Here is a 72,089-nt window from a genome sequence, read left to right on the forward strand (position 1 = left end):
GCATCGAAGGGAAGTGGCCAAAGAAGCAGCCACGGTCTGGCACTCGAGTCACACCCTGGAGGATGATCACATGATTTTGCACTTCCTGCACCAAATGTGAGTAAGCACATGACGTTCTTGCTTCCTTAACGTCAAGCCTGCTTCCTTAATATCAACGAACAACCCTCAGGTTTTTCCTCTGTTGGACATGGCCATTATTGAGCTATGGCATCGCACACTGGGTTTACTTTAGTGCATAACGTTGATTTAGTAAATCAATTTTAAACCAGACCTACAGGGTTGAAAAGATGATAGTTATGTGTGTAATTACACCGATCAGCCATAACATTAGTACCACTCCTTAATATTGAGTAGGTCCCCCTTGTGCTGCAACAACAGAACTGACCATTCGAGTCAAGGACTCCACGAGACCTCTGAAGGCGTCCTGTGGTATCTGGCACCAAGACGCTAGCAGCTGAGATGGGTTTTGGTAGGTACTGACCACTGCACACCAGAAAAACCCCGCAAGATCTGCCTGATCTTTTGGTGGAGATGTTCTGACCCAGTCGTTTAGAACATGACAGTTTGGTTCTTGTCAAAGTGTCTCAGATTCTTATGCTTGTCCATTTCTTCTGCTTTTAACACCTTTATCACCTTCAAGGACTGACTGTTCACTCGCTGCCTAACATGTAGATCCCACCCCTTGACAGATGCAGCCAATGTAGATGGAGATAATCAATGTTTTTCACTTTACCTAATGGTACTAATGTTATGGCTGATCGGTGTATAAATAAATAAAAGTAAAAGTAAAAGTAAATAAAAAAAGGTACAAATTAAGCCCAACACTAACATTTTACCAAATTCAAACCATAATAAACAATCCCTACTTCTATTTACAGATGTAGTATGGCTACTACAGTATGGCCGCTGGTCATTACCAGCAACAGCTGCAGCTACAAGCAGTGTATAGTCATTGTGCTAACTGTGACACTCATGCAGGGCAAAATGTGTAAAAAAAAAAGTGGCCCAGCAGTAAGCAATACATGTAACAGCTTCAAAAGGACCAATACAGAGCTGATGCTCCAAACAGAGCATCAACAGTCTCGAGTAAAGCATGCCATCCTAGAGAGCAGGGTCATCCAACAAGAGCTGCCAGTTCCTCTGACATGTTGTGAGACCTATGAGAGGGACAAATTTCATCAATGGTGGACTCCTAGTTAAGGGGGGCTGCTCTTGAGGACCACACAGGCCCACAGGCCACAGCAGATGAGATCCAGCACTGAGGGCTCTTGCTGAGTGTGTCATTTTATGCACTGAAATATTGTGGCTCTGCGGCCGGCTGTGGTCAAACTCTTCGAGATTCCACTCCACTGCCTCTAAAAAGGCCGTCCACAGTCCAGAACTTCACATAACAGACTTGCTGTGAAACAGCGGTGCGGTAAGGACTCGCTCGCTCTGCAGCAGAGAGTGAAAGAGACACAAACAAAAGGACGTCGTGTTTGTGGCGTGCGAGAGAAGGGGTGGGGGGAGTAATGAAGGAGAGAGAGAGAGAAAGACAGAGGGAAGGAAAGAAAAGAAGGAAGGAGATAGGAAGACAGATGGGGGGGTGAGTGAGATGAGTGGGTAATCAAAAAATAAGGCAAAGAGACACAGAGAGAGAGACGGGAGAGAAAGGAAGGAAGCAGGGAGACAGGGAGAGAAACAGAAAGAGAGAGTGAGAGAGAGAGAGCGAGAGAGAGAGAGAGAGAGAGAGAGAGAGAGAGAGAGAGAGAGAGAGAGAGAGAGAGAGAAGCGAAGGGAAGGGAGCAGGGAGACAGGAAGAGAGACAGTGTGAGAGGGAGACAGGAGAGAAAGGAACAAAGGAAGGAGGGAGATAGGAATAAACAGAGTAAGGGGAGAGAGACAGAGTGAGTGAGAGAGAGAGAGAGAGAGAGAGAGAGAGAGAAGGAGAAGGAAAGAGAGAGAGAGAGAGGGAGAGAGAGAGTGTGTGTGAAAGAGGGAGAAAGTGTGAGAGAGAGTGTGTGAGAGAAAGAGTGAGAGAGAGAGAGTGAGAGAAGGAGAAGGAAAGAGAGAGAGGGAGAGAGAGAGAGTGAGAGAGTGAGAGAAGGAGAAGGAAAGAGAGAGAGAGAGTGAGAGAGCGTGTGAAAGAGGGAGAGAGTGTGAGAGAGAGTGAGAGAGAGTGAGAGAGAGTGTGTGAAAGAGGGAGAGAGTGTGTGTGAGAGAGAAGTAGAGGGACTATTGGGCTGGAGTATGGAACTCCCACATGGGTGCATAAACATTCTGGCTGGAGGATGGAAACGAGCATATTTGAGAGTAAACTGATGATCAGCTCAAAGCTCTGCGGGCTCCCTCTGTGGCTTCCATTACCGCTTTACTACACGAACATGGCCTACTTCGAGACGGGGGTTTCACAACTGGGTTTGGCTTCAGCACTGCACTCCAACAACAAAACCAAGAGCTTCCAGATCTAACCCTAGAGCACTCTCAGTAGGCGTGTCCAACACAGACAAAAACAAAGTAGATTGGACAAAGGGGTGGACACCCCTTCTAATGAATGCATTTAGCTACTTTAAGTTGCACCCACTGCTGCAAACGAACACACACACACACACACACACACACACACACACACACACACAGCTTGTCTAGTCTTGTAGAGAAGCACTGCCAATAAATAGGACTCTCTGGCGCAGGTAAACATGAACCCATTGGCACTGGGCCTAATACCACACGTGGCCTAGAAGGGTATAAAGCTCCTCATCCCAGCATTGAGCTGTGGAGCAGTGGATCCATGTTCTCTGGAATGATGGTGTTGAGTTGAAGAGTTAAGAATATCCCGACCTCACTGACCTCACTAATGCTCTTGATGCTGAATGCAACCAAATCCTCACAGCAATCCGCTTCCAAAATTTTGTAAAAAAGCCGTTAGAAACAGCACAGCAGAGACCCGGGACAGTTACTCCAACAAAAGCTGGATGAATTCTTTTTGAATACCTTTTGAATTTGGGCAAAAATAATGCAGACGAGAGCAGAGCAGGTGTCCCAATACTTTTGTCTCGAAATTACCAATAGCAATAGTGAATTAGCGGGTGGTTTGAGGGGAACACTTGTATATTGAAGCATTCAGCATTCATCGGTACCGATATGGGTAAGAGTGGTCTTGTGATCCTGATGAACAAACAACATTAGTGCAGCTAGAAAATCAAGCGATCCACAAACAGCAGGAAAAATAACCAGGAACCTCCTGACTTTGGTCGTCACCCGTCAGCAATACATACAACACGCAACTGTAAATACTGGATTGAGCAACACACACAGACTATTTTCATCTTCAATGTCATGGAAAGCCATGAAACAAAAGGTTTCGCTAACAATGCCTTCCACCGAGACCTGACACTGGTGTTAGTGTCTATTTACATACTGAGAACGCACTGGCAGCAATTTGCATAATGTTTTTTGTAGCTGCTGCTCTGGGGAGCTGCATTGTAACATATTGATGCTTAATGAACTCTGAAAAAAATTGATTTTCCACAGAGTAAATTAAGAAATGCATTATAGCTGTTAAAGCAATCTTGTGGGAAATCGGAGCCTTCCACTGCTAAACTATGCTTGATAAGTAATAAATTACATGTTACACTTATTTGCTTTAATTCATGCTAATTTTGCCCAATTAATGTATCACAGGAACCCGCGGTCCGCCACAGGAGGTTTAATTATTTATCTGGCTGTTTGGAGTCTGTATGTTTGTGTTTGGAGTTGGTGTACCGGATGTGTGCGTAATTGAGTGCCTATCCACGTTAAGAAGAAGCACAACTCTGCCTTAAGAAACTGAGAGAGAGGAGAGAGGAGAGCTCACAATCATCTGAATGCTCCTCAGAAATGCTTGGGGATTCTGCTCACTGCTCCCTGCAGCTGTTGTACATATAGAGAAAAGCTGCTGCTGGTAACCCTCAGCAATATTTTTTGTCTTAAAGGAAATGTAACTAATAAGGGAATTTCCAGGAGTTAAAAAAAAAAGTATTGGGACACCTGCTCGTTCTGTGTTTATTAAAAAGAGCTGATCCTGCTTTTGTGGGAGTAGCTGTCTCTACTGTCCAGAGAAGAAAGCGACCAGAGTATGAGTGAGGTCAGGATGTTGACAGGATGATCACAACCCCACCTCCACATCCTCATCATCCCCAACCCTGACGCTGGCCTACAAAGCCAAGAAAGGACCAGCCAGCCCCTCCGTACTTGATGGCAGTGGTCAAAAGCCGCCCTCGGCCCGCCATCCCTCAAAATCCATGGAGGACGAGCGTCCAGACTTTTTTCTGTCCTGCACCGAAGTGGTGGAACGAGCTTCCCCTGGATGTCTGAACAGCAGAGTCCAACACTCGCTGTCTTCAAACCCAGACTGAAGACCCTCCTCTTCTGAGAGTACTTGAGCGAATAGTAGAGTGGTCTCCTTACTGGCTTGTGTTTAGTAGAGTCTAAACTCAGAGGATCTTTGAATTATTAGTCTATTTAAACTAGCTGAGGTTCTTCTTGGGTAAATAGTGAAGCACTTTTGTAAGTCGCTCTGGAGAAGAGCGTCTGCTAAATGCCTTAAATGTAAATATATTGGATGGAGCAATGCTCCTCTAGCCCACGTCTGGCAGTAGGAGGCATGGTGTCAATAGGTTTATGAGTTCAGAGCCAAACTGCAATGGCAATGGCAATGCCTTCGTTAAAAGGGGTGTCCACAAATATTTGGACGTACAGTGTTTTAAGGTTTTTAAGAAATTCTTCTGCTGTGGAGAGCCAGTACCCCTTAATCATTCATCAGTAATCATTACTGAAATGGTGTTAATGGAAATCTGTGGAAAATACTGAGGCTGAATTCTACCAGTACCGCCCAGCACTAAAAATAAAAGGGAAGTTTAGTGCGCTGCAAGCCGTGCAGAAACAAGGTCTCTGTGTGTCCGAGGCCAGGCTTGTGCTGTTTTCCTGTGTGGCTCAGACAGGAGATCTGCCTTCCTTCCTTTCTCTCCCAGCGCACACGCTGATGACTCATTGTTTACAGGCCTTGCACTCAGCTGTCCGATCAGGCCGCTCTGACACCACTTTTCCATTCAATCACAATGTGAGCATGTGGCAGCTCGGCACGCTCTCAGCTCAATGTACACCTCTCGCCATGCGCCTCCACTCTGCCTTCCTTCAGGACACTCCTTATGAAATCAAAAGCTGGAGGAAAACAAACAGCAGGCTCCAACATCCATCGGCGGGCAGGAAATTTCACACCACATGAATGTCAGAGGCTGTTCAGGACAAGCCATTTTACAGCCCTATCAATGACTTCATGTATCAAATAAATCCCCATGCCATACACACCTCCCCGAGAAGCTCAGCGCAGTGTTCTCCCAGAATCTGGCGCCCGCCCTGGAAAAAGTTACTCCTCAATTAGCCTTTTGTTTCTGCTAGGATGGCAGAGTGTTCCTCAGCTAGGAGTCCAGGCTGTAAAGACATCTCTGCGCTCCCTTTTAAAATGTACAGGTAAACTAAACCATGCATAACTATATTGACAAAAGTATTGGGACACCTGCTCGTTTAGTGCTTCTTCTGAGATTTAAGGGTATTAAAAAGAGCTGATCCTGCTTTTGTTGGAGTAACTGTCTCTACTGTCCAGGGTGGAAGGCTTTCTGCTAGATTTTGGAGGAGCATTGGGGTGAAGATTTGACTGCATTCAGCGACAAGAGCATAAGTGAGGTCAGGATGTTGACAGGATGATCACAACTCCACCTCATCCTCATCATCCCCAAACTCTGCAGCTCATCACAAACGTATTGAATGGAGCACCAACCATAATTCCACAGCTGGAGCAATGCTGGGGGTCCACATCTGGCATTAGGAGGCATGGTGCCTGCCCCAGAGCCAAGCTGCAATGGGTGCAGCGTAAAGTTACTGAATGCATTCGTTACAAGGGGTGGCCACAAATATTTGGACGTACAGTGTTTTTAAGGTTTTTAAGACATTCTTCTGCCATGGAGAGCCAGTACTCGTTATTCAGTCATCAGTAATCATTAATGAAATGGCCTCAATGGAAATCTGTGGAAAATACTGACCACGGATAGTTATTGGCCACAAAAATAAAAGGGAAGATAAAAAAAAAAAGAAAAACCTGAACCTGAAATAAACATATTGTTAATGTTCATGAAGGACACAGTGTCCTCTTTTCTTCCCCCGGTGCTGACATTTAATGCACTAGCTGTAGCGGCGGTCCTATTCCGCTCACGCTCACATTAAAAAGCTTAAGCGCTGCTGGTTTTTCCACTAAATTAGAGAAAACAAAATCTCCTGATTAGTCAATTAAGTGCCAAATTAGCCCAGGAGTTAATTAAAAGATAGGGCACAATCTTTAAGGATATGCTAAGGCAGAGTGTTTAAACAGGAGATTGAACAAATGGCGCTTATTAAAACTTACTGTGAGTCACTTGACATCTAACATAGCTGCACCTACAGCTACACAAACAGATTGTCAGGCTGTGGCGCTGCCTCCATCCATTCACACTAATCTTACAGAGACAGCGTGGAGAAGTGCCACACGTCACCAGCTGCCACCACAGGACGTAAACGCTCGCAAAATCACAGGCTTAGCTACCAGAGGAACTGAAGTCAACACACACACACACACACACACACACACATACAGAGGCATCAGCTAATTCATTTAAGCACTGCCATCATTATTCACTGTCACTGGCTTAAATGCTTATCATAACAAATCTCATGAAAGATTTCATAATAAACATGCAAACACTTAATCCAGGGATTATACTTCACTTTTATAGTATCAGGAAGACGCTCGAGACTCTGCCGAGACATGATGCACGTAACCTCTCTCTGCCTTCAGACCAGTAACGCATGGAGAGCTGTGATTAAAGAGCATAAAGAAGGCCTTATGTTTTCTTATGTGGCAGATCAAATTATCCCACGTGTCTTAAAGAGGAAAAAAGAGTCAGTCAATCTTTCTCAAAGGGATACTCCCACTGCTGCATCTTCGTTTAATATTTTGACGTCCACATTCATTTTCAGTGGCAAATTTCAGGAATGTATGACAGCCAAAAAAATGATTACTTCACTCCGGTGTCCGTTCAGATTCACATTAGTGCAATCTGGCTAAAGCTGGGCTGTAAACATCATCGCATGTTTATGATGCTGCAGTCAGGCTTTTCCCAGTGGCTGCTCATTTAAGAGTTCAACTAAATCATGAGACCTGATTAAGTTTTACAGAAAGTAATAATAATAATAATACCAATAATAATAATAGTAATAATAATAATACCAATAATCATAATAATACCAATAATAATAATAGTAATAATAGTAATAGTAATAATGACAATAACAATAATAACAATGATAATGATCACAATAATAATAATAATAATAACAAAAACATAATATTAATAACAACAATACTAATAACAACAATAATAAAAAGTACCTATAATAATAATGATAATATGAATAATAACAAAAATAACCATAATACTAATACTAATACTACTACTACTACTACTACTACTACTACTACTAATAATAATAATAATAAAAGCATAAAGATTATAAGAATGTTCTAAATAAATTACAGTAGGAGATGACAATATGGCTAAAATGTTATATCATAATTATTGAATGAAATTTTGCGATAAACATCATCATATTTTGACACACAGAGAAAACACACCAGTAGAACTAATGATCTGCTGTGAAAAACTATAAGACCACAGGGCTAATTCTGGCCTAACCTCTGCAGTGGAAAACTCAGTGGTCAGCGTTCTCTGAAGGTGCTATTGAGTATATCAGGTTATTATCTGATGTATAAATAGTAACGGTGTGACTTTGTTTGGGGGAAATGCTCAGACATGGTTTTACATGCTCTACATGCTATTTTACCTCAGAATGAAGGCTTGTGAAAAAAACAAACTCTTCTCTGATTGGTGAGTTTATTTTTTAATTAAACAAAATTAATTATAAAATATTGTAATCCTGTCCTGAGCACAACTCTAAACAATAGAAAAAATGTTATTCCTCATACAGTAGGCATATCTGGGCTAGCTTAACCAAATCTTAACACTCCTCAGAGCAACGTCCCACAGTTTAGAAGCCACAACAAGTGACCTTCCACCAGCTGAGCTGTAAGTGATCCCAGGAACTGCAGGAGCACTGATGAAGAGTACTTCAACCTTAAACATCTGGATTTCCAGAGAAGATGCAGCTCTAACATTACGTTCTGCTATCTCTTATGCTGTCTCTTTCACAGTATCTGGGATCACTAGAACATCTCCAGCCAGTGGATCCGTCACCTCTTAGTTAGTGGCATTCCGTCACTGATCATCCAACTTCACTATAATTCAGCACCTGTAGCTGAATGCAATCAAATCCTCACACCAATGCTCCTCCAAAATCTAGTAGAAAGCCTCCCTCCCTGGACAGTAGAGACAGTTACTCCAACAAAAGCAGAATCAAGTCAGAAGAAACAATGAATGAGTAGGCGTCCCAATACTTTTGTCAATATTATGTATCTTTGTACATTGACCTCTACTAAAAGTGTTAAGCATTTTCCCTCTCCTGTCAAATTGCCATTTGGGAGATACAAGGCTTTTGCACTCTTTCTGTCTCTTTCACAAAGTCTCCATCCAGTGGTTCCGTCACCTCAACTTTGGTCAGACTATACCCTGAGACCATCATGGTCAACAGTCAGCCACCACTGCGGCCAAAAGTTCCCAGCAGTTGTCCCAGCAGCCCGAACACTACACAACACACACCCTGTGCTCCTCAGTTTGTCTGACCAGAGCTACTGTGTTGTAAATATGTAAAAAAAAAACACACACACACTCACTCACACACAAACACTCACAGCAATTTTCAGTGTCATGGTGGACTTTCCCTTTAATGAATTCTGCATGCACACACACACCCACACACAAAAGAGAAGATTTGTGCCAGTGCCCTGAGATTTGAGAGCCAGTACACTGAGACATCACAGTTCACTGGCTGTGTTGCCGTCTCAGCGTCACTTTCTATCCAGAACAATGCGACAGCTGACAGCTTGCACAGAGAATCATCCCGCTAAGCTGAATTATTTCTGCCATGTGTTAATTTATTAACAACCTGTGCATGCTCTAATGTAGTAAATTTGCATATACATTTTTAACCTGGAAGTAAGATCATGAATATTCCTCAGGCAGCGGAGTATTCCTCTTTGTTAGCCTCTTTTGATTCGTAAGAGAGGGCGGAAAAAAGGCATGACTACTGTACGTTCCTGCAGGGCTCATATTCTGTAAGGGCAAACAACGCTTCCCTACACAAGCCTTCTTTTCTACACTGGAGTTCAGGGGAAATGTGATGTGGTCAACATTTCCATTACACTTACACTGTATGTGGTAGATAGACAGACAGAGAGACAGACAGATTGACTAGGACTCTCTGGAGCAGATAAACATGAACCTATTGGCACCATGCTGCCTAATACCAGGCGTGGGCTGGAGAGGGGTATAAAGCCCCCCAGTATTGAGCTGTGGAGCAGTGGAAGAACTCTGATCTCTGCAATGATGGTTGGCTGGTGCTCCATCCAATACCTTTGGGATGAGTTGAAGTTGGAGTTTGGGATGCAATCAAATCCTCACAGCAATGCTCCTCCAAAATCTTGTAGGAAGCCTTGGACAGTAGAGACAGCTACTCCAACTAAAGCAGGATAAACAGGATTTTAGAAGAAAGAAGAAATAAGCAAGTGTCCCAATACTTTTGTCCGTGTATCTATTTGGGAGATACAAGGCTTTTACAGAACTGTGGCGTTTCGTACAACATCTGTCATGAAATCCGGAGAATCCGGCTGCTTCAGTAACAGCCCCTACTCGCATGGGAAGGCCGTAGACTAGACGGCGCAGCATTAGTGAGGTCAGATACAGGTCATTCCTGACCTCCTGTTTCCAGCCTTCATTTAGATACTCGTGCTTTCGGTGCAGAGCAAAGCTCACCACATCCAGTAGCTCCAGTGAGGTGTACTGCCGGGGTATCAGGACTCGAAGGCGTTTATTATTCCTGTGAGAGAGCTGCGCAGGTGCCTCTCCTGAACACCTGTGAAGTTTCGTCTGCATTCCCCTTGCGGCCCGCACAGAGGCATTGCCTGGCCCTAAACGTAAACACTGCGCTGCATGCAGGATGCTTCGTACCTGTCACTACAGCAGGCTGCCTTTGAATGGTGGGTAAACAAGAACAAAACAAACAGAGACACAAACACAGACAGGTCTATTGTCTGTAGAGAAATGCTTGACAAGGTAATAAACAAATTAAGAGGACGTGTTACATTATAATTACAACAGCGAATGCAACAGGCAACTGCTGTTGGTCTGGTATTTACTTTTCAGAGGTTTCCGGGGTGAAAAATCCTTGAAAAACAAAAAAATTATCAGACAAAAAAGAAGAAACAACAAAATATAACTATATAAACACATTTCTGACCCCTTTAGTTCTTCAAATACCCCCATGTGTCTGTTCCCTCAATATCACTCGTCCCATTGCAGAAGGTAGGAGAAATACTCTACATTGACAAAAGTATTAGGACACATGCTCATTCATTATTCCTTAAAAATCAAGAGTATTATAAGAGTTTGTCCTGCTTTTGTTGGAGTAACTGTCTCTACTGTCCAGGTTTTAAAGCATTGCAGTGAGGTCAGGATGTTGGATGATCACCATCACACCTCATCCTTAACTCATCCCAAAAGTCCTGGATGGAGCACCAACCATCATCTCATATCTGCACAACGAAGGAAATAACAGTGTACTCTTAACTGCACTAGGACATTCATTTAACGAGATTCTAATTATAATTATATCAGTAATTGGGGATAATTTCTGTTGCTCCATTCATGACTAAACGATCAGGAAAGGTCAAAAGGACACCAGCAGTTTTTAAATTACGTAAAGAAGCAAGCAGAAAACGAGCTGTTTCAGAGGGCAGCGACAACATGAAGAGAGTGTTCCCGACCCTGCGTCAGCGGCTAGAGCACCAGGCTGTTCATAACAGGGTTGTGGGTTCAATGCCCGGGCTCAGTAAGCTGCCACTGTTGGGTCCTTGAGCAAGGCCCTTCACCCTCTCTGGCTGCCACAGTAATGGCTGCTCACCGCTATATGCATGTGTGTGTTTGATCAGCAGTGTGTGTGTGTGTGTGGGGGGTCCGTTCACTAAATACTGCAGAACCCATTTTGGTGCTAAATAGAACAATCTATAATCTATAGTTTTCCATAATCAGAATGACTCTAACATCCAAATGGTTCATTGGATGAGGTTTTGTCATGGCTCTCTGTAGCGCTCCTGCCTTTTCTGACCCTTTAACTGTCCGTCAGGCTTTGTGTATAAAGCCCCCCAGCACTGAGCTGTGGAGTAAAGGACCTGTGTTCCCTGGAATGATGGTGCTTCATCTATTCAGTACTTTTGGGATGAGTTGAAGAGCTGGGCATGAGGAGGGGTGAGGGTCATCCAACATCCCGACCTCACTATAATGCTCCTGTCGCAGAATGCAATCAAATCCTCACAGCAATGCTACTTCAGAGTTTAGTAGAAAGGCTTTTTTTTCTGCACAGCAGAGAAAGTTACTCCAACAACAGCAGGATAATTTACCATCTATAGTTTTCCAATAATCAGAATAACATTAAAATAAAAATACATTCAATTAAATAAAGTCAAAATTGCAAACGAACAAACGTTTCAAAATAAAAGTCACTAATACAAACAAACAAACAGATCATTTAAAAATAAAAGTCACTAATACAAACAAACAAACAGATCATTTAAAAATAAAAGTCACTAATACAAACAAACAGACCGTGCCAAAATAAAAGTCACTAATACAAACAAACAAACAGACCGTGCCAAAATAAAAGTCACTAATACAAACAAACAGACAATTTTAAAATAAAAGTCACTAATACAAACAAACAAACAGATCATTTAAAAATAAAAGTCACTAAGACAAACAAACAAGAAATTAATTGCGTGTGTTTTATCATTACTGTAAACTACACTGCACAGACATAACTGGAAGAGTTTATTTAGGGCTTTCAATACAAGTTCAATTCAAATCATAATAAAACATCACATATTTTTATATGAGCATTTAAACGCAATGTCGCTTAAAAGTTTAGAATGTGCTCCTTTCATCAAAAGTGATTTTCTACTCGACTGCAGTAATGGCCAAAAACACAGCAAGGGTTTAAACTCTGTGGTTCTGCATCCCTCTGGGAACAAACCCATCACAGAAAAAGTGTGTTCAGAGTTCACAACTTCATTTCTATACAACATCAAATACCGTCCATCAATTTTTAATAGCTGCTGTGTAAAGCTTTGGGGTAATTTGATTACAGTACACAGCCTAGACCTACGCTGAGCACAAAACAAAACTGTCAATCCTTTCAGAATGACTCCAGGCCATCCAAGTCCTTCATTTAAGTGATGTTAAGAGCAAACAATCAAACCACGGCTTCGGTATCCGCAACACATCCATATCAGAGCATGACAAGGAGTGAAGGTGACATCTAATTTATAGCTCAAGGACCGTGTACAAGCAAATAAACAGGCACTTCCGCTCCACACGTCCTTTTCAATTTGCCTCTTCTGCGCTCTGATGAGTTTCAGAAGAAGAAAAAAATAAAATAAAAAATAAAAAGTAGCAACTGGGGTCTAATGTCTAAGAGCAGACAGCATCCTTCACCCCAAACACACACAACTCCACGCTCCACACTACCCCCCGTCCTCTTTCAGCACCCATGTTTTCTCACAAACAGGTCATTTCTACATAGGGTTACAACACAGACTATAGAAACTCAGGCTGGAAAACACAGCGCTTATTAATCACGATCCGGACCTTCCTTTAATTCCTTTAATTCATCCCACACATGCTTTCACTGCTAGAGTGATCATTAGCTCCATTCGGTCATTTGGAGTTTATCTGGACACATTTCTGACCCCTTAGTTTTTCAAATTGCATAAGTTATCAACCATCTTCAAATATCACCATGTGTCTGTTCCCTCAATATCACTCGTCCCATTGCAGAAAGTAGGAGAAACACTCTATATTGACAAAAGTATTAGGACACATGCTCATTCATTATTCCTTAAAAATCAAGAGTATTATAAGAGTTTATCCTGCTTTTGTTGGTGTAACTGTCTCTACTGTCCAGGTTTTAAAGCATTGCAGTGAGGTCAGGATGTTGGATGATCACCACCACACCTTATCCTCAACTCATCCCAAACGTCCTGGATGGAGCACCAACCATCATTCCAGAAGACACAGTTCTATTATAGCCTTCTAGCCCACAGCTGGCATTAGGCAGCATGGTGCCAATAGGTTAATGAAGTCAGGATGTTGGATGATCACCACCACACCTTATCCTCAACTCCACCCAAAAGTCCTGGATGGAGCACCAACCATCATTCCAGAGGACACAGTTCTATTATAGCCCTCTAGCCCACACCTGGCATTAGGCAGCATGGTGCCAATAGGTTCATGTATATGTGATCCGGGGAGGCTGATACTATTGGCAGCACTTCTCTACAGGGACTACACAAGCTGTGTGTGTGTGTGCATTTGCACATCTGTGTCAGCAATGGATGCAATTCAAAGTAGTCAAGCAAGATCAAGCAAGCCATCAGGCAAGACCAGCGCTCACAAGCCATCACCATGCACCGAGCAGGTGCTGTCACATACCCAACTTCACCAAACCCTGCACCAGCCTGTGCCCCGTCTTCGGGTAGGGGCTTGTTTCCTGATCTTATTACACTGCCGCTTGCTGTCATTACACCTCCGCGCTGGAGTAAGATTAAACAGTATGCCGTGCCCTTGTAAAGCAGCAAGGGTATTTTTCTTTCCTTTTTTTAGGAGGAATAGGTCTTTAAATATTTAAGGAGTGAGTTCTGCAACACATGGCTGAGAGAACACAATATAAACCTGCTACCCGGAAACTGTTTGCATTTCATTTGCTCTGTTTGTTTGGTGGCGAACATGCTTTCTAAAGGAAAGAAGACGCTCTCAAATTTCTTGCTACAGCAAAAAAAAAAAAAAAAATACAAGCGTGAGCAAATACTACAGCTGTTTGTCAGAATTTATCAGGTGGGAGTTTTCACGAGGACCCAACAGAGGAACGGTTCTCTAAAGTCAAAGAGAAGGAGAGGCCTCTCGCTTGTGTTCTGCTGGCTTTGTGAAGCTGTCGTCTGCACCTCTTCGGTGACGTTTCAGTAAATGCTCATTTTGTTGAGCAAATTGGAGGTTTATGGTTTATAAGACTCGGATTTGGATTTTGGAGATGAATTACAAGAAAATAAATATGGAGTAAAAAACACCCATGGCCTGTGTCACAGTCAATTAAGCTCCCCAGGTAATGACCCCATTTGCATTGTAAAGCGTCCCCACTCGTGCAAGCATTAACGGGGACAGGACCCGGGGAGATTAATTGAGAGTGACATTGCTTGAACTCTATTTTTTCCCCCTCCTTCCTTGTCCTTCTTGTCTGTGTTGTGCTCACCCTACTGATGGATCTAGCACTAGCACTATTATTCTAATACCAGGCTACAAGCCTGTGCGTCGGAAGTCCTTCAAACTTTGACAAGCAGGAGAGGACAGTGTGATCCAATATGCATCGGATGCAAGCTGAGGACTTCCTTCCTTTGTGGAGTTAAGCCTAGATTTAGAAAGAGCGAATGAGGAACTGATACTTCGGCCTCACCGCATTCAACGTACCGAGTACCTCCTAAGTAGCTGCAACACCCTGATGTTTGCGCTCCCAGGTCCTTGAAAAGAGCATGTGAAAAAGAAAGCATCCTAGTGGACTATATATTTCACACATATACCATTCACGCAGCATCTCGACCTTGATTAGGAGCAAACAGTAAGGGTACAGTAAGGTCATTATTCCCCAGCTCTTGTGCACAGAACATCACCGTATTAGTGGCTTAATTGCCACATTATACAACAGGGACAAAATGTTAAGTGTTATCTACAACACACTCATGCAAATGTCTGTCTGTGATGCAAGCATGGTGAAACCACGCCGCTTGAATATGCCACGGAGATGAACCTGCCAAAAAAATAAAAAAGCCGTAATTTGTGTCTGGTGGCTGAGGGCACTGAGTGACATTCATTTCCTAGTGAGGAGAGAGAGCAGAGCAGAGCAGAGCAGAGCAGTGAAGTGCGATGCAAGGTGGGGGTGGCCAGAGCCCTCTAACGACCTATTTAATACTGTAAAGGAAATGACCCGAGGTCCGACGAGAGCCGCCTCTCCCCAACCTGGGAAAAAAATAGAAAAGCAGAAACAATAGGAGCACCTTAATTGTGGCATTACAAGCGGCGGCACAGAGAGGAACAGAGGGGGACTGATTAAAAGGAAGAGAGGTGGGTGACTTTGTGAAAAGGTCACTGCACACTTACCTGGACTATTCGCTCCACCTCGCTCCCTTTCTGGACCAAAAGCAAGAATAGAATAAAAAAATAAATAAGTAATAGAAGAAGAAAAGGACTCTGATTGGAGAGACTGTCAATATTGTTTCAGTGATGCCGGTAGTGAAATGAGATGGTAATATCCTGGCAGGATGTGTCAGGGCAGATACTGATGACAGAAAAGGGGGATGAGTGCCAGCTGTTGGCAGAAGGAAGAGCAGGTGGGACGGTGTTGGGGCTAACTGAGAGGTTAACAGGGGGAGATGTTGGCCAAAGGTCAGAAACAGCCAACATCCGGCAGAGGCTGTGGCTGTGGTCACCCCATAGCAGTGCAGCCCTGGCAGCCACATTGTGATACAGCCTGTATGTAGAGCTGTGGTGGAGGATAGGCCTAAATATTAGACTATATAGACGAGGCTCAAGTTGGTATGAGCATGTCTCGTTCCACCTTAAGTACGCATAAACGCTGCACCCTTTAAGGTGGAAAGGTAAACTACTAAACTAATAACGCTACAAGCCCACCTCTAGCTAATGTTGCTAAACGAAACGAATGTAATTAAACAAAACTCAGTTTGTTATTTTAAATGTATCTTCATTATCACTAATTTACCAAAATAAGCAAGAAGCGCTTACTTTAAATCTGTGACACTTCTACCTCTCCACTTCGTCCACGGCCCCTTAGAAATGTAAACTTAGTGCTAGCTAACTGTTACGTCATAAAAGATATGAGAGTAAATTTCCACCACTTAACATAAATTATAAGATTTTTTTTTTCATGTATTTCAGAAAATAACTGCATCCAATTAAACAGGACCAAGTTTACTTTATAATTATATGGAGCTCCTAAAGTCGAAAGGTATAAAATAATATTTAGAGACTTATCAAATTGATGTTCCTTCAAATTAATAAATAATTTCCTTAATTTAACAATTGGTTCTCGCAATGTAGTAAATAGTTCCTTTAGTTTAGAGGGGATAATTTAATTAAACAGGAAAAGTGTATTAAATAAAGGGAATTTATATATATATATATATATATATAGGTCTGGCCAAGACAGCAGCACATAAACTTACCCCTAACTAACAACAAATTGCAAGGAGTTTAATCCTGTACTGTAATTTAATGCTGTCTTTCCAAATTCAGACTATTGGACTACAGACCACTGAAATGTCTTATTTTAAATAGTTATTTAACCATAAATTGCACAAAGACCTGTTTGTTGATGAATTTAGACTGCAGTATGAAGTCAGCCGACTAATAATTGCTTCATACACAAAAATAGTCCAGTGTACCTGACGTCATGCTGAACGTCGCCCACCCCTACAAGAGAACGTAGCTAGAAAATACTTAATCTGAGGAGGAGTAAAGACAAAGAAGAGTATCTACACTGTTCTGCAGCTCAGCTCAAATCCCTGTCATTTCACAAGATACAGCAGAAAATAGGCATAGGGATATTTGATCTTTTTTTGTGACACCACACGTTGCATTGTTACATGTACATAATGCCTGAATCTTGGCATCTCCCTCAATACACCTTTCCAGAGAGCACCATTCTTACCATGATTCCCTATGTCCACGTCTTACGTTTGCACAGGTAAGCCCACGCAATCCCTCAAAGAGCTGAAGGCAGCTCCTCATGCATTCCAATCACAGGCGGCCTCTTGAAATGAAAGATTTCAGTGAATAATTATTTGCATTCTTTTCCAAGACTAGCAAGTACAGAGGGTTCAGTTTCACATATGCTGTTTTATTCTGAAAAAAAAAAAAAAAACACTGTAGTGTTGCCGGTCCAGCAAAGCTTGATATATTCCAACAAGTTAAAAAGTCAGGGTAGAAGAAAAGGACAAGAACAGTGTTTCCAAAAAAAGCGTTGTAGCACAAAGATTATATCAAATATAACCCTCAACATTCTCCAATAGAGTCAATGCTGTAAAATTCCAGCGCTATTAGAAAACTGAGCCCGGGTTGTGCGTAGAGTACAAATTGCAAAAGTATAAATATGCAAAAGCTAGGAAAGAGACTATTGTTCACATTTCTTGTAATAATCATTTTATGGCACTTGCATCCAGTTTGAGTAAATTATTATCTCTTCTTTTGTTCATCAGAATTGCTCCTATACTTTTTGAACATGCTAGCATGCTAGCAGGCCCCCTGTGGAGGGGCTGTATCTTTTCAAGTCTGCAATAAACTGCTAACTACTTAGGGTTACTAATCATACAGTAAACTGGACGGACTATCCAACCAGCACCACATTACAATGAGTGTCCAGAAGACCAAACAAACATGGACTGTGACTGAAATGGATCCCTACTCCCTCATTAGTATTGCACTATATAGGGATGGACTGTTAGTTAACTAGGGACACTTCCTCATTATGTGTCAGCACCGGTCAAATCAACAAACACAAGAGTGTCTGAGCCGTGTTTAAAGCTCTGTACACACTGAACTGCATTCTGAAATAAAGGATTAATATGTTTTACTGTTGTGTTGCTGAACCTAAACCTACTGTTAATGAACTACATGCGAAAATGTGTAAAATTCACAATGTCCAGTGGCTTGTAACTATCACTTGCATAGCTAAATGAGCAATACCCTTATGTGTATCCTAGGAGTTATTCCAATGTCAATACACAAGCATATGGAACTAATTCAGTTTATTCTGATGGTGGCGAGGAAGACCATCATGGCTAGCTGTGTTGGTGACAAGCCCCCTTTATCTGTTTTCTGGGAATCATTCATGAAAGACTTCATATCACTAGAAAAACTTGGGCACAAACCTTTAAGATTAATGAGTTTTGAATTCTAAACTATTCTATACTATTCTATTCTATGTTATAATTAATCCCTAAAATAAAGAGACATACAGATGTTTAGTCCTCCATGTCATCTATGTACCTGCCTGCTTTAATGTTTAAATTATATATATATATACCTTTTATAATAGAATGAGAGAATTGAAAAAAAAAATAAAACGCACTCACAAAAAAAAACAGCCAACATACTCAATACTGCCCTAAAACATTAATAGGGAGCCATTTCAGTCACAGCCATGGAGTATTACCCTGCATTGGCTCAGAGCTGAAACAGGACAGTTTAGTTGAGCTTTAATTGCGCTCTGAGAAGCATGAGGTCAACTAAAGCTGCGTACTGCAGCCGCCACTGCCATGCTGGAATTCCAATTTTATCCCTCTGCGAGAAGTGCAGTTTAGCAAGTATTAAAAAAAACATAATAGCAGAGATGAATCAGACAATTCTCAATTTTACAAACACAAATGCCGTACCAAAAGTCTGTGTATCATACTAGGAAAGCAAAACGTTTGTCAGCATTACACAAATTTTAATTCTGTTTACACTGTTTGATCTATGACGAAGCCAACGTGTTAAACTGACCTCAAGTGCTTGTTCAGGAAGGCGGAATTTGTTTGGATAATATGTCCAGTATAAACACTTTAGCGAAGACAAGAAGGTGCTTTGGTGTTACATCAGCAGAGGTAAAGAAACAAACTAAAAAACAGAACCAAAAAATGAAGACAGTGTGTGAGAAGACTAAATCTAGGGCATTTCTAACCAACCAGGAGAAATTACAGTAAAATGACTTAAAGAGATGAATGGAATGTTAATGGGAGTAGGTCTTCTTAAATTGGACCAAAGATTACAAAGTAAGATCCGTTCTACTATCTTCACTGTAACGATACCTCCAAAACAGCGCTAATGATAATCTTACTACATTTCTTCATGAGAAGCATTATTAGTGGTGTAACGGATCACGGATAATCCCGATCACCTACCATGGGTCAGGCCGCAACTGGGCAGAGGATTATTCGCCAAAGTTTAACCATAACACTGTGGAATACGCTTTTGCTGGCATTCAGAACAACAGAGTGTCCTATTAACTTTGAATGTGGGGCAAAATAAAATAAAATGAATTAAGTGTGAAAAATGATCCGTCCTGTGACTCAAAAACCGTGATCCAATCCAAACTGAGAGTTTTGTGATGTTACACCACCACATTACATAGATTGATAAGATCTAAGATGTTTTCACATTACATAAAAACTTTTTGTTCACAAATGGTGTAAATGAAACGGCTTTCCTTCATTTAATTTTTAATGTAATGGAAAACCCATTTGAAAACTTTGTGGTCCTTTAATAAAGCAAGCTACAGTAGAGTGCTAAAAGGAGGCCTGTCCAAAATAGGCCATCAGTTAAAAATGTATTTTTCAGCAGGTCCAAAATAAGACTCCCATATAACACCCACAAAGCCCTGACCTCTGACAGTGTGAAAGAGCCATGTCTCTGTGGAAATTACAGTGTTGTTCAGGGCAGACCAAGCTCATTTGAAGCCTGCCCTTGTAGACTTAAAACATCTGCATTCCGCAAATCTGACTGTATTATAAACTAGATTGAATAAGACATAAAGACCTCTGCAAAAAAGGCTGAAATTATGGAAACAATATCTATAAAAAATGATAGTTAAAGGACAGAGTCTCCTATAATACTTTTCAAAGTAAAAGAGTTAATAGCATATTTGACAAGTCTCGACAACACAGAACAATAAGTGTCTTTTACATTTTCCTCTACATGAATATGTAATTGTCCTTTTCAGTCTGGAAAGCATCTGCAACTTGATGTAGGCCAGAGACACAGTTTTCCACTGGAGAAAAATGTGTCTGTGTGTGTATTAACATACAAACACACACAAACACACACATATACACACACAAATACATACAGGTATATAAGTACAGTCTTTCTCTCCCCCTCTCTCTCTCTTTTCTGTCTTGTTGTCTGCTCTGGCAATGGGTGATCAGGGACTTATGTGGGGAAGCAGATACCGCAGCACTCCATGCAGATCTCCAGGCAGTCGGACGACTCACAGCAGGCATCCATGATGCCACAGTCCATGTCGCAGGGGCAGTTGCAGTCGTCTCCCAGGTCGTCTGCGCAGCAGCAGCAGCAGCAGGCCTCCGAGGTGCAGGTGCCGCAGGACGCCTGAGCCACCACCATGTTGCACAGGGTGAGAAACTCGCAGAAGAGGCAGGCCAGGATGCAGTGAACACAGCAGTCTGCTTCCACGGCACCGGATACAGGAAATACAAACAAAACGCACAAGATCAAAACCAACAGAACCACTTCAATTACTGAAATAGACTTAATTACATTAATCGCCACATTAATGACATACTTATTTACGTAATGAATTAAATGCATATTGTTGCTGGCACGCAAAAACCTTGTGTCTACAAAATGTCAACTTTACAGGAGATCCTTCCAAAATCCTTGTAAAGTCAATGTAAGAAGTGAAAAATGTAAAAAAAAAAAAAAAAAAAAAAAAAAAATGGATGTACAAGGTTTTTGAATGACAGTGGCAATATACTGAATATTACATATTTAACAAATGTTATATACACAATTATTTACATTTCCTAATGACAGACCAAAGAGACTTCCAACATTTTACTGTTTGTTTTAATGCAAAAAACTATGAAAATGGATAAATCCAATCTAATACATATCAAACTAAAATCCTAATAAATGAACATTATTTCAATCATGTTATACTAAAAACATAAATACAGTCTTGTTGATTAAAAGAATAAAAAATCTATTTTTTTAAGAATGTCTTTGTTTTTTTAATGAGGAAGAAATAATTCATATTATTAAACCAAGTGATTTGTTTTCGCTAGCAATCCTTGCAACGTTTAAAGCCTGCAAAGATTAAAGCCCATCTCACCCGATCTGCCCAATCTGTCAAAAGGTCTAAGCAAGACATCAATCCAGTATATCCAACCAGTAAGAACTAAACAGAACATTCTCAAATACATCCAATTATAAAAAAGAAGAACATGACCATATTTTCCCTTTTCATTATTACCCATATTAGATAATTTAACAATCACAACATAACAGTAGGGGCGGGTGCGCGCCCATGAGAGCAGGGAGTGGACCAGCTAAGCAGGGAGAATAGATGGGAGGAATCAGAGAAATTCAAAAGAATGAATTCCACTTTTGGGTTGATTAGCAGCTTTGTGAATAATGGGGTCATCATCATGCAAAAGCACAGGCTTGATCACGCAAAGCTGATTAGCAGTGTCCAAGATTTCCACTGGCAAATTGCTGCACTAATGCTGCCATTTCTCTCAATCCTGATTAACATTTAACCTTTTTCCCAACCTCGAATAGGGCTGTTGCACATGACTACAAATGACTGTTGTTTAAGATGACAGATACTCTGCTTTTCTGTCATATTTGCTTTCCACTGGCTCCTGTTCTGTTTCTAATTAGAAAGCTGCATTCAATACCCACTTAAATCAAATCAAATACGCATATTTAATCACGACACATCCGGTTGTTCTTATATTACAATACACCAATCAGCCACAACATTAAAACCACCTATATCATTTTGTACAGGTGCCCTTGTGCCACTAATATAGCTCTGACCCGTCAAGGCATGGACTCCACAAGACCTTTGAAGGTGTCCAGTAGTATCTGGCACCAAGGCATTAGCCTCAGTTAGCCTGATGCTGGCTCATCGGTTTTCCGTCCTTATATACCACTGCATACCGTGATCATCCCACAGGACATGCCTGATGTTTTGGAGATGCTCTGACCCAGTTGTCTAGCCATCACAATTTGGTCATAGCTAAAATTTTTTCTATCCCATCTATGTACTTCAAGACTGTTAACTTGCTGCTTATGTATATCCCACACCTTAAACTGTGCCATTATATAGAGATGATCAGTGCTGTTCACTTCACCTGTCAGTGTTTTTTATATTATGGTTGGTCAGTATTGTATGTACAATATGTATAAAATCGTGTGGCAAACTAGACTAGACTGTAAATCTTATTGTCTGCAGGCAATGAGGAACAGCAGAGGACTACAGCTCTGGCAAATCAGCTAACTCATGACTACATAGAATATTAGTACTTAATGATACCACAGCAGAGGCGTACAGAAAGTAAAGCATGCCACAAGTTTGCCAGAGCAAATTGCATAGGGAAACAAACTGCAGAACAAGTTCAGAAAATAAGGTTTAAAGAGAAATAAAGATGGTAAACCATTTCATCAAAGGCAAAGTGCACCGGGTGCTTAAACTAGTATCTAAGAGACTAGCAGATCACCCAGCCAGCCTGGACACAGCCTACTCTTTACAACTGCAATTAACTGGGAGCCAAATGAATATACTTGATGCATATTTTGAGGGAATGGGCTTGATATGTATTAGTATCATTCCAAACAGTAAATTTGCATGGCTTTCATCAGTTCACGGTGAGCTGCCAGGGAGACTCCTCAGTCTGATTGGAGCTGCTAAGAGAGGAAAGCTCAGCCTTAAGACTGCTGGATGCTCATGTTTGTTTAATCAAAGAGGGTTTTTGTAGGCGGTCGAGCTGACCAACAGTGCAGCAATCCAGCTTGGACACTGTTTGAACTTTAAAAACGTGTTGGCATGCAGATCTACTGTAGGCCAAAATGCAACATCGGTTTTGAAGATTCAAACATGGCTTGAAATTTAATAGCTAAAATCACATTTTGATGATATGACAGAGATCAGATTTCCTTTACCTATTAAAGCAATGCACGTGTATCATATGTATTCACTGTTTACTGACTGCTAAATAATTTCCTCTCTCCAAAGTCTTACATGAAGTCCCATTTTGTCCAGAAGATTTTTTTTACTATCTATAATTTCTAAATTACAGATTTATAGAGTGCCTTATGCATTCCCTTGGATGTATAATTTATCAGCAGCGATTACTCAGAATCTTAAAGAATGAGCGGCTGGGTAATGTACACAGGAGACAGGCAGACTCGTCTCCACCGCAAAACTGACATCACCTCTAGGAGAGTGTCCATGCTTAATGTCAGCCATCGCAGAGGATGCCCAGAATCTGAGAGGGCCAAAAAACTCAGAGGAAATAGTATAAGACATCTGGAAAAGCCCAAAGGCCAACATCAAAAAGAGGAGCAGCATGACATAAAACAAGCTGGAATAGGCGCAGACCAGTGAGCTGTGCAAAAACATTCAAATGAAGAAAGACTGACTGCTGCCTCAGAGACCAAATGAGACGGATAGAGAGAGGGAGGGAGGGAGGGAGGCAGGAAGGAAGGGTGGAGAGAGAGAGCTATAGAGAGTAAGAGGGAGAGATGCATTAGGGATGGATGCTTAACGTGGAGTCAATAAGCAGGTAAATCCAGGAGCTGTGTCATGTGTTCCAGGTTTAATGCTGCACTAGGATGAAACACTGGCAAACACTCAATAATTACATGTAGTAAAAACACAGATCAGGCCATACGATGCAAGTACAGAACAATCAGCACACCGTTGATCACCTCAATTGATCATTAGAACTGATTTTTGATGACGAACATATTAAAAGGAACTTCAAGGAAATGCTCACTTTGACTTTTTGCAGGTAAACTAATTGTTTGGATCAATCAATTGGTTAATCGGCAGAAAAATAGTCATTAGTGGTAGCCCTACTCCAGAGGAGTAAAACATACACCAATACACCAACTACACCAATATTTATGAATAAATTATACACAAAAACCTTGTATCTCCAAAAAGGAAAGCTTTACAGGTTAAAAGCTTTCAATGGAAGTCAAGGTGAATCTTTTTTAATCCAGGTAATTTCAGAGCATATCTATTGGTCCACTAATCACAAAATTTGAATACAATGTACAGAGCATTAAGATTCTAATTACGTCAAAAAGTCAAAACGAAGATACAAGGTTTTGTAATGAAATGTTACATGTATTGATAATACATCTAATACAGGTCTACATTTTACAGAATTGGCAGATATACAGAAAAGTTTTGTGGACAATTAGCATTCCTACAGTATACTGGTTTGTCTCTAAATGGATTGTTTCTATAATCTGTTAGTATTCATTTGCATATTTAGCCTTTGTGACAATATCAAATATTGTAAATCAAAATCCAACAGTGATAACAATTACGAAACGGTATACAGTATAAACTATCTAGTGTCTAGTTATTTATTTATTTTTTAAATCATGTTTTTTTTATCTGTTTGCTGGTTCAGACCATGCCTTGAACCATGATTATGGAGAAGACTGTAAGGGCTGGAGTTCAGGTGGCTTCTGCTTTGTGTTAGGAGGTCAGTCCCCCATCTGATATGTGGAGCCAGCAATGATAGATGATAGAGTTAAAAGTGAGGTGACGGGGTGGTGGAGGGTTGCACAGATGTAGAGATGGAATTTATAGGATGTTAGACTAGGGAGGAGGGGCTTCAGGCATGTTTCTCATCCCAAAATGTAGTTATTACATAACTACACTTAGTATTTTTCCCAAAGTGTGTGTTCATGTACTGTCCCCCTGAAAACACAGTGCCGTTAGTGCAGTCACATGACTCAGCCCCATCCAGTCTGCTATGTGGCAATATGAAGGAAACTCAAGCAGACTCAAGCAGCTTATAGAATTGTTCATTTAATCGAGGTAAAATGTAAAAATTAATTGTAATACTGATTTGTAAAGCACTAGTAGAAAAATGGAAATAAACCAAATCAATACAAATGCTGACTCAAAACCGCAGCGGCTTTTTAGTGGACCTAATTAAATTTGTCGGAGGATCAGAAATAAGTGCATGTTTACAACACAAACACACTCACCCAAGGTCCTAACCCACCCACCGAACAAAAGATCTCTCAATTAGACGACTTTCCAGCAGCGATGCTGTTATCGCAGTCGAGTATTAGTGCCAGAGACGCGAGCCAAGATTTCAAGAAGCAGAATACCCCAAGCGGAGTTCTTGTAAAGCTTTATTCTTCTGCTTTCCAGGCTGTTTAGAAGCTAATTTCACAGGCAAACAGATTATGGTAATCCATGTAAACATTAAAACACAACAGCGTGCTGTTTTCCAGGGGGAAATAAACACTTGAGAATGAACATATTGATTTTGAACACTATTCTACAAATAACAGAAACAAAAGGCGTAATGAGGCAGAGTTATTGAACTGTGTGTTGTTGTTTTTTTCAACCTTCCGCACCAATTAGGAAGTTAAAAGTATGACACTACTGAAAGTGGCACACTTCTGTCAAATCAATGGGGATTTGTTACGCATACCACACTCTTTTTCTAGCATGATCTAACTGTTATGGTGAGAAGCCGGAGGCAACATGCCACTGTTTCACACCTATTTAATAGAACACACTTACTTAAAAGGTATGAATACTGTTTTCTCAATGTTCAAATTAAACTAGTGATGCACAGGATCAAGCTCACAATACTGCCCTGCAAATTGGATACATGCTCTATTACTATGAGAAGTGTTAGTATAAAGGCTGGACTAGAGAATTACAAACTGGACACATGCTCAGTTTGGCTGCGGAGTGTTAAAATAAAGGCTGGAATACAGAATTACAACGAAAGAAGTGTTCATATATATATATATATATATATATATATATATATATATATATATATATACTGCTTCTAGTCCAGCCTTTATACTAACACTATATATATTTAAATATATATATATTTATATAAAATATATTATATATATATATATAAATATAAATATATTTATATATATATATATATATAAGAAAGCTGAGCAGAAAGGGACGGTAGATGGACAGTGCAGTGTCCGTGTGTCAACTGAGGAGGCTGGGCTAGAATAGGCAGAGGTGTGGGCTGCACAGCCTGAGAGCAGTTCTTAATGAGGGGACACTTTGAGATAGGAGAGCGAGGGCCCATGCAGAGGTGGAGTTGACACATGGCAGACCCCCCACTCTCCACAGCCTTGTTAAAAGGTCACACCTTGGTGGCCATTACTAATGCACTGGTGAGCTCCTTCATTACACTGCATTCACCTTATCATCATACCTGACAACGTGCTAGCTGCTTTTTAGATTATCAAAGACCTTATGTGGTTTTACCGTATGCCTGTGGGTAACTCTCTGAGACCTGAGAAATGAACATCTGTATATGATGATGTTTGTAATTGTAAAATTAATTGTAAAAAAAAGCAGTAAATGCTTTAAAATGTGGAATTCGGTCGCCAGGGAGGGAACAAATGCCCAAAGAATTGCGGCAAAAATATGAGCAGACATTTGTGCATGTGTGTGCGAGTGTTTGTGTGTGTGTGTGTGCAATATTATTTACCCTCTGGAGAGGAGCCAGGTTTGTGCGAACCCGTGGAACTGCCTTTGCTCCTCCTGCTGCTGTCGCTGTTGACGGACAGGCTGGAGCGGAGCTTCTTCTGCATGCGCTGAGAGACAGGAGATGGGTGCTTTCTGCTCTCAGACGTAGAAGCAGCAGCAGCGGCGGCGGCAGCAGCTGCAGGCGGTGTGCCCCCGCGGGGCATTCTGTGTCCATTACTCAGCCCTGCATGAAGGCCATTGTGCAGCCTGGCACCCTCTCCCTCACTGGGCTGCTGTAGACATGCTGCTGGGTGAGGCAGCGGCTGAGGTTGGGCTGGAGAGAGAAAGAGAGAAAGATTGTTGTGACGTCAGAATCTCTTCAGAATCAAAGAACTGTTCTTCTGATTGGGAGCGTGACGTAACAGCTCTAAACTTCAACCTTTAAAAATGGTGTTGACATGATGGCACTGATAACAGAGCTAAGTCACAAACTATTGATTCCATCAATTTAAGAGATGCAAACGTATCTGAGGACGACTGAGGACGAGACAAGTATCGGAGTAGCACACAATTAAAGGCCTATTTTTACAGATGAAGAAACCTCGGTCAAGCTTTAAAAATGTCCGAAAGTCTGAAACTGATGGACTGTGGCTCTGCATACATTTTCTGCCTTCTACAGATGTGTTAAAATCAGCCCGTCCAATCAAAGCTCTGTTGCAGACCAAATAAATAAGCATCAAGACGGCGGCAGAGCAGCTCATCTTGTTCGTAGCAAAACAGTAAAGCTTATATGACGAGCAGCAACACGCTGACTACAAAATATACGGTGGAGCAGAGCTGAAACTCCCCCGCTGACATACGGAAATACGGAATAATCGGAAGAGCTCATTATACAGCTTCAGCTCTTGAACAAGGTGATGTAACTCTCCGTGTTATTGTCTTTTCTCTACAATGGGGTGAACCCAGTGTATGTGTGTGTGTCATTTAGTTGCAGTGCTTTAAAGTAAAGTGACGGGCTCCGAGTGGCTCAGCGGTCTAATGTGCTACCACTATGGCCTGGGGGCCACCAGTTCAAATCCTGAGCATGCCGCTTTAGCATCGGCAGCCCGAGTCAGAGAAAGCACTATTGGCCTCGCTCTCTATGGGTGGGTAGACGTTGTTCTCTTTCTTCATCACTCTTAAATGATGTTGGCTGCAAAAGCGTCTGTTATCTGTGGTGGTGGAGCTAGGGATCCAACCATTTTCCATTTGAGCGGTGTTGGCTGCTCAAAAAGGGGCAGTGGATGGATTTGCACGTATCAGAGGAGACGTGTGTTGAGTCCTTACCTTCCTAGTGCTGGGAGCACTGCTAGTGCTAGGGGGAGCTATGAAAAATTGGAAGCACTGAATTGGGAAAATTCACCCAAAAAAGTAAATTGAGAAATTTTCATTATCTCTGATGCTGGGACTCAAGGACACCATGTCTTCTTCCTCTTCTGGGGTCTTTTTCAGAACATTTACAGAGAAAATGTGTCCGACTTGGTGTGAAGGTTCCAGTACGTTAAAAAACGGATACATTTTTTCTCTCTGAAAACAAAAATGCTTAAATTCTTGTTTGGAGCGATGCCATAAAACAAACACTATTTGTTGCTTAAAGAATCTTGTTTGTAAAGGTGCATTTAACCTATCTGTGGTAGTGAACACACACACACACACACACACTAGTGAACTAGAGGCAGTGAGTACACACACACCCAGAGCGGTAGGCAGCCAACTCCAGCGCCCGGGGAGCAGAGAGGGTAAAGGGCCTTGCTCAAGGGCCCAACAGTGGCAGCTTGCCAAGCCCGGGTATCGAACCCACAACCCTGTTATCGATAGCCCGGCGCTCTAACCGCTGAGACACCACTGCCAAAACTCAATTTACTTGAAGCATGAAGCCTCTGGACTGCTCATTTTGTAAAGCGATACAGAGTAAATATCTATCTCTAAGAGAAGCAATGTAGAAATGCATTAAACAGGGGTTCTGTGGTCCAGTCTTGGGGACCCACAATCCTACAGAGTTTTAAACTGTGCAGCATTTGCATAATCCATCGTTTGTTAAGCGTTACCTTGATATTAGCCTTTGTCATCCCAATATCACAGAGGGCTGCAGTACACAAGCAAGCATCTACAACTATCAACTAAAGACTTGAAGCCATGTTCATCACACTTAGCAGTAACAGTGCTTTGATACGTGAAATGCGTGGCATGGTAATGAAGTCCTATTCATATTCATTCTCTCTTTGTCGGTGTGGTGTTTTTTAAATGACCCCAGAAAAGCCAATCAAATGGCCATGTTAAGGAGCTCATGAGTATTAATTAGCAGAGCCCAGCACCTACGGTGGAGTCAAACTGGGCATGCTACGTCAAAGAAAATGCAAATTCAGAATCAGATCTACAGATTCTAATAAAAAGGTGATGATAGTGATGTTTCAGTGGTTACAGCACTGGGTTACTGACAGTGTTGTAGGTTCGATACGCGATTCGTTTGCCAAGCTACCACTGCTGGGCCCTTGAGCAAGGCCCTGTGGTGGCCTCACTTTTGATTTTGGACGTTACGCTGCCCATGGTTAAATCAATATAAGATTTTTTGCTGTAAGCATCCGGATGTCCTGACGTTTCAGGTTTCTGTGGGTGTTTGGACGAATCAAGGCATGTACAATCCAACAAATGCAAATCATTTTGGCCTAAAATAACCGTTTCACATCAAGAATTCACAAGAGTATTTTTACTATGTTGCAGGTTGTACTGTAAACGCAACATAGAGCAATACGGCATTTCATCCGTATCAGGCAGCTACAGTCCCCAGGAGAGGAGCTGAGAATCCAAGAGCTGAAAGAGAGGACATGTTCACTGTGATCCATTATCAGGGAGGTCAGTCCATCTTGGACTGTAGTTGCAGGTGTGACTCTAGTCTTCCTTCTTGTGTTCCTTGCTGTCTCCCCTCCTCATCATAAAGCCCATGCTGCCTTCCATGCTCTGGCTCGTACAGTCTTCACACGTGTGACAGGTGTGAGGAGGTGCTGGAACAGGCCGCCCTATCTGATGAAACGGGAGCGGTGGCATTTTCAGCAGTGAGAGCTCCTGCGCATTCAGCTCTACTGGGAGTGCTGCCTCCCTCCCCATCTGCATCAGAGAAGGAGCCGCTCCACACTCACTTATTGAGATCTTTTGAATTATTCATCTTTTTTTCTGGGTTTCACTGTTGTTTTTTCCTCGAACTCCTCGCATTTTGCCTTGTGTGCTCGCTTGTGTGAGGCAGCTACCCATGCGAGAGTAATCACAGGACAACTTTTGTCACAGCTTGCAAAGATGCGTTAATTTGCAAAACACCTGAACTTTTCATAGCGGACAGGAACAGCCGGTTCGCTCCTTTTTTTCCCTCTCTTTCTTTTCTTGCTTTTCTTTCTTTGTCAGAACACCAACAAGTGCAATTATTGTTAACAAGAGGGGAAAAATCCAGCCCACTGCTTTTTAACAACACATCACCGAGGGAGATCTCTGACAGGAATGTAAATGTAAAACAATGCAATTAAACACAGGCAGCGCCTGGTTCCTCATCCTGCGGCCAATCTACATGCTTGCTCTCCCAAACAAATATAGACATTTGGGGCCCAGCTATTGTACGCTTCTACAAGCCAGGGATGTCCAATAGAGAGTGCGTTCAATGAGCTCCTGCCTAATATTGTATGCAGTTCAGTTATTCATATTTTAAATCAACGTCAAAGCAGAAAAGAAAGCAGAAAAGAACAAGTTCTAACTCTGATTGTGTGTTTCGTCTTATACATGCTTATTGAGCGACTGTAATTTAGATTAAATATGAATACATATAAATAAATAGTTTATTAAAGATAAATAAATCTTAAATGTAAATGAATAAATAATCAAAATAAATGTAAATTCTGAAACATTTCAGATTAAAAAGTAAACGTTTGTCTTTAGTCTCTTTTTCTTGAACAACAAACAGCTAAAAGGTCTAAAAGACCGAACGACTGGCCTGGCACATGGTCATACCTTGCCCATAATTGGAGAATGGCCGCCTACAGGAGATTACCAATTTCAAGTGGTTTGGCGTGTTGGATGTTGTTGAATGACGAAGGAATTCTTGCAGATAGAGCTCGCATTTTGTTAGGATTCTCCTTCAAAAATGTCTCAGTGCTTTAGACCTTTTCTGGAGTATCGCTATTGCTAGCCTAACCTACCACCCCTCCGCCCCAGCTTCTCAGCTTCAGCTTGCCTCAGCGGTGTCTACAGTGTCCAGCTGCACATTTCATTACAAAGACTGTAATTAGTCCTGTTTAATTGGATGGAGTTCAGCAGACTAAAATGGTGAATAAAAATCACCGTAGTAAATAAGAGAGCAGTTTGTCGGTGTGTCAAAGACACTGTGATAAAAATGTTTTTTAATATCGTGATATAATATTTTTACCATATTGCCTAGCCCTACTTTAAACTGAAATGTTTACTCAGGGAAACGTTACCTGAATGTCTGTCACAAACTTCAATCTCATGTGTAGCTATTCGTGAGCAAGAGCTAATGTAACACAGGGAAGGTCTTTGGAAAGCTAAAAGAAGATGGCTGTGGATTGCTGCAGCAGTGTACTGACACTAGCAACACAATCCGCTAAATTTAAATAAATAAAAAATTAAAATAAAATAAATAAAGAGCACTGATTACCTGCACATTTTATTACAAAGAGTGTAATCAGTCTTATTTAATTCAATAGAGCAAAGCATATTTTAAGTAAAAATCATGGTACTCAGTATGGGAGAATATTTGGATAGCAGTTTTTTTTATTTTACACTGTTGGTGCATTTCGTCTACATGACAAAATATTGCAATAAATATGATATATCGTACAAAATGTCTTTAAATATTGTGATATAATTTTTTCCATATTGCCCAGCTCTAATGTGCATAAACATTTACACAGTACTACTATTTTACTAGTTTTAGATGAGTTTTACTTTGTTTAGCTTCAGCCATGTACTTTTTGTTTTTTAAATAATAATGGTTAGGTATTTATTGTGATATATTTATATCAGCACATGCCTGTGTAGAGAATTTCCCCTCGCTTTTAAAAAAAGCCAAGCTTTCAATTTACAACACATAAATAGTTATTAGGAAACCACCATATAAAAAACCCAGAGTGTGTAAGTGGCCAAATTCAAGTTTCCAATTTCTTCCTGGACGGCCTGAAAAGTACAAGGCTGTGAAGCGCCTCAGCCAAGGAACAGGTTACATAGGCACAGGCATTTACACTCATATGCACAGTCTGTCCCCAGTACAACCCAGAGTCAACATAACCTAAGTACAAGGGACAAAGATAGGAACGGTGTCTAGTGCTAAACAATACACACAAGCTTGTGTATGTGACACCCACAGGCAACGTAAAGAGGGAAAAGCCTGAAACAAGCCTCACCTAGATGAAACATGAATAATGCCTCACGCTTTAAAGTATAAGAGGTTATTAAAATTGAAGAGATGCGACTAACCAGAAAAACATGTAGTATCCTGAAAAGTGTGATTGTACACAAGCTGACAGATTGCATTAATACAGCATGTTATGGTGGAGGAAGTAGAGGAAGGGGGGAAAACAGCTCAAATTGGACTTCTAACCGCTCTGTTTCCAACACATCAACAACTGTTGAGAGTGTACATTTGTAGTTGAATAATACATGGTATTCCTCTACACACTCTGTCAAACACATCACAGGCAAACTGGGGGTGAGTGCTTCTTGACTGTCTAAGCAGCATCCCAATTTGGTCCCCTGTATCTGACAGGCTGAAATATCCTGGGAGCATTTTTAAAAGGCCAGTGTTTGATGGATTCATGAAGAACACACAAATATAATTGCCATTTGTCACCGTGTGTTCGGCGGATACCCCACACAGGGACCGTGCGGCGGGGCGCCTGGAGAGAGCCGCCAGTGCGGCTGCACCGCTCTCTATGTAAAACTGTGGATAAACACCCCTCGCTTTTGTGTCACAGAAAATAGCTCCGCTGGAAGAATTCAAAATTGTACCCCAAAGACACAGAGCGAGAGCGTCACAGACCTCCCAAGAACGAATATGTATGAACATCAGCGGCCAGGAGCAGCATAAACAAGGCTGTGAAAAAATCGGTCAGGTGGGAGGATGTAGAAGAGGGGTGAGACGAGGCAGGCACACGCACTCATTTGCACTAGTCTCAGTGGAAAGTCTGGGGTAAAAAGAGAGAGTCGCACTAGAGGAAAGGGGGGTGGCGGGGGGCTTGGGGGGGGGGGGGGTAAATCCCTGTATTTTGCCACTCATTCGGTGTTACATCCTGTGTGTGAGTGTGAGTGTGTCTGCTAAAGGAATTCACCACAGGTTATGCAGCCAAACAACGCATCCAACTTTTAATCACTGTAGCTTAATGGCTAAGAATGGGAACTAGTGTCAAAGAGTATGACATGTCATGGGAAAACCCCAGGCTCTTTTCTGTAACTGAAATGACAGAGAAAAGCACACTGTTACAAACCTTTAGTCAAATCTAGAACCCAACAGCTGCGCCTGATTCATTCACATAGTCTATGAATGAAATCTCCTGTTAACCCCTAGAGGTTAAGAGTTTCAGTTTGCTATGCAGTTGAACAGCAGTGAGGAGCTCAAGTCACATGACTTGACGAAATCAAAAACGACTTGTGACTTGACTTTGACTTTAATACGGGGGTCACAGTTCGGTACACGCAGCCGAGCACAGAGAATACAAGGAATGCGCTATAAGGGTAAATATGGAATATAATATTACACTTTGCTGTGGTAACTGTAACTGTCTTGTTGCATGTAGAGGAATAGGCTTAGTACAACTGAAAATGAAGAAAATCACTCATATTTTGGCTTTATTTTATTGCAACTCATGAAATCATAGTGGATTAGACAAGGACGATGTGTTTTACACACTACAGGCTGTAATATCTATCTCAGAGGGCCCTGTATGGCACTAGATGAACAAACTGTAGCTTGCACTTGCAAATTAAATAGAAAGAAACCTGGTTAAGCTTATGTTTTTTTCTGTTGTACCATGCTTCTGTTGAACCGTGAGGTCCAAACCACGGTGTGTTAATGTTTTTAATGCTTTTAATGCTTTTGTGTAATGTTACACTTCTGATCGTGACCTTTTCTGAAGTGCCAATGTTGCATGGTTAAAAAGCCTCTAAAGAAACGACCTTCAAAGTAATGCATATTGCCACTGCTTGTATTTTGGCTGGATATGAAAGTTAAAAAATTTTGTGATGAATAAACCAACAGAAATGCTCCTAAATGATCTGAAATAATTTCCAGTAAAAGTTAGGACGTTGTTTTCCTCCCTCTGTAAAGTTGCGACTTTGGAGAATAGCTGTATTTGTACACAGACAATCAGAAAGAAGTTCTATACTGAATAACAGAACAGACCGAATGGGATTTCTATGCCCTCCTTTGCTGATGTGTTTCATAATACTGCCATAATATAAATACTTCATTAATGCACCTGTGGGCCTGGCTCCCTGATTGAAATGCTAATTTGTAAATGTGCAGTGACCTACCAGCAGTGCTGCCGTCTTCTACAAAAACAGCCTGGGGTGGCATTTCTCCTCCAAACAAACACCTATGGTACTCTCACACCTTTCAATCCAAGGGGATATACTTTTTCATTAGAAACCATATATCTCCTGTCTATATTTAGAGCAACAAAACTAGGGGAATTATGGTGCAGAAAAAGTAGAATGAATATTATTACACATGTTTCTGATTGAAAATTTCCTTCGGCACATCAAAGCTCATTTATGGGCCGACCTTCCAACTCTGTGGCAAGGACTTTCTTTATTGAGCACTGGGTTTAGAGGAGAAATAAGCTATCTATTTTTGCCATGACATACTCTGACGTTCCCAAACAAACTGAATGAAATGAATGAAATGATGTTCAACAGACATCACTGGATGATTACATGTGAACTTCTCTCGTGGAATGGACCGACAGATTCCTGTTTGGTAAGAAAAGTCATTGAATTTACTTACAAAAAAACGAAACAACGTTTTAGCTTCTCTTATAGTGACCATTTCAGAGAGAGGAAGGGGCTGTATGGCAAAATCCTTTACAAGAATACATCATTTATTTTACTGCAGATATAAACATTAAATGAGAAATCTTTAAATATCATGATATAGCATTTTTACTATATCGCCCAGCTCTACATAAACAGATCAATATATTAAGTAGAGCTGGGCTATATCATGATATAGCATATAGCATTTGTACTATATAAAATGCTTTATTATGATATTTAAAGATTTCTCATGATGCACAATATTTATCAAGATATTGTGTCATGCAGCCAAATTTACCAGTTGCTGCAGATTTTAAAAACTGCTATTGAAATACTGCTCAATTCTACACACATACAAACATTTTATTCCATTTTTTCGACTCCATCCAATTAAATACGACTAATTATTCTCTGTAATGAAACAACAGAACCACAATTTATCACGATAGGATAACATATCGCTATATTGTCTACCCTGTGTTAAACATATCACACACTGAGGTGTATTACTCAGTAACTACAGGGACTTCTGTACAAACTGGTGGAGCTATTCTCTGGTAATAGAAATTTGTAATAACACTTTCGGCCTGCCAGCGGTGCACAGGCTGTTTAAGGGGTTAAGCTATATTTGTGTCACAACATCATTTTTCTTGACTGTTTGGAGTTAGGCTGCACGATATCGGAAAAAAATTACATTGCAATTTTTTTTTCAGCGATTTATCCTACAATATATATCTCTAGATTTCATCAAAAGTCACAAGATATTCAGCATGTCATAATATTAATGATACACTCAATGTATCCAAGATTGGATTAAAATCAGGTCAGAAAATCAGAGCGATGCAAATTGTCTTGTTATGTTTACAGAAAAAAGCAAGATGTATTTGATTTCATTTGCGTTTCATTGCATGTCCTGCACACTGCCATAACCATGCTGAACATTATATACTGCGCAGCCCTAGTTTGGGGCACAACGCTGGAATTTCCATTAAAAAACAAAGCTGTGATAACTCCATTCAAGCACCTCCTACACATCATATCATTCCTCAGAAACACCCCTTAATGTCTCATTTCACTCTTACTTCCTCCACAATGAGGCAGTCAGTATTACTCAGCTGTTTTTGTGCCACAGAACACTTTTAATTCCTTGTGACAATCATTTAAATTTGGTTCTTCAAATGAAACCTGCCGTAGAGGTCTGACACTTGAGAAGGCGTTTGATATTCTAAGTCAGCCTCATTCACACTCACTCAGTGCCTGCCTGCCTCTCTCCCCTCCTTTAACAATGACAAGGAGAGCCAGGCGTCTGGGATTTACTAATTTCAAATTTGGTAATTTGGCTGCTGATTGAGTGGAAAAAATAACCCCTTCGGACCTTGTTCTGCTTAATTACATTTTACAGTGGAGAAAGCAACTTGAAAGACAAGAGCGGGGATTCTTGTGGAAGAAATCTTCTGGCGCTCCAGGGGAAGCGGAAGCAATCATCAATCATTCTTTGATTTCCAAACTGTATTTACTATGATTAACATGTCTGACTGCTATAGAAATCATTACCTCCTTCAATGAGGGAGAATTTGCGTCAAATGACATTTATATGGGAGAAATCACTTTCGGTTTCCAAGAGCCAGAACCCGGGCTCTGAAGTCTCCTTTTTGTTGTGCCATCATCATCAGCACAATGCTAATTGAAGAGGGCCCCCAAGAACACACTGGGACAGACGTTAAAGAATAGCGGCGTAGCTTTCACCTTAATTCTTAACACAAGTCTAAGGGTGTGTTTATACTTGTCAGCTTTGGTTTGATTAAATGAACCCTGCGGGTTCATTTGCGATTGCTCTGTTCGTGCCCTGCCTTTCCCACTCTGGGGCGCACCGAACCTGTGGGCCGAGACTGCCTGAGCAGGTGGGTCTCGGTCCTCTGTTTCTAAAGAAACTGTGGTGCGCATGAGCCCGCTTCATCACGGGTGAGTTCTGTGCTTTAACTTCTTCTGTCTGATGCTTTTGCTTAGCGGGGCTGTGTCCCAAACCACACACTACCTCCCTACAACACAGTGTTTCAAAACTAGCCACTATTACAGCTGCATTCATTAGTGTAGTCGCCTTAGTGAAGTAAAGAAGTGTGTGAGTTGGGATTCAGCCACAGTAACACAACATGTACAGCTTTAACATTAGCATAGCATGTTTATGTACATAAGCATGTTTACTTTATTAAACATGTGATTTAACACTGAGATCAAAGCGATGAGATTTAATAAGACAGGTTTATGGATCCACTAGTTATCATGCAGGACCCTTATGCAGACGTCTACTTGCAGCCTTCTGTCATACATCACCTTTTGTCCCCCCTAATTTTGGTTTGATTGCAAATATGTCAGTATGAACGCAAAGCAAACCAGGACTTAAATCTAACAGCGCATTATCCTCTTGCTTGGTCCGGACCAAGGGACCCGAACTTCAAGCAGAAACACACCCTAAGATCTCAGCCCCTTTTCTTCCAGTGTGTTTCCATCCCCCTGGGGGAAGAGAGGAATGCAGTAAACGCACAGCTTCTTCACGACTGCAGTTATAAAATGCACATCTTGTACAGATTTAGCCTTTTTACACAGCTACCACATTTTCTCAAAAGATCAATTATGACGTGACTCAGACCAGGCCTGGGGCAGCTGCCAGACTGCATGCGCCGAGAGTGCTCCACCCTGCCTCCTGAACGACTCAAAACAAAAACCCAGCAACACAGACGTGAGAGGGGGGAGTGCGGGAGGAGGGATGTATTTTCAGTTTCAGTTACATAGATGACTCACAGATTCCGCCAAACTCCAAAAACTTCGTACAGAGTCGAGGTCTCGCAGAAAACAAGCTAGGCTGAAAATCTGACTGTGCTGTGCGTCTCGCAAACAAAACCCAGCATAATCTGGCTTGTGTCTGAGGTTGAAAAAAATAAAAGAAATAAATAAAGAAAGAAAAAAAGAAAAAGGAGAACGCTGAGAGCAGGAGAACCGGGGAAGAAGTACTTCTCCTCAATCCACTGGGGCCTGGAGAGTTCATGAAAAAATATCTATAGACATGGTTCCTTTATTTGCTCAGTATCAATCTCTGACATTAACAGCACTAATGTGACAGCTGTGGGTCAGTGAGCTCTGGCTTTGGGGTGCCAATCAAGACCTTAAGCCTGAAAATCAGGCTAAAGGACAGAGGTGCTCGTCTGCCTCTGAGTGGCTTTTTAGCGGGAGACGGCCGTATCGATTTTTAGCCGAGCCGGGGAGCGCCGTCTGCGCTGGGGCTGAATGGAGCCGGTCTTCGGCTCCCTGGTCACCCCCCAGTGATCAGAGGCCTGACGGAATGACCTAGCGGAGAGGCAGTGAACCTGCAAACACACAGGGCCAGAGGGGGCCACATCACCAGAGATCCTGGTAATAGAAAAGGGGTTTAACCTTAATGTTGAAGCCAAAACCCTGTTAGAAGGCCAGTAATCCCCCCTGCTCCACTCTCATTTGAAGTGTTTTTTCCCCCCTCCTCGCTGAAAGGCACCATCCCACCATGTTGTGTGGAGAGGATTTGGGACGCCGCTAAGGCCGAGCAAGCTCTCTTAGAGCAGCTCAAAGATCACACAGAATACTGGATCTCTACAAGCCTCCAAACACAATCACAGTGTGGACCTCTGATACACTGCATGTTTTCATATGTAAATGTCTCTTTAAAATGTGCTTAACTTGATTGAACAGCCTAAACCGAAATCCCTTCTGGTCACCACAGACTGCGGGGTTACATATTATTGACACTGTAGTATCAGGCCTTGGTGGAGAAAAGTCAAACAACGTACTGTGATTACATTATGGAAAGAAAAAAAAGTTATGGACGCAAATTCTCTGAAAGGTCCTCAACACCCATAAAATGCTAATTAAAATGCTTGAAATTTTCCATATGAATTGTATCTACATCCAAGACAATGAGGAAATAATTATCACAGAGGTAGAACCACAATGGCCATTTTAATCAACCCCTGAGCTAGCATTTCACCCTATTTATACCGTTTTTGATTCCATGACCCACTGCGAAGTAATCACTTGAAAATTAGCCCTCTGTTCTAATGGGCCCTTGCTTTGGAGACACATGATCAGACATAAAATTAGCATCTTGTGTAACAAGAATGAAGCCATTCTTTAAGGATAAAATACACAGGAAAACTATTTCACTTGTAAACGTCTTTCTGTAATTTACCACGTTTTTTTATAAGCGTGTGAGAGGAAAAGCAAAGGACTCAATAAAGGGGTGCTATAGCAAAGCCACTGACTTACTATAAAAGTCTAACATAGGTCTGATTAAGCAAAAATCATTTGCATCAGGTCTGTCCACTATAATCTTCACCATGAAGAGTTTAATAGATTCTTAGGCCGTTTTCACACCTCTACATTTTAGTTTGGTTAAATCGGACTCGGTTGCACTCGGATGCGGAGCAAAACAAGCACACCGAGACAGAGGCAGAGAGGAGGTGGTGTTGGTCAGGTCCCAGTCACACTCTGGAGAGGTTTGTTTGTGGTGAGAATGTGATCTGACCTTGATCCGACCCAACTATCAAGGGTACTCAGCAGGTTTCTAAGGCCAGGTGTTAACCTGGTATACTGCCCAGATAATGACTACAGCTATGAATAGACGCCAGCTCTGCCGTTGCTCCATGTTAAACTGCATTGAAATCTGCACTAGTCCAGAACTAGTACTAGTACAGGACCTTTTTCCTGTATTTACTTTCTTGCTCAGCCCCAGACAAGTGAGAGTGGAGTTTGTAGTGATGCATTTTGGTGCAATTGTTTGTTTCCATGTGCAAAAACGAGTGTTGCATCGCCATCAGTATCGACAATAAAGAACACTGATACCATGAAGCTTACGGACACCCTACTTATAAATAGTTACTACCATTAAACAGATATTTAATGGAACTTCTACATTAGCATGGTTCCTTCCATGTGGTGTTTTTTTGGTTCTGAAAGCAAAAGCTGAGTTTAAAAGTTGGCTTTTTTTCACTGCTCTAAAATGTGAACACCAATTAAAAAGCTGTTTGGTCGAGCTTGGTACTTGCATTGTGGCAAATTTTATTTTTTCATAGCTCTGAAACTTTTCAAATGTGCAGTTATTTAACCAGTAAATACTGTTCTTTCAAGCTTACTACTCTTATTTGGGACAAGATGTAAAAAAGTATAACCTGTAAAAAGTGAAGTCAGAGTTGATATTGGTACTCTGTATACTTGAAAATCGGGTCTCGGTATCGGCACTGGAAAGGTAAAAGTGGTATTGGTGCATCCCTAGTAAAAACAAATCAAAACAGGGGGACAAGATTTAAGTTCACAAACTAGTTAACTGATTCGGACCAGAGCAAACCAACTACAGATGACTACAGCTATATGATTATGTGAAAACGCCCTCACAAAAATGACTTCATAAAAACTAGTAACTAGTTTCCACACAGTTCACATGAGCACAGACATCGGTATAAGGGTTCAGTGTTCTGGAGAATTCCAACACGGGGACAAGTTTGACCTACAATCATTGGGTTGCATTCAGCTAAATAGTTATAAAAACTATTTCACAAAGGTCAGTGAATCAGGTCAAGTCTTTGACATTTCACACACCCCAAGAACACCTTGACAGTAAGAATGCCAATGTCAGGAGGTCATTTTTTTAACTGGCTGTAGGACTTTATATGGGGACCATAGGTCTCACAAGTTCCAGGACTTTCTCAGACCTGAATTTCTCAGAATGCCTCTCAAGGCTGTGTTGACGTTCACTATCATTTATGTGATTACATTAAGTAGTATATTTTGTAAGAGCAACCGTACAGAAATAAATATGTCTACAGAAATAATTACATGTCAACATAATGCTAATTTCTCTATTTTACCAATATTTCTGTAACAGCAGCCCCAGCAAATATATACATACAACATTTCAGATATTGGCTTACAATTCCAAATATTGGTACCTCTCTCCCTAATCCTACGGAAATCATGCTTTAATGTGTTTACATGCACTTAATAATCAAATAATGAGTTAGAGGTTACATGAGTCAGTATTAATCAATAATCAGATGCGTTTTTAAAAATACAATTTATATATATATTCTGTTGCTTAGCGACGCACCAATAAAATCAGAAAATTTTCGAAAAAATTACTTTCTTTTCTGGTAAGTGTTTTTGGCTTTTACTGTTTCCCAGCAAACCCGTCTTTATCTGGTTCTGTTTCTGCACATGCTCAGATGTAGAAAAACAAATGGGTATACATGCACTGAAAAGCTTTATTTTTTAATTTATTGAAATTTGATCTAAGCAATCAGAGTATGCTGTCAACATAAAAACTTGATTGATTAGATAACTGCCGAAATCCGACAATTTAGGATATTACTGATGTGTATATAAATGCACTCAATGTAAGTACTGAAGGAACAGTGGACAGTGGCAGACGTGACAGAATGCACGAAGTATCTACAACAGCTACCAATGAATAATTTGGTGATTAAACATTTACTCATGTGTTACAGCACTGATTTGCAAGTTGTTCTGAGAGTGAATCATCATCAACAAGCACATCATTAATTCTAAAAAAGGCCAAAAACATTCATTCCAAAAAACTGAAGTGAAAAGTTAATGCAAAGAGATTTGAATCTAGATCAATTTGGAGTATTTCTACTGATCTATGCCTTGTGAAATGTCCTGTCAAGGGCGAGAGCTGCGGTACAATTTGGTATATATATATATATATATATATATATATATACCAAATTGTACCGCAGCTCTCGCATATTTAATTAGTGAAAATATTCAGAATATAGGGATTAATTTACAGGTCTATTACACAGTTTAATCAAAACTTATATCGAGAACCTCTAATCTTGCCCATGTCGATTATTTTGATTATTTTGATTTGTATAGTCAGGTGCCTGCCCCTGTTCTGTCATGTCTGTCTCTGTTGGTCACCATGCGCTCCTAAGCACATGGCTCTCTTTGTGTCTCGTCAGTTCAAGCCCCTCCTGCTCATTAGTGTTCCCACCTGTGCCTCCTCTCTATCCACGCCCCCTTGTTAGTCCCAGGTGTTTCTCGTGTGTCCATTGTTAGTCTCTGTCTAAGTACCCCTTTGTTTCTGCCTTCCCTTCTCTGGTCTGGTGCATGTTCATATGGATGTATGTTCATGTCAGTTTATGGTGTTCTATCTTGGTTGTGTTTTCCTTGTTTTAATAAAGACCTGCGTTTACGTCCGCCTCTGCTGTCAAGCTCTACACACTGTAACAAACTTCATGATGGAGAACTCAAACATCAAGTCAAATGAGCAGCTCGAGCAGCTTATATAATTAATCATTAATTGTAACCGAGGTAAAATGTTCAATTAATCGTGATATTAATTTAAGGTCATATCGTCCAGCGCTAGTTAAATGTATACAGTCTTTAGAATTAGACTTCAAGAACCCGTATATCTATTTGAAGGAGTCCTCCCTCAGAAAATCCAGAATGAGACAAACTAAGCGTGGCAATTTGGTGGAAGTATTTCGTCTTGTAAGTGAGTGATCCCACCTCATGCAGAGAGTGTGAGAGAATCCCATTCAGTTGGAAATTAAAATGGAAATAAGATAAACTACTATAAAGCGGTCACTCAAGTGATTTCCTATTGATTTCCTGTTCTACCCCAAGACATGAGAATTCTAATTATCACGTCGTACGGTCTGATTGGTGAACTTCCCACACCAATCACTGCAGTGTCTACCACTCCGGCTCTCTCGCTCTCGGTACCTCAGGCGCTGTGTCAGACCAAGCTAAAGCCCTTTCCATCATCATCAATTTGCCTGACAGCCCCTTTTACATTTTACAACCTGACACATATGCTGGAGCCCATCTTCAATGCAGACATTTGGCTTCTATCATCATTATATGAAGGGTCTCAAAAGTAGTCCAGTAACATTCCCAGCGGAGTACCACCTTACCCAGTGCGTCTTGTGCACTGGCTGTGCAATCTGCGAGGGAACGTGGTCAATCGCGACGTATCTCATCCTGACATGCAAGACAAAGCCAGTGGCAGGTCACTGCTGCAAGAACTTCTCAAAGATGCGTGTCACACTCTATGGGAATCGCTTTGTGTTGGTTCCACGAATAAACAGGCAACCATACGAAAGTATTTAGAAGACAGATATGAGCGAAAGGAGAGAGTAGGCTGGAAAATTTTACAACTCAGAAACAAAGAGCTGTTGTGTCAGATGCAAGCAATCCAGCAACATCGGCATGGATGGAAGCAATCAGTTGCTATTAGCAGTACTAGACAGCCCAAACGCCTCTGAGGAAACAGAGGAATTATATAAAGGAAAACCTGTCTTAAGTTTCAGTTAGAAGAAGGTCAGGGGATTTTCTCGACACAAAAGTGAGGACTGTCTTCAGCAAGTCGTATCATTGGTGCCACAGGGATTTAACTGTGGTCTGTGGACGGCTGAGGTATTTTTATATCAGTGAAACACACAGCATATCTGCATGGAAAGCCTTGGGTACAATACAGGACTTTTAAAGTCGTGGTGGATTATCAAAAAGACTGGGTATGTCACACTTCCCCTTTGAGTTTTACTGATTTTTATGGCGATTGAAAAAATTCCCATAGCACATTACCACACAACCTCAACCTGACGCCGTACCTAGAAGACACAGATTTGCGGCGCCTTCTGAACTGACCAAACGAAAGAAACGTTGAGAAGGCCTTTGGTGAGGCTGTGAGTGGGAGGCTGTGAGTTAACGTGGTCTGTACAGACTGCAGAGGGAGTTGGAGGTGAGTAGCACATACAGCACATATTGGAAGAATTCCAATATCAAGAATCAGACATGTACTAGCACCAGAATGCAGCTGCGCGATCATTTAAGGTGGAACGCAAAATTAAAATAAGAACCTGCTAAGAAACTGCACTTTTCATGCTCAGTGTTCATTGGCTGTTGACAGGACCTGCTGAGATTGAGTTGCTGATCAATACACACTACTAGATTATGCTCTTTAACGTACGATATGCTCCGCCTGGTCTGAAACACTGAAAAAGAAGTCTGTACCCCTCACACACTTCTCGATTCTCCCGCCAACTGTCGACTCCAACTGATGAAAAACAATCTCCAGACTTGAGCCAACCAGCACAGACTGCCAGACTGACAATTGGGGCTAAAATCGGGGTAAAAAAGAGGTAAGTGTAAGGGATGTGCACGCTCATGTCAGGGATTGTCAGTACCAACTCTGTGTATGAGAGAAAAAGGGAGAGAGAGAGAGAAAGAGAGTGAGAGAGATACACTCTGGTAATTCATCCTGCATAAAATAGGCATCCTGCACTCCACTCTAAGCTGCACTCCACACAATGGAACTGTGGGAAGAGGGTGTGTCGATAATTGTCCCCTCCAAAAACAAGTGGTGAGAAATTTCCAATCACAACTTTTGCTTCAAATCTTTGCTCTCCTTATTATTTCCTACCAGAATGAGACGTCTTTTCCATCCGAGCTTTCTGACTTACTGATCTCCTCTGCATGAAACATGGGCTAAACGAGCTCAACAAACAGCCCAGTACACATGCTCAGTTAGCATGCTCACCTACATGTAGGAAACTCCGGCGACCCACTTAAACCTAACGTTCAGTTTACACTTCAAGTTCAGGCCTCTAAAGTGTGCAGTGTTTTACCAGGTACGAGGCTTTCAAATCCAGCAAGTTCTCCACCGTGATTCCCCCTTTCCTGCCACCCGAGGCCAAACCACAATGGGATATCCTTACTCACACAGCTCTGTAAGCTGAGGCTTTGGCAGGGTAACCACGTGGAGAAATGTCAGCTATTATCCAACTTAACAGCGGAATGAAGAGGCAGGTTGAGTTCACTTCAGTTCAGCTCTTAAAGGCCTTCATCACTTTCCATCATATAAAAAAAGGAGGGGAAAAAAGGAAACAGACAACACTGTTTAGAGCCTATATGATTATCTGGCAAGAGAAGCATACAGAGTGTAGAGCTAAGCTTACATCCTTGATTTGCATAATCAAACCAAACGCATGACAGAGATATAGCCAGAGGGGAAAAATATCAGAACTCAAGTAAATAGACGTGGAAAAGTTTGAAATCAATTACCAGCAAACAGTGCAAAGATTAAAACTACTTCAATTTGTTTTCTTGACAGAAAAAAAAAGACGCCAGCGCCAGTTCCCAGAAGCAGCAGCATTGTCAAAGATGCTGACAAACTCGCATAGCCATGCTGATAATTCCCTGCGAGATCTGATCACAGAATTTGCATGCTTTGTAGTTTATGGGCCCAGTATCTCTCACAACGGACAGAATCATACAGAATCTGCTTCTTATACGTACTGTATTTGACTGATAACAAAATCTTTATCTTTCCATGCATTTTGACAGCGGGGATCTCCAAGCGCAGTTTACCACAACTAGAATTTTGCTAACGGCTGCAGCTTTCCCTCAAATCTGTCCAAGCCGTGAACGTATTAAAAGGCTGCGTCGTTTGTCAAGTCAAACGAGTGATACCGTTTTTTTTCTCACACAACATAATCACAAGATCCCGTCTCCGTGATTATGAGGCCTGGTGTGTATGTGATGAAAACGAAGCGTGGGGAGGTTTACAAGCCGGATATACTATCTAGGTGTCGCGTTTGGGAGGCGGGCGGGGATGAGGAAGATGTAGATGCAGGGTAATGGTTTTAATAGGGTAGGAAGAATAATAAATAATAAATCCAAATAGCCAAATTACTGGAACTTACGAAAAAATCAAACAGACATGAACTAAAACAAAACAAGCACCAAGATACTAAACCAACTTGAGACCAAACTTGAAGACGAGTGAAGCACAAAAGACAAGAACACAACAACCCACAATCACCACAGGAAACAAAGGGACTACATATATATACTGAGACAAACGAGGAACACCTGAGAAGAGTTAATAAAAGGCCCGGGCTACAGTGGACAACACCTGGGAGACAAATGACAAGGTGGGACAAGGGCTAGGGAGATTAGGGAGGAGAGAAGGACAACACAAACAGAGCCATGTGCACATGGCAGGGCACCTATTACACACACTACACAAGCTACACACACTACGTGAGTGTCAGGTCCAGGACACCCAGACTAACAAACAGTTTTTAACCACTGGCCATCAGGCTTGGGAACAACTCCATCAGCACACTGCCCCTTCCCATTACTCCAACTGGTTGAACTCTGGCCACCATACACACATAGTCAAACATCATTAATCAATTCAATTCAATTCAATTGAATGTTGTTATCATTACTCTAATACAGGGTTGTACAGTACAACGAAACACTGTTAAGCTAAATCTACGGTGCAGAAGAGGTAGGACATAATACGATAATAAAGGACAATAGAAAAAACACGGAACAGGTTGCACAGACAATAAGTAATAAGAGAATAAATACTAAAATGTACAAATCTGTGCATGTACATGTGCAAATGTGAGCAGGAAGGCTGGGTGATTATGATACAAAGTAAGTCATGATACAAATTATAAAATGTAATGATTGTATTATTGCAATTATATAAATATTTATTTTAGACAGATTTATTATATTTATTACTGCTGCCATACTAATGTAGCAATAATGCACAGTGCATTTAATGGCAGTGCTCTGTACCTACAGCAATGTTAACAGGTTTACTTCATAGTTTTTGTTACTTATACCTATAGTTTAAATTCTGCCTCTAGTTTAATTATGTGTATAGTCTTTACCCTTTGTTGTATAGGTTTTATTTGTCCTAATGACTTGTGTTAAGGACTAACATAGTACTTTACTGTACAGTGTAACTGCCTGTTTGCTGTTCATATGCCAATATGACAATAAACCTTTTCTCCTCAATCTGTATTAAACTAAGTCAAGCTTCCACAAAGTTAAAACCTAAAACCAACACTGCAATCTGACATGCTAACTTTTTTTTCACTGCATATTGTCCCAAAATAATAATTGCGAAAAATGATATTATTGGCATTTTAAGACCATTTTTTGCCACTGGTATAATGCTAATAGCATAATAATGACACTATAATAGCACAATAATTATAGCAATTACACCCTTTTAAAAAGCAATGAACTTAATAGAAGTTAATAAGAGAGTTTTTTGGCAATTCATACCGCCTGTCAAAAGATTGTTGCATGTTTTTAAATGCTGTTAAAAAAAATAACCTACTAGCCTCGAGTAATCTGTCTTCACCCACTGCAGTCAGCTCTGTGTGTATGGAGGTGCTGTTAGTCATTTGTCATTTTTTTGTCTAAATAAAATATTGGTGCCATTCATTCTTATGTAAACAGACACACATGTAAACACAATAGGCGATATTGAGGTCAACACACATTGATTGCGGTCCTGTCAATACATATGTACCACTAGTCGATAACATCATTATCCTGACATACCTAATCTGACCTCTAAACTATCCTACAGCATTGCTTATTTACACATTTAACCCCTTATGCTCAGTGATGTTTATTACACCCTAAGGACTACTAATCTGTAAATACAAGCAAATCAGTGCAAACAGTTATACCAGTGGGGGTAAAAAGCCAGGAATCACCAGAGCTTCAGAGGTTAAACCATACATAATTCATTATGTATTCTAATTTGCTGCTGATCAATTGATCAATGATGAAAAACTGACCTGTGCACACAAGTGGTATAATCAGCGCCCTTAAAATTCTCATAATAAGTGACCTATGGTGGAACTGGCTTTAACAAACCCAAGGCAAAAGCTATTACAACAAAAAAAACAATAATTAATTTTCAATGGTTTCCACTTCAAACCTCAGTGAAGGCAGTAATTTGCTCACTTTTGCATATTTTATTTGCTCTGTTATTATATAATTGCGTATCCAACCAACACTTACTTCTTACAAGGTCGCCATGAGTGTGGTTTTCCCCCAAAACGTCGCCCTGTTCATCAGCAGAGTGTTCTTGGGAAGCTGGGATTCTGGCCGTTTCTGTGGTATCGGGCGATTCATTAGTTTCATTCTGACACGTGTCTGTGAAAGCAAACACAAAAAAAAACAACTCTAAGTAAAATCCAACCACCAAATGCTTTCACCAATGAACACAATTTCAGCAAATGCCCTGAACTGTACAGAATGTTCTCATTTAGCTCCATGTAGCCAAGCATTCACAAGCAGTCAGAGGTCGGGCTGAACACTGGCTTCAAGAATAGAAAGAGCAGTTTTAATTTGCCAGATAAAACAGATTCCTCTGGCGTGTGGCTGCACAACAGCGTGGGCCGATCAGGTAAAGCCCAGGCCAGAACTCTGGATCTCATTTTCTCGACTCTGCTCCCGGGTGTGAGATACCTGCCAAAGTTTTTACAACCATAAAGACAGCATTCATCTAAATGGGAAAAAGTATGTGGGCAAAACCTGCCTGATAGCCACAGAAAAGGACAAGTCAACTTTCAAACAGTGAGTTTCAGAGTCTTAATTGAAGCAAAGTTGAAGCAAAGTTGGTCAGAAATCAGTCAATCCACCGCATCATCAAGAGCACTATGGTTTGATCTGTATTTTAAACTCCTACGCTGTTGATAGTGAAGTGTGACACATGAAGCTCATACATGTATAAGATGTTTTTCACAAATCAGTTTCAAACAATTAACGAGTCATCAATCAACACCTGTAGTTAACAGGTAATAAGCGTCACCTCTTAGGGTGTTTTCACACCTGCACTGTTTAGTCTGGGTAAATCAAACCCTGGTTGCAATTCACCCTTGATGCGATTCGTTTGGGTAGGTGTCCTGGCACCAAACTGGTGGAACAAACTTTCCCTGGGTGTCCAAATGGCAGAGTCGCTCGCTGTCTTCAAACATCGACTGAAGACCCACCTCTTCCAAGAGTACTCGAGCGAAGTGTAGTGCCGAGAATTGCGGTCTCCACGCTGACCTTTGTATATTTAGTATCTACTCTAAGGCATTTTTGGATTCTAGTCTATACAAACTAGCTAAGCATATTTGCTAAATAAACAGTGAAGCACTTTTGTAAGTCCCTCTGTATAAAAGGGTCTGCTAAATGCCTTCAATGTAAAAGTAAATGTCTATGTGTTAATACAGTAATCATTCTCGGATGCAGACCAAATCAACTGCACTGAGAACCTTAAGAGGAGGTGATCTCGGCTTAGTCCCAAATAAACTCTGGGGCATTTGGTTTGTGGTGATCTGACCTTGATCTGACCCAACTATCTGGTGTACTCCACAAGTTTAAGCTAAACTTCTCCCATAAGCCAGGCGCTAACCTGGTACACTGCCCAGATAATTAATTCCTACAGCTATGAAGAAATGCCATCTCTGCCGTCTCCCTGTAAAACTGCACAGAGATCTCTGCACTAGTCCAGAAGTCTAACCAATAAGTGAAGTGAACATTCTCACATGGTTTGTTGTGACGTATTATTTTTTTTGTTGCACTTGATTTCTTTCCCTGCCTGAAAACAAACCAAACCAGGGGAAATCCACCACGTTTACAACTGATTTGGATCTGAGCAAACCAACTAAAGGTGTGAAAAAACACCTTAGTGACTAATGTTGAAGGTCCAATTAATTATGCACTTGTGAGCTGTTTATCATATCCAAAGTAGCTGGAAATCACACTAATGAGCATGTTATCATGCCAGGCACATATGTTCACTTGCTAAGAATGTAAACTTTTCCTATAATCAACAATGAATCCAGATGCAAAGGCAAGAATGCTTGTTTAATTGTATACACTATATATGGACAGAAATATTGGGACACATTTCTTAATCATTAAACTCATTCAGTCCCATTCAGGGCACAGGTGTGTGCAATCAAGCCTGTAGTCATGCAGTCTGCCTATTAGTGAAAGAATGGGTGGTTCAAAAGAGCTCACTGATCTTCCGGTATCAACTGTGAGTGGTATTACTGAAAAGTGAAAGTGTTTAGGAACCACAGCAACTCTCCGCCACCAAGTCTCAGACCGAGAGCTGACGATGATAGTGCATAAAACTCTCCAACGCTCTGCAGGACTGAGTTCCAGACCTGCTGTTAGAGCTGCAAAGTAAAGGGGGACCAACTCCATATTAATGCCTATGGAATTAGAACGGGATGTCATCAAAATCCTATAGGTGTAATGTGTAGGTGTCCCAATACTTCTGTCCATTTAGTGTATGTCAGATCTGTTTTCGAACATCGTGCATGTGGTTCTTTCTGTTTAACTTCATGTGATGTTTTTGGGTCAGCTGAGTAACTCCACAGCGAGGAGAATGAAGTATCTATGAGTCAGCATCAGCACGTCTCCTTTCCTGGCAGCATTTGTTTTAGTGTTGTGTTTCCCAGAGCATTGCTCATTACACAAGACAAAGTGAAAAGACTGACATGCTACGGTAGCTTTAGCTTCCGAGATGGATATGGCTTTATAAGGGCCCAGGGCTGATTTATGGAAAGCCTTTATTCAGACTGTGACTTCCTGAATCGATGCACACTTGCAGTACAGGCGACTTGTGATGCATCACAGTATTTAGTGATTACAGTTGGAAATAAATTGGTCTATTCTCTGCACATACAGTCCCCGGAGAGGGAAATCCAGTCTTAACTGCAAGGCTTTGAAGGTCCTGTGAAAATCCATTTGCCAGCCGTGCCTGTGATTGCTTACTTTGTCCTACTTTGCTATTTTTTGACAGTACTGTAATGATGCTTGGTATAAATAGGATGGTTAACGGTTCAGTGCCTTAAAAAAAAGGCCAAGCTTTTTTTTTTTATATGTGATAATCTCACAAGCAGCTAGAAACTTAATTAAAAACTTTAATTGGCAGTGGTTCCTGCTAATAGTCACCAAAGCCTCCTTCAATCCTTACTGGGAAAATAATGAAGAGTGTTATCACCCTAAATGGAAACCAACTAAACATGCTTTGATGAAATCAGTTTACTGGCTGGGATTCAGCCAACAAACTGGTTATTGACCATTTACAGACACATCTTGGCCAGATTTACCAATGAATTACACTAATCAGAGGTGGGAAGAGTATCCTTAACCCACCCTCAAGTGATACTATTGTCACTTATTTGAAAAACTGATTCAAACAGAGCTATAAAAACAGCTTGGGAAAAAGTATAAAAACAGCATCTCAAAAGTGCTTAACATGGGTGGGCGACATGCCAAAATATCAAAATATCATATAAATTGGTTGAGACAAAAAAAGGACCAGTTTCTTAATGTGTTACGACTGGTGCTGTTTACTGCCCAGACCAGGAGTTCCCTAAATTCCCTTAATTTAGTCTTGCCATCAGCAACCGGAGTCTGAGTGAGCACAATTAGCCTCGTTCTTTAAGGGATGGGGTTGATGGGACATCCTCCCCACATCACTCCTAGTGTGATGATGGTCAGCACAGGCTTCTGTTAGACGTTGTATCAGAGCTGGGAGACTGGCTACCTAGCAATGCTGCATCAGCAGTAGTTCAAAAAGAGGCGGTGGCTTGCTATAGGTGCGTCAGAAGAGGCATGTGCTAGTGAAGGTGAAGACCTTCCTGGTGTTGGGGGCACTGCTGGTGACAGGGGGAGTTGACATGAAGGGAAAATTGGTAAATGGAAATTAAAAATAAATGAAATTAAACAAAAACAAAATTAGGGTTGGTACAACTCTACTACTGCACTGCAAAGATGGCCAAGGCCACTGAAAATATGGATTTCTCTGGAGGGCAAGCTGCAGATCAAAATACTAGGCCACTGGTATCTAATATGTGGGAGTATTTTAAACAGAGCCCAAAAATGTGCTGATCTGCAAGCTTTGCAAAGTGGAGACGGCTTATCACAGCAGTACAACTGCTATGAATGAACACTTCAATAAAAATCTTTATTATTATTATTATTTATCATCATAATTATTATCATTACGTAATGCACTCATTGCTGCACTGTTATTTCAACATGACCTGCTGCTGTTACTACAGTGTCACTCTCCAGTCACCTGGGCTCCTAATAATCATATTTTATCTATAGTCTTACTACCTCATATCTCTGTAATGCAATAATACGTACCCTGCTCTTGTATACCCTCATCGGCCCTGCTTGCTTTTATTAATAGTTTGTTGTTAACCTTCAATGTATTTATTCTAATAATGTATGTCTGTTCCCATAGGCAATATGTACAGTACCATGACACTGCAATTTCCTTCAGGATCAATAAAGTGTGGATCTTGTATTATCTTAAAGACGAAGCATCCCGGGTCGCATTGTCAAGGTGGCAGCATTACAGACCCGTAAGTGCCCTGTCTTCATCACCCCATGTTAAAAGTAACTTCTGCCACACTGCTGTTATGGTAAAGTATGTTATTCGGCTGTTTTCTATTTTTCTGTTTACTTTAATGGCCGTGTACGAGTGAGAGAATAGCTTACACTAACATTGCCGCCTGTTGCTGCAGCTTGTAAATCCTTTTAATTATTTCCTTGCTCTGCATTGGTTCAGAAATACATCTGCCAGCAATTATCTGAGGTACATATTACCCCAGTGATGAAATACTTCCAAATGAAAACCAAGTTTTAAATCTTGCATTTGAGTTAAAATATTGCTATGACATAAAACAGGGGTTACCTGTTAACAATGAGGCGTTGCTGTTGTTGTAGAACAGCGCCCTGAAGTGAATACTGTGTTTTCAAGAGAAGATGATTCAAGGAAATATTTAAATAATTAACAGAAATGTTAAAGATTTTCATTATTATAGTTAAAATTATTCTTTAATCGAGCATACACACACATAAACCCTATAGAATAATCAATACATTTGTCATTTGATAAATCCGCTTATTGAAAAACATTATCGTTTGATTAATTGATTAAAAAATATGAATACTAATTCAGCTTTTTTAATGAATAATACTAAAAAGGTAAAGGTGCACGTATTTGTCACTGTACAGTGTACAGCGAAATGTGTCCTCCGCATTTAACCCATCTGGTAGTGAACACACACTCACACACGTGTTAGGGGCAGTGAGTACACACACCCACCCAGAGCGGTGGGCAGCCAACTCCAGCACCCGGGGAGCAGAGAGGGTAAAGGGCCTTGCTCAAGGGCCCAACAGTGGCAGCTTGCCGAGCCCGGGAATCGAACCCACAACCCTGTTATCGATATCCCGGCGCTCTAACCGCTGAGCCACCACTGTACTACCGTACAGTGTTTTTTAAGTACTTCTGATGTTCAGAAAGCCATATTGACACATAGTTTATCCCAATGACCAAAAAATCGGTCTGCTAGGGGTAAAAAATATTATATCACAGTATTTAAAGACATTTTCACGATACACGATATTAAGTGTGATATACATGATTGCAGACAAAATGCATTTATAGCCATAGATTTTTAAAGACTATCATATTTTTTATTTAAAATGTATCAATGTTTGTATTAAAAACCTGCTGCACTTCATCCACTTAAACCAGACTAATCACCCTGTCTGTAATGAAACATGCATCTGATCAGTCTTACATTTACATTTGTGACATTTAGCTGACGCTCTTATCCAGAGCAACTTTTAAGGCTACCTGTATTACAGAGGTGGGTCAGTGTAGCGTTAGGAGTCTTGCCCAAGGACTCTTATTGGTGTAGCGCAGCATAGTCACCCAGACCGGGAACTGAACCCCAGTCTTCCACGTGGTGTGGTAGCTCACGGTGGTGTTATCTGTTGCGCCACACCAACCAGCCTTCTTCCTCCAGTGATCCTCGAAACGCTTAGAAAACCATACCAAGTATCACGATGCCAAAATTCATCACGATACGATAAAACCTCGCCATATCGCCCAGCCCTGCTGCCTGCCCTCATTTCTGCATACATATCCGCACTGGAACTTTGTACACAGCCTGCCGTATCTACCGGCATCGTAAGTGCAGTGTGTTGGGTGCTATTCGTGTCTTTTTCGGAAGCGGTTTTGGTCTAAAACACCCGAGAAAGCTCATTAAAAGTCAGACATGCAATGCAGTAGATCTGCTGTCAGTGTAAGAAAGATACTGAAACGAGGTACAGAAAAGGAATGAGTATCTAAGTGTTAATGACTAAAATGTAAATAAGCAAAAGTAGGTTCCTCTCTCACGGATGTAGGCCTACTTGAGCAGAATTAAAAGTGTGCCATGCATCAAATCAAAATTATGCAAAATTAGGCAAACCTACAGCCCACCTCGGCTTCTTTGAGCGAGGCCCCAGAAGAACCATGTTTGGAGATACTGCAAGAGGCCACTAAACATCTACTTACTACCATCGCTATCACAAACCACTTGAAGGTCTTGAAGGTCTCTATTTTTAAGACTGGAGCATAACCCACATCAGGGCCTGCCTACCTCCGCACAGCTCTGCTTTAGAGGGTCAAATGAAACCACTCAGGCCTTCAGGGCCAGGTCTACACTACAGTGTCAGTCAATGTGTCAAGCAAAGCTGCTGGAAACCTGTTAAACGAGGCGAGGCACCTCTTCCCAACTCACCTTGGGAGTTGGCCAGAAGCAGACTGGTCTCCTGCTGCAGCTCCTTCTCTGGCCCTACAGGCCCCTCCGGAGGGAAGACAGTCTCCGCGGACATGAGCCAGCCTTGTGGAGATACTGCAGCCTACACACCCGAGAAGGAAATCACAAAGAGCCTCCTTTTTGGACTCAGCCGTCGACCCTGCGAGAAAAACACGGCATCGTATCTGAAAGAGCACACAGAGAGAACCTAGCCAGAGCCAACTTCACCAACTTCACCAACTTCACCAACTTCACTACTTCTGCTTCTCGGAGGAGTGCAGAGTGACGTCAGCCTCCAAAATGTCGTTAAAACTTGGTGGAAAGTTTTCCTCTCCCCTCCTCCCGAAAACTGCGAGCCTCTCACCCTCTAAACCCCACCAGCTAAGATAACTCCGTGCCACAAAAGTAGCACGCAGCCACTGACAGGGAGGCGCTACCTCTCAAACATGTCAACTTCTCCAGGCTTCAAGAGCGAAGCGTCGCCATCCTCCTCCTCCTCCGTCCCGGGACGAGCTTCAGGCGGAACAGCGAGGCTCTGTCTTTTAGCGGACACGCGCTTAAAAAAAATAAACTCCTTTGAGAAAGTCCAGTAAAGTCCAGTAAAGTCCAGTAAGTCCAGTAAGTGCAGTAAAGTGCAGACAGGCAGGGCTGCCGTCCGCGAGCTCCGTCTCGCTGCTGCGTCGCTCGAGACCGTTCAACTGCAACATTTCTCATCACATCCGGATTCCTGAAGCACACTCGCGCACGTGCTGCGGGGAGCCTTCTCAGAGGTTCAGCCTGTTCTTATTCATTCATTAAAATAATGATTATTCTCAGCAGTTTTGCTTTATTCTCTGCGATGTGGTTTTAATTTCGCACAGATTGGATGTGTTAGGAAGTTAGTAATGGGGCGTGCAAAAGTTTGGGCACCCCTGGCCATAGTTTCTGTGAGTAGGTAGGTGGGTAGAAGATCTCCAAAAAGTGTGATTTTCAATATTTTAAGTAAAATTAGTGTGTTATTATGTGTTTTCTACAATTTTGCAGTGAGAAAAGGAAATTAGGGCCATGCAAAAGTTTGGGCACCCTGGCCAAGGTTTCTATAAGTAGGTAGGTGGGTGAGCAGATGGTGTGATCTCCAAAAAGTGTGATGTTCAAGATGAAATTTTTTTTTTCAATATTTTAGGCTAGATTAGTGTGTTATTATGTGTTTTCTACAATTTTTCAGTGAGAAAATTAAATTAGGGTCATGCAAAAGTTTGGGCACCCTGGCTATAGTTTCTGTGAGTAGGTAGGTGGGTGAGCAGCTGGTGTGATCTCCAAAAAGTGTGATGTTCAAGATAAAATATTATTTTTTTTCAATATTTTAAGTAAAATAAGTGTGTTATTATGTGTTTTCTGCAATTTTGCAGTGAGAAAAGGAAATTAGGGTCATGCAAAAGTTTGGGCACCCCTGGCCAAGGTTTCTATAAGTAGGTAGGTGGGTGAGCAGATGGTGTGATCTCCAAAAAGTGTGATGTTCAAGATGAAATTTTTTTTTTCAATATTTTAGGCTAGATTAGTGTGTTATTATGTGTTTTCTACAATTTTGCAGTGAGAAAAGGAAATTTGGGCCATGCAAAAGTTTGGGCACCCCTGGCCAAGGTTTCTTTGAGTAGGTAGATGGGTAGAAGATATCCAAAAAGTGTGAAGTTCAAGATAATTTTTTTTCAATATTTTAAGCTAGATTAGTGTGTTATTATGTGTTTTCTACAATTTTGCAGTGAGAAAAGGAAATAAGGGTCATGCAGAAGTTTGGGCACCCCTGGCCAAGGTTTCTGTGAGTAGGTATGTGGGTAGAAGATCTCCAAAAAGTGTGAAGTTCACGATGAAATATATATTTTTTTTCAATATTTTAGGCTAGATTAGTGTGTTATTATGTGTTTTCTACAATTTTGCAGTGAGAAAATTAAATTAGGGTCATGCAAAAGTTTGGGCACCCTGGCTATAGTTTCTGTGAGTAGGTAGGTGGGTGAGCAGCTGGTGTGATCTCCAAAAAGTGTGATGTTCAAGATAAAATATTATTTTTTTTCAATATTTTAAGTAAAATAAGTGTGTTATTATGTGTTTTCTGCAATTTTGCAGTGAGAAAATGAAATGAGGGCCATGTGAAAGTTTGGGCACCCCTGGCCATAGTTTCTGTGAGTAGGTAGGTGGGTGTGCAGATGGTGTGATCTCCAAAAAGTGTGATGTTCAAGATAAAATATTCTTTTTTTAACATTTTAAGTAAAATAAGTGTTTTATTAGGAATTTTGCACAAATTTAGGGTGGGAAAAGGAAAGCAGGACCATGCAAAAGTTTGGGCACCGCTGCTCAAGGTTTCTGTGAGCAGGTAACTAAGAGTGCAGATGGTGTGATATATTCAAGATGAAATATTCTTCTTTTCAACATTTTAAGAAAGATTAGTGTATTATTATGTTTGTTATGTTGTTATGTTTTGCACATAATAAATGATGGCCGTGCAAAAGTTTGGTCACCCCTGGCCAAGGTTTCTGTGAGTAGGTAGGTAAGCAGAAAATAATCTCCAAAAGGAAATATTTTTCTTTTCAACCGAAAACTCAGCTTTTAACCCTTTGCACAGGCAGAATTGTAGTTAATGTCACTGTGACTGTTGTGTCATATTATATTGTTTATTAAATTCACCCTTTCTCCTTTTACTCTGGACTGTATGTTCACATACCCATCTGGGATGGGTGGGCTATAGAAGGTAAGGTCATATTTAACATTCAGTATTGTTAAGTTTCTTAATTTTCTATCTTATGGCCATGTGCTCAAACGCTATACATGTTTAAGCACTACATTTACCGAAATCCGGATATAGTGTCAGATTAAATCCACTTATTCTGCTCCAAACTTGCTCAAAACTCCAACTCCAGCACACACAGAGTTGGCCCTGGGCAGCAGCAGTGAACTGGTGGCCTAGTCTCGCATGCTAGCTTTAGTGAGGATGTCCACGAGCCTGGAAGTGGGTGATTGATGTGAAATATGCCCTCCTCATTGACTGGGTGAACTCCATTTTCTGCTCCTAATGCAGAAATCACTCCAGGTCTGTGGCATAATGATTTACGATGAATCTGTGTCAATGTTGAACTCACAAACCCCACATAATCCATCTTGCAGCAGTGCGCCATTCTCCGTTTTAGAAGTGTTGAATCTATTACCACACTGATTGGTAATAACTCTCTGCCTCGATGCCCCTTGGATGGTAATTACTTAGATACCAATATTCCTTGGGACCCCGCACCAGAGGTAAAAGTCAGCATCAGCGGGGGCTTTACGCTGACCCTGTGCTTCCAGCGCTATCCGTTTAAAATCGCCACAAAAGCACCTCGGTCGTCGAGCACACAGGCAGACTGCCGCACAGGCAAAAGGGCATCCGACTCCCCCGGCTGCTTGAGTGGCACAGTTTGACGCGAGTAAATGAAAGACTCCCATTTGAATATTTCACTAGGTGACGCTTCCACAGGAAGGGGCTCGGATGATTTGCTGTGAATTCCACAGTGACACTGCTGACAAACATTTATCGTGTGTTAAATCATGTGCCTCTGAGCCTGAATAAAGGAGCCACAGCCGCAGCGTCGGTGTCAGGCCTTCGCGTCAGTGTTGTGTCAGCAGCGTGTCACAAGTGCATCTGTCGCAGTCACATCTCAGAAGAGACGGGTGAGGAGGGGGGAAAATGTCTCAATTGGCTCGTGTTTGTTTGGCAGCACGCCCGATTGCTGAAGGAGTTGCCAGAGCATCCTGGGTAATCCTCCGCGGTGGCGTCCTTCCAAGCGCTGCGGCGCACGGAGCATGCATGCGGGAAAACTGGATGTCACCACTTCAGCACTGCTGACAAAAAGCCACCTACCGTGATTTAGTAAATATTTGAGCTACCGCAGCAAGCGTGGAATGTACATGTACATGGATGATGACATCACATGTCACATGATTAATAAAACTGCCTACATTGGCAACTCTTGCTTCTCGGTGTTGGTGCGAAGTGCTAAGCTGAAGCGTTTAGTTGGTGCAGAACTATTGCACTAGAGCTAGTATTAATACCCTACAGTATTAATACTGTACAGCACAATGCAATTGCTCTATTTGCATATCTCAGCTTGGAAAACCAGGGTCAAAGCACAGGGTTAGGGGCCTAGCTCAAGGGCCCAACACGTGTACTGAACCCACAACCCTGTGCCCAATAACTCAGCCCTCTCACCACTGAGCCACTCTTTATTTTCCCCAAATTTCCCCAGATTTAGCAACTGTTTAATAACATTTTGGAAAAAAATTATATTAATTAATATAAACATCAAAATTATATAAGCATTAACATTTCATATTATTACATAGTGAGTAGCATTTGGTCAAATTTGCAGTCTTAATCATTTGGGTTCATTGAGGTGTCTTTAGTAAAGGCAATAGTTCTATATAGGACAACCCTGATGACTCACAGACCCATTCGAAAGCATAAAGGTTAATGCTCCACTGACTGTAGTAGGGAGAATGGCGTCTCTGTCAATGCCACTCCGGGCCAGAACTGCCTAATGCTGCATAATCCAAGTCATATTTGGGTAAAATCCTGCAATATTACTTTACCGCCTCAGTCCAAATGGGGGGTGGGGTTTGAAGGGGGCGGGGTTCTGCATTAAAAACACATCAGGTACTTCTGGTACTTTTGCTAGCCTACTGTAAACATGGTTTCTACCCTGTTACTGCCTGTGTATGTGCTCTTAAATATTGGACAATACCACTTATAATAGACAACACATTGTGTGTGCGTCTGTGTTTCTGCTAGGGTTCAACACTGACATTTTTACAGTAACAGTATTACAGTGTACAGTATTTCACAATTCTTCCTATTATTATTATTATTATTATTATACATTGACTCTTAAAGAGTATTTATTTTGGTTAAACCAAATGTTTACCATATTTATTGGTTATATAATATTAATAATATAATAATAATAAGTATTATAGTTACTATATTTATTAGTTAAAACAACTTATTTGTAATGTGTCTCTGTCTTTCCCTTGTGTTTTCTCTTCCTGGTCTCTGTGTCTGTGTTTTGTTTGGGTTCCTCATGTGATCTTCAGCACAAGGCTCTGTGTTCTTGTCTACTCTCTTGGCTCTGCCCTAGCCCCGCCTAGTCATTAGTGTTCCCACCTGTGTCTCCTTTATAGCTCTGCCTTCTTGTTATTCTGCCCAGGTGATCCTGATTGTGTCTTGTGCTCTTATACCTCTGTGTTTGGCCTTGTTGATGTTTATGTCCATCTTTGTTCTTCATGTTTTTGTTGTTGTTGTTGTTTTTAATAAACAACAACAAAACTATGTTTTGTTTATTTTGTGTTCCTCCATTGTGGAAATAGCTGCTCTTATTAGTTCTAAAAGTGTTACTCAGTTTTAGCCTCTGTTGAAAGGTCTAATAAAGGAAACTTGCACCTGCATCTCGCTTCTACACCCCAGTTATTATATTATTCATAGAAGCTGAATATGAGGTGAAGCTCTTTTGAAGTATTTGGTGATCAGCTAATTCATATTTGCATTATACAGTAAATGAATCTGTGGATTGTTTTCTCTGTTAATTAATTGTTTGGTTTTTAAACAATAGTAACAAAGTGATGGAATTCTCTGTTTGGTTGCATTTTGGTTCAAATACCAGTATTAAGGAGATCCATTTTCATACTATGGAATATCTAAGACCAGTATACCACTGCTGCCCTAGTGTCTGTGTACGATTGTCCTCTCATCTGTTAATCTGCACTCTGTTCACACTTACCTGAACATGGTCATAATTTCGCCAAAGTGCCCTGAGCGTGATTCGAGCGCTGAAGATGCATGTTGACGCGAGGTGTAAACAGCCTACTTCACAAGCATCAAAAAAATGAGGCTGTCCTCTACTTTGTCCTGTGTGGTGGTGGGATCTCCAAAAACACACGAGTACCCCTGTAGCCTGTGAGGAGCTGAGAGTCTCTGTGGTCTATTCACTGTCCCAAACCAGACACAGCCTCTCCAGTGTAGGTGTTTGCATGTTTGTGTGAGGAGGACATGATGTCCTCACGGCTTGAGGAACATTCAGACTTGTTTTGCTCTTTTTTTATGTGGCTTGTAAAGTTTCTGAACAGGGTAAAACTGCGGGGAATTCACACAGCATCTGATATACGCTCATTCCTTGTACAGTACCCAGTCTGACGTGAATGTTTCTTTGAGCCACTCCATCAATGTCACACACTTACACCATGAATAGACCTAATACAGGTTGACTTTGGCCGCCTGGCACACCTACTGAAGTGGGCACCTTTTTGTATATGTGTGTGTGTGTGTGTGTGTGTGTGTGTGTGTGTGTGGCAGCGTGATTTGAGATTCTTTAGTTGGCCTTTTCTTTGACTCCTGCACTGGGCTTCACAGTCAAAATTCTAGCACTCAATTATGGCTGTTATTCAAAGAGGAGAACAAATTGCTCCAAAGCAGGCAGGCAGGGGAGGAGGCTTTAAACCTGAAGCTCACAAAGAGGAGCAGGGGGGCCCCTCGCGGCGCACGGCGTCTTGCTCTCTCTGTGTTCTTACCATTTGGTTTTTGTTATGGAATTAAAATTTCACACCAAACGGGGCAGAAGAAAAAGCAGCGGAATAGGAAACCTGTAATTAGCGCTAATGAGCTTATTCTTCGGCTCTGTGATTGGAATAAAAATGGGAAACTTACCGATTCATTCCTCATCTCGGCTTTAATGGCCAGCGAAATAAAGGTGTCACTTTGAACCGTGGCACAGCCACAATGCACATCAGTAACTGATCAAGTCTTCAAAGAAAGCTGGCCGAAGTCTCCGCCGAATGAGAAGAACTTAATAAGTCCGGCTTTGAAGCCGCGAGCGAGGCCTGCGCCCCCCCAAGCGGAGCGTGAAAGCTGGGCGAACCCTGGCGACCTGTGTGATTAATGGCGTTGAGGTTATTTTTACACGTTTTTAGCATGGTCTCTGATCAGTGGGTTCAGCGCTTTCCTCCTGCCACGCTGCCTGCGAGACAGACAAAGGCTCAGGCCTGACAAGTCAAGTGACGTTATCAGGTCTGAGTGAACGTGGCACGGCTAAATACCGTAAACTCATCTCAAATGGCCTCACGTCATGTGCAAATGGCTGTAATTGCTGATGGAAACCAAAACAAGTGCCATTCTCCTCATGAAGGGAAGCGAAGGCGGGAGGGGAAGGGCCAGTAGAGTGATTTACCCGTGCTTTCACACACATCTGGAGGCAACTGTGGGATGACAGAAGTATGCACGTTTAATCAGTAGCAAATGTCGAGTTTTCGAGTTCATAAATATGGATCTCTCTGAATAAAAGGAATGCTGTCTGCTCAGAGTCTGCGAGCTGATCAGAAACTAATAACTTACTTAAATGTTAAAAAAAAAAGAAACGAGGTCCTGGCCTTGGCGTGTAGAGAGAAACGGGCGGAAAGCAGAAAAGCCACAGCGATCTGTGTGAGACGTGGCGAAAACATGGATGATTTGGAGAAGAGGAAGCCCAGATCAAAGTGCTGACCCATATGCTGGCCATGCGGCCCTGTTGACATTTCAGTAAAACCACAAAGACACGTCATATTATACAGCCCATCACAGGCCGACACCTTCGCTTTAAAGGATATGGGGGTCTGCTTGGGGGGAAAGAGAAAGACGGAGAGAGAAACACAGCTCTTTCTCTGATCCGCCATAACATTAATACCACCTCCTTGTTTCCTTGTTTTCCATCTCCTTGACTGTATCCATCTGTTTCTCTGCATACTTTGTTATCACCCTGTTCTTCAATGCTCAGGACCCCACAGGACTGACCATCACGGAGCAGGTAGTATTGGGCAGTGGTGGCTCAGTGGTTAGAGCACCGGGCTATCGATAACAGGGTTGTTCGATTCCTGGGCTCAGCAAGCTGGGGCTGCCACTGTTGGGCCCTTAAGAAAGGCCTGTGATGGGCCTTTACCCTCTCTGCTCCCCGGGCGCTGGTGTTGGCTGCCCACTGCTCTGGGTGTGTGTGTACTCACTGCCCCTAGTTCACATGTGTGTGTGTTCACTACCACAGATGGGTTAAATGGGGAAAATGCAGTATGTGCACCTTTACCATTATTTGGGTGGTGGGTCATTCTCAGCACTGCAGTGACTCTGACACTGACATGGTGGTGGTGAGTGTCACTGGATCTGTTATTATTATTATTACATGACGTCCACCCCCTGAGTTCAGGTCCAACCCTCTCTTTCTCGTCAACAAACACATAGCACCTGGACATGTTTACTCATATGATCCTCCTACATAAACCCTGAGCTTAACCTCAGTAGTGTTCAGCATTCTGACTCACTGACATAAACATTTGCTGCATTAGGTGTCTCTGCAGTGCGGCGAGGCGGATGCTTAATGCAGGGTTATTCCGTGTCCTATAGCCTCACTGTCCTGCAGCAAGCATACACACTTAAGCACCGAGTCCTGTTAGTTCACCTCTGGGTAAGCACGGATCAGTGAACACGCACACACACACACACACACACACACACACACACACTGTTGGACAGCCTTCATGCATTATTGAAATACAGCAAGAGAACACTAGCGTTTTTCGCCCGCTCTGATTAATTTAATGCTTTAAGTCCGAGATTAGGCTTCAGCCTACAGTCGGTCGTAATTAAATATTGAAGACGTGGAAGTGCAGGAATACTCAATTCTTCTTTTAACAAAATCGGAGTTTTAATTTACCTCATGCTGCGGTCACCTGCAGCGCAGGAATCTACGTGGCGCAGGGTGAAAGCAGTAGGCCAGGCCTCTAACACTAAAACCAACCCCCCCACACGTCCCTTCCCTTCCTCCCCTTCCTTCTGGAACGATTTCTGGAACGGCAGTCAAATATTTATCCAGTTGATGAGGCAAACGCAGTGTGCCGCACTGACAATAATTAAAGTCCAGCCCAGACTAAGGTGAACACCAATATCACTGCTAATAGCTTGCTTTAATCTGGCCGGACTCGGCCTAGCTGCTTTCAGCAGCTCTCCGCGAGAAGTGCTGGACACGGCTTGTGTGAAGTGTATTTACTGGATGATAAATACAGTGTGTGAAAGCTGACATTTAGCTGGAGAGCTCGTTTCCGGCCAGAATGCCTTTTAAGCGCGATGATTAAAACAGCTAAAGCGCAGTTAAAACAGCTGTTTACTAAAACTCAGGTCGCCTACTTGAGAACAGAGGCCTGGACGGACCCTGAGAAACGAGCAAGGAATCTTTTGACTCATTGCCCGCGGAACGTCCTCGCCTCACAGCTTGGACTTAAACAGTGCGATTGTCCAAACACAGAGCACAGAAGGGGCTGGAGATCATCTTAAAGCAAACCAGCAGCATAATAATAAAACGCTGTGTGGACAAAAGTATTGGGACATCTGTTCATTTGTTGTTTATTCTGAAATCAAGGGTATTCAAAAAGAGCTTTTCTTGCTTTTGCTGGAGTAACTGTCTCTACTGTCCACAGAAGAAGGCTTTCTACTAGATTTTGGAGAAGCATTGCTGTCAGGATTTGATTGCATGCAGCCACAAGAGCGTTAGTGAGGTTTGGAGTGTTGGATTATCATCACCCCACCTCATCCCAAATGTATTAGATGGAGGACCATCCATCATTCTAGAGAACACAGATGCTGGGGGGGGCTATACGCCTCTGTCTCTTTCTGTCTGTCTGTATGTCTCTCTCTCTCTCTCTCTCTCTCTCTCTCTCTCTCTCTGCTCTGCTCTTTCACAGTGTGATAAGGCAGCTAAAGGGGAAAGGTAGGTGTTGTTATCAAAGCGTGCTCTGCCCTGCTTTGGATGGATGAGTGTGAATGTGTGTGTACTTCTTTTTCACCTGACATACAGTAGATGCATGAACGAATAAGCCCGTGTCTGAGTGCAGTGTGTGTGTGTGTGTGTGTGTGTCTGTGTGTGTGCTAAATTCAATGGTATTTTTGACTTTTTTGCCATACATTTCAACATGCTCTTCTAAATGTCATCTCTAAGCCAGGGACTAGCAGTATTACTGCGGTGATTGGGAGCTGTGTGTGGAAACAAGTCATCACTGGTGAAAGGGAGGATTTCACAAATCACTGATCAAAGTTGTCTAATTATGTAAATCATGAATTCTCCAAATGTCAGCATCAGCAAAGCGGATTAGAATTTGCCAAGGTAAATGATAAATCACCAATCAAGTAGACGTATCAACACTAATTTAGCCCATAACAGAGAAACGCTCTCAGTATAGTTAATGCTGCTGTTGCTATCAAATAAACAGCGGCATATTATGAGTACATTCAGAGGTGTTTTACATATGGAAACCTATGGACTTGAAACAAAACCTTTATACCTTAAATTGATATACGTTATCCACCCAACAGACATAATATTAACAATGCCTGCCTAATATTGACGAGCATTTTAGGGATTTTTGGGTTCTATGAAAAGATATTACACTGAGCCCACAACTCTAACTAACAGTTCTGCAGTCAAAATCCTCAAGTAATACATTATGTAGGGCCCCTGCCAGTCATAGACTCTTAGAATTGTCCTAACTTTAGCCCCCCAGACAGTTAGGATGACCATTCGAGGCATGGACTCCACAAGACCTCTGCAGGTGTCCAGCTCTGGTATCTGGCATTAAGCCCAACATTGGTAGCAGATCCTTTAAGTCCTGCAAGTTGTGAGGTGGGGTCTCCTTGAGCATCAATGAGCCTTTGGTTTAACCTGTGGCTGGTTTACCGCTTGTCCTTTCTTGGACTACTGTTGGTAGGTGCTAACCAACCCTTACACATCAGAAGAAAAGGATCGTTTGGAGATATTCTGACCCAGTCATCTAGCCACCACAGTTTGGTTCCTCTCAGAGAGTCTCAGATTCTTACTCTTGCTAATTTGTCCTGATTTAAACACCTACAACTGTTTACTTGCTGCCTAATGTAATGTAGATGCCACCCCTTGACCATTGCCACTATAGAGTAAGAGAATCAGTGTTTTTCACCTCACCTGTAAGTGGTATTAATGTTATGGCTGATTGGTGTATTAGAGTATTCAGAAGGTTTTTTCTTCCTTGCCATTTTAGAGCATTTGGGTTAAAATTGTAGTGATTTGTTCCCTAGTGTCTATCCTGAGTCATTCAGGCTGCTCCTCCACCTGCCAGGCTGAAAAGTTGGCCTACATAAATTAGCAAGGCCTGTGGAATCTTATCAGCGATCAGAAGGCCTCGTAGGAAATAGCCTACCCTCTAAGAGCAAAGCAACATTACACATGACAAAACAGCTTCAAGGAGATGCTATCAGAACGTGGTCTGACAACGAGCAGTGTGTGTGTGCACAAGGGTGTGTGTGTATGTGTGTGTGTGTGTGTGTGTTACATTGTTTGGCATTTATCTCTGCAGCCTTGGAATGTAAATTTGGCAAAGCTTGCTTCACGCAAGCCAAGAGCTTGGCCTTTTTCCCTTATTCGTCTTCAGAAGTGCAGGCCACCCTGCTTGAGCAGCAGCTCTCTAGGCTGGGAGAACAGCGTTCGTGTTCATTGATCTCTCATATTGATCTCTGACCCTTAACAAATAATATACAATCAAATAACACAATCAAGAGTGCTTACCAACCTGCAAGGCAGCCTGTTAAATCTATCTAGGTGTCGCCACCCCCCTTGTTGAGAGTGTGTGTGTATGTAATGGTTGTACTCGTAAAGTCATTTTAAGGTTAATGAAATATGGTGCTTATCAGTGGGGAGGGTATTCCCTGACTTAATATAATGCAGTCAAACTCATCTGAAAGCTCAATTCCCCATGGTCAGATATTGGGAGAGATGCAAATGCATAAGGCTGAAATTCAACATGACACGACCAGGGGCCCTGAGCCAACACCGCAATCATTAACTCTGAATAATGGCTGTTTATCTACCAAACATCAATTTGAGAAACACACCTGAAGACATGAAGGTTTCATGCTGGAGGCATTGGTAGGAGATGATTGTACATATTGAGATTCTTTGATGAAACCAAGATTGACTTGAGTATGGAGAAGGAAAAGGCCGGTTCATGATCCGTAGCAGAGCATATCATCTGTCAAACATGGTGGTGGCACTGTTTTGGCATAGGCATGCTGCATGGCTGCAGATGGAACGGGGTCGCTGGTGTTTATTGATGACGTGACGGCTGATAGAAATACCGGGATTATTTCTGAAGTGTAGAGAGCTAAGCTTTCTGCTCAGATTCAGTCAAAGCTTCAATGTACAGATAGAAACGGACTAAAAACAAACGATTAAAGCCACCCAAGCGCTTCTTAAGGCAACGAAAGAGTCAGTCACCTAATCTTAACCCAACTGAGCATGAATTTCATGAATTTCACTTTAGCACACTCGCCACCACCATGTCAGTCAGAGTCACTGCAGTGCTGAGAATGACCCACCGCACAAATACTACCTACCTGCTCTGTGGTGGTCAGTCCTGTGGGCTCCTGATCATTGAAGAACAGGTAAAAGGAGGCTAAGAAAGTATTCAGAGAAACAGATTAGGACTATAGTCTGGAATTAAAGAACTACACAGCACTTCAATATGATCAGTGGAGCTAATATAATGAATAACGAGTGTAGAAAAAGGAGGTGGTATTAATGTTATGGCTGATCGGTGTAGACTCACCACAGTTTTTTAGTCACAAGTGTAAAAGTGCAGTGTTCCTCAACATCACGGGCCGAGAGGGGGTCAATCCTTATCCTTAAGTGCTGAATTCTAAAGTATCTGCACAAATAAAAGGGAAGAGCTGACCGTCAGTGTAATTATTAAGGACACTGCTCAGTAGGGAGGCCGTTGTCCAGTCCGTAAAACAACCGGCCACTGAATGAGAAAAAGACCAGGCCACACATTTGGGTCTTTAAGATGAAAGTGGTTTGTTCAGGGCTACGTATCCATCTGAGGTTTGCGGCTCTTCATTGTCCGTCTCTGTGTTTGTTGGATTGTCGGAGATTTCTGGCAGCGTCATGAATAAAAGATCAGAATCTCTCTCGCCAGCAGACCATGGTGTTCCTCACACACACCATGGAACACACTGGAATAAACTTGAGACAGAACAAAACATTAGGTATTACATCCCATTTGCATGTCATTAGCAAGACGGGGGCCGCCACCCCCTATGGGTTATTCCCTTATAAATATATTTAAATATATAAATATCATGAATACATTAATTGATATTGCCCTCACATCCTCGCTAAAAGCATCTAGGCTCTTTATCATTGTATCGCGTGCTCTCTCGGGACAGGGCGACATACTGGCAGACACCGAATGGACAGACAGGCAGCCACACACACACACTGACACATCCAGATGTCTGTGGTGTGTGTGTGTGTGTGTTTTTTTTTTTTTTTGCCCTCCTTCTGCCTGAGTCGGAGCTAGAACCGTGTAAGTTCTCCTTCTTCTTTTTTTTCACGGTTCACCGCGAAGAGCAATTACATCAGCGTCTGCAGGCCTGAAGACGTTAGCATTGCTCAGGGCGAACACCTGGCTGTGGTTACAGCAGCAGCAGAGGGGCACAGGCCAGATATGTGTGTATATGAGTGCGTGTGTGTGTGTGTGCAAGCCACTCTGATCTACTCCTTACACACCACCTCAGAGAAGGCCCCATCCACCCCTATCACGTCCTATTAATATTCTGATCCTTCATTGGAGAGTGCTGAGGCCACCTGCGTTTCACTCACAGCCTGCAGTCCCCTGCACATCAGCTGCTTCTGACCACCACCAAACTCACTGGCCTGCTCAGTGTCCACAACAGGAGCCACTAAAAGAGGCTGAACTCTGAAACTGCAGCGCAATGCATGAGAAACACGTGGCTCTGAGTGGCTTAGCTAAAGTCCACTGCACTGCCGCTGTGGTTCTGGGGTGCCAAGTTTGAATCCCGGTTGTCGCTGGGGCCACTTTGCCATCAGCAGCCGGAGTCCGAAAGAGCACAACTGGTCACGCTCTCTCCCTTCTTCCCTCATAAAGTGATGTTGGCCGGCACAGGCGTCTGCTGGCCCTGCCCTGGTGCTTTCCGAACACGCCGGCTGCCTGACGAAAATAGGTGCTGGCTGGCTTCACATTTGTCGAAATACACGTGTGTTAAGTTCTTACCCTCCTAGTGCCGGGAGCATTGCTAGAGCTTGGGGGAGTCAATAGCTGTTGTTTACTTGGCCCAGTATAAACCTCTGGTCTGGACTCATGGTGTAACTTACAGAAGAAGTCTACTGGGCTGTAGAGTTGCATAATCATGCCATTCGTATAGGCTGTAGGAGGAGAATACAGTTGTGGTTGGACGTTTACTTAGACTACTTTTACAAATCAGGTTAAATCTGCCCAAATCCAATCTTTTTCATCATGTGACACAGATGTGTTATCTGTGCGGCAGTGTAAATGGCAAAAACACCTAAAATCTGACATTTTCAGTTTTGATTTGTGTCACTTTCATATGTGGTATTGAAATCCGATTCATATTTGATACAAATCTGATACGTGACATTGCAACTCAGTCTGAACTGACAGATTGGAATTCATGCTACTTTCACATCAATCCAACTCGACATTCATTGAGGAGAAGGGACAATGGATGACAGGGAGGTTTTCAGGGGCGGATAGTGAGGTAACAGATATTTGGGGGGGGCGGGTATCTCTGTTCAAGCTAAATTAGGAGGCACATACCGCAACCGTTCCTAAAGAAATGGCAGAACGCAGCCACAGGACAGGGCTGGAAAATAAAAAGCTTAAATGAAGCATTAAATAAGCAACATTTTATATAAAAAAAAAAACAAACAAACAAACAAAACAAAGCCTCAAACCATAGAAGCGGGAATGTCCGATTAATCATGTCTCTCTTACAGTGAGCTTGTCCACATTCCCTGTGATAAGCCCAGCTGTTAGCCACTGGAACTCGTGATTGATTGCTCCTGTGATGCTGGCAAAGATGAAACCTAAACTTCATGTGAAGCACTGCTCTTTGGCATTAGCGGTTCAGATGAATGTTGGAGACACGTCCCTTTCAAAAAGACAAAACTGATTTGGGCCACTTTTGGGTTCACACTGCTGTTTTGGGCATTGAGTGATTTATTTGATCACTCAAATTTATCCCTGGGGCAGAATAAGTATGTACGGCATCCTTAAAGGGATCAAGACCAAGAGCTGCTAACTTCTTGTTAATGATCCGGATTGACTACAGCTGGTAGCTTCTCTGTGTCCACATAAAATCATAGGGTTTGCTGACAGCACTTTATTGGATTGACCAACATACAATACAATGGGAAAGTCCAAGGAGCTCAGTGCTCATACAAGAAGGAGGATTGTTGATGTAGACAAGTCAGCAATGTCTCTTTGAGCCAGCCCCAAAACCTTGAAGGCACCGAGCTGATGTTTTGGTGCAGATGTTCTGACCCAGTCATCTAGCCGTCACAGTTCAGTTCATGTCAAATTGGCTCAGACTCTTATTCTGGCCCATTTTTCCTCTTTTAACACTTTTATCACCTTCAAGAACTGAAAGACTGTTCACTTGCTGCCTAATTTGTAGACCACACCCTTTGATGGATGCCGCTGTAAATGCTACTAATAATGCTAAAATGGTACTGTAAATGGTACTAATGTTATGGCTAATTTAATCAACGTTGGAGATTTTCCAGAGAGCGGTGAATGTTCTCTAAAACAGCTCAGGCACAAAGCTTTCAAGAAGGCCGTTGTTTATTCATCAGTGGCTTAAGGGAAGCTTAAAAGAAAAGTATTCCTGAGGTTGACCCCTAAATGACAACCCCTGTTGTTTTATCATCACATGATCCCTGATCTGACCAATCCCACGCAGCCTCCCGGCCTCACTTGTTGCTGGTGGAGAGCCGCCGCACACCGCTTAGCCAATTAACGGCAGAATAAACCCAAACAGATTTCTACTGATAAATCTTTAATGATACGAGGGATTTTACACAAACGCACACTTGACAGTGCTAAATTAAAGTAAATACTGCACATGATTAAAATTCCCCTGGCTGTGGGAAGATAAATGTTTGAATAATTTATCAGATTTAATTGACACGACTGTGATGTTGTAAACAGAAATGTTTTGATGTTCATAATTCATTTTGACATGAAGAGAATTTTTTTTCACCCTTTTTGGGAGGGATCCAAGAAAGGCGCAACATAAAGTGTGACAGCCGGAAAGTGCAGCGTGTGAACGTGTGTGTGTGTGTGTGTGTGTGTGTAATAGGGGGTGACTAATTTATACTCCAGCCATGATTTCTGTAAATGAACTTTCAGTGCTCTGTATTTACATATTGCTGGAGCTCAGTGTGGGCAAAGCAGGGTAATGCCACCGGGTATCCTATAATAACTCATCTGAGGAAAAAAAGACAAGGAGTGTGTGTGAGAGGTGGGGGGTGGGGGGTGCAGGAGGAGTGTGTGTGTGTGTGTGTGTGTGTGTGTGGAGGAATGTTCTGCAAACACACTGGTACACAAAGCTCAGAGCCTGCCCGGGGCTAAAGCACCTCACTTTGACCCTGGTAAGTCGATGCTAAACAAGGATGTAAATACAGCGGGTGAGTGATTCCAACACCGGGCACATTTGCACTGCTCACTCAGACAGGGCCAGGGCCAGTGATATAGGCTTCACACAAACACACACACACACACACACACACACACACACCAAACAATATGGACAAAAGTATTGGAACACCTGCTCATTCATAACTGTCTTAACTGTCCAGGGAAGAAGGCTAACTACTAGATTTTGCATCACTGCTGTTAGGATTTGATTGCATTCAGCAATAGTGAGGTCAGGATGTTGGATGATCACCACCCCACCTCATCATTCTCAACTTCCCAACTCAGTGCTCCCAAAGAAACTGGGTGTGTTTGTGTGTGCACTTGCACATCTGTGTCAACAATGGGTGCAACTTAAAGTAGATAAATACGTTCATTAAAAGGGGTGTCCACAAACATTTGGACAGTCCGTATTTGTGTTTTATTATACATTTATATGTATTTTATATATATATATAATAGGCCTGATCCTCACTTCCACCAGAGGCATGTTGACCAGCTCCACGCTCAGATAAGCAGCATTTGCCCATCTCCAGCTCTCCTCCTGTCCCCTAACACCCCCACCACCCCATTCCACCTCAGCCCAATCCCCCGCTATCAGTAAACACGGCTCACTCGCTGCCCTAAATGAATACATCAAACTTTGATGGAATGGCCATGTTGTGCGTCCGTGGCCTCCAGTGCTGTACGCCATGATACAATGTACACCTGCATACATGAATAGGAAAGGAGCAGCTTGCTGTTTGCCAGGCGCTGTTGACTGAATGTTTAAACACGCTGTTCTGATTTGACGCCAGGCTCCGTCCCGTCTCGCCGGAGACAGACAACACAGAGGCGTGAGAAAGCGCCTTTCTTGCTCTTTCTGCTGCTTCTCCAGCGTCCTCTCAGGGCCAAGCACAGATGAAACGGAGCGGAAGCCTGCCTTGACCCGAGTCTCAGATTGCAGCAGTGAACAGAGAAAGCGACAGGGTCGTGGCTTCGCATGACTGCACTACACTTGTCTCCACAGTGTTTTCAAACTAGGCTACACCCCCCTACCCCACCCAACCCTCCCCCAAAACAATACCCCTCCAGACAACACAGTTCCACTGCTCCACTGTCCGATGCCAGGGGACTTTATATGTCTCTAGCTGATTCTCGGCTTTGGGCACGGTGACCTTAGGCTCATGTGCAATGGTTACAGTGCTTGTCTATGGAGATTATGCAAACTGTGTGAGCAACTGATGCACCTTAAATCAGCTGAATTCAAACACAGCTAATGCTTAAAACACATTTGGACATATAGTACACTATATGGACAAAAGTATTGGGACATATTGATTTTGTATTGATTTTGGAAGAGCATTGCTGTGAGATCCCCAACTCCCCACCCATGAAAAGTACTAGATGGAGCCCCATACATCATTTAAAATAAAAAACACAGTTCTTCCACTGTTTCACAGCTCAAGG

The 72,089-nt window shown here is 41.9% G+C and overlaps 1 protein-coding gene across 2 annotated transcripts; it reads right to left on the reverse strand.

The window, feature by feature from the left end:
* Positions 1-17,179: 17,179 nt before the first annotated feature.
* mdfic (MyoD family inhibitor domain containing) lies at positions 17,180-54,750 on the reverse strand. Of its 2 annotated transcripts, none has more exons than XM_072673980.1 (5): positions 54,527-54,750; positions 54,072-54,249; positions 47,503-47,637; positions 26,570-26,881; positions 17,180-20,497 (listed from the first exon to the last, which is right to left on the reverse strand). In XM_072673980.1, exons 2-5 carry the CDS (start codon positions 54,163-54,165, stop codon positions 20,247-20,249), a joined length of 792 nt encoding a protein of 263 aa, XP_072530081.1. In that variant the 5' UTR covers positions 54,166-54,249; positions 54,527-54,750; the 3' UTR covers positions 17,180-20,246. The 2 variants fall into 2 exon arrangements, with proteins under 2 accessions (XP_072530081.1, XP_072530082.1); XM_072673981.1 differs by having other exon boundaries at positions 54,072-54,274.
* Positions 54,751-72,089: the final 17,339 nt, after the last annotated feature.

Source organism: Salminus brasiliensis, chromosome 2 (assembly GCF_030463535.1).
Source record: "Salminus brasiliensis chromosome 2, fSalBra1.hap2, whole genome shotgun sequence".
Taxonomy (NCBI): Eukaryota; Metazoa; Chordata; class Actinopteri; order Characiformes; family Bryconidae; genus Salminus; species Salminus brasiliensis.

Excerpts from the sequence above, each read along its gene's own strand:
- mdfic (XM_072673980.1), bottom strand. The coding sequence starts at position 54,165 with ATGTCCGCGGAGACTGTCTTCCCTCCGGAGGGGCCTGTAGGGCCAGAG. Across the intron at positions 47,638-54,071 it reads GCTTCTGGCCAACTCCCAAG|ACACGTGTCAGAATGAAACT; the intron begins GTGAGTTGGGAA and ends TTGCTTTCACAG. Across the intron at positions 20,498-26,569 it reads ACCTGGCTCCTCTCCAGAGG|ACTGCTGTGTTCACTGCATC; the intron begins GTAAATAATATT and ends CCGTGGAAGCAG.